The sequence below is a fragment of the Onychostoma macrolepis genome, chromosome 07 (assembly GCF_012432095.1).
Source record: "Onychostoma macrolepis isolate SWU-2019 chromosome 07, ASM1243209v1, whole genome shotgun sequence".
Lineage (NCBI taxonomy): Eukaryota > Metazoa > Chordata > Actinopteri > Cypriniformes > Cyprinidae > Onychostoma > Onychostoma macrolepis.
The window spans coordinates 256279-328367 of record NC_081161.1 but is presented as its reverse complement, the minus strand read 5'-3'; the positions used below and the strand labels follow the sequence as shown (position 1 = coordinate 328367).

At 38.7% G+C, this 72089-nt stretch overlaps 9 protein-coding genes across 9 annotated transcripts; 7 read left to right on the top strand and 2 right to left on the bottom strand.

Annotated features, from left to right (window-relative positions):
• The first annotated feature begins 6917 nt into the window (after positions 1-6917).
• LOC131543507 (histone H1-like) lies at positions 6918-7725 on the top strand. Its single transcript, XM_058780893.1, has one exon. The coding sequence runs from the start codon at positions 6930-6932 to the stop codon at positions 7560-7562; it is 633 nt and encodes a 210-aa protein (XP_058636876.1). The 5' UTR covers positions 6918-6929; the 3' UTR covers positions 7563-7725.
• An 877-nt stretch (positions 7726-8602) lies between these two features.
• LOC131543485 (histone H2A-like) lies at positions 8603-9058 on the top strand. Its single transcript, XM_058780869.1, has one exon. It carries the CDS (start codon positions 8624-8626, stop codon positions 9008-9010), a length of 387 nt encoding a protein of 128 aa, XP_058636852.1. The 5' UTR covers positions 8603-8623; the 3' UTR covers positions 9011-9058.
• A 1602-nt stretch (positions 9059-10660) lies between these two features.
• LOC131543478 (histone H3) lies at positions 10661-11140 on the top strand. Its single transcript, XM_058780861.1, has one exon. It carries the CDS (start codon positions 10686-10688, stop codon positions 11094-11096), a length of 411 nt encoding a protein of 136 aa, XP_058636844.1. The 5' UTR covers positions 10661-10685; the 3' UTR covers positions 11097-11140.
• A 3292-nt stretch (positions 11141-14432) lies between these two features.
• On the top strand, positions 14433-14810 carry LOC131543503 (histone H4). The gene has a single exon (XM_058780889.1). The coding sequence runs from the start codon at positions 14455-14457 to the stop codon at positions 14764-14766; it is 312 nt and encodes a 103-aa protein (XP_058636872.1). The 5' UTR covers positions 14433-14454; the 3' UTR covers positions 14767-14810.
• A 779-nt stretch (positions 14811-15589) lies between these two features.
• Positions 15590-16045, top strand: LOC131543496 (histone H2B 1/2-like). The gene has a single exon (XM_058780881.1). It carries the CDS (start codon positions 15623-15625, stop codon positions 15995-15997), a length of 375 nt encoding a protein of 124 aa, XP_058636864.1. The 5' UTR covers positions 15590-15622; the 3' UTR covers positions 15998-16045.
• A 25389-nt stretch (positions 16046-41434) lies between these two features.
• Positions 41435-41812, top strand: LOC131543501 (histone H4). Its single transcript, XM_058780886.1, has one exon. The coding sequence runs from the start codon at positions 41457-41459 to the stop codon at positions 41766-41768; it is 312 nt and encodes a 103-aa protein (XP_058636869.1). The 5' UTR covers positions 41435-41456; the 3' UTR covers positions 41769-41812.
• Positions 41813-42590: 778 nt separating this feature from the next.
• LOC131543492 (histone H2B 1/2-like) lies at positions 42591-43046 on the top strand. Its single transcript, XM_058780876.1, has one exon. It carries the CDS (start codon positions 42624-42626, stop codon positions 42996-42998), a length of 375 nt encoding a protein of 124 aa, XP_058636859.1. The 5' UTR covers positions 42591-42623; the 3' UTR covers positions 42999-43046.
• An 18626-nt stretch (positions 43047-61672) lies between these two features.
• LOC131543497 (histone H2B 1/2-like) lies at positions 61673-62136 on the bottom strand. Its single transcript, XM_058780882.1, has one exon. It carries the CDS (start codon positions 62093-62095, stop codon positions 61721-61723), a length of 375 nt encoding a protein of 124 aa, XP_058636865.1. The 5' UTR covers positions 62096-62136; the 3' UTR covers positions 61673-61720.
• Positions 62137-62600: 464 nt separating this feature from the next.
• LOC131543477 (histone H3) lies at positions 62601-63548 on the bottom strand. Its single transcript, XM_058780860.1, has one exon. It carries the CDS (start codon positions 63521-63523, stop codon positions 63113-63115), a length of 411 nt encoding a protein of 136 aa, XP_058636843.1. The 5' UTR covers positions 63524-63548; the 3' UTR covers positions 62601-63112.
• Between the last annotated feature and the right edge of the window lie 8541 nt (positions 63549-72089).

Genomic DNA, 72089 nt, shown 5'->3' with positions numbered 1-72089 from the left:
AACTGGGGTTACATACGTAACCTAAGACGTTTTCATCCGACCCATGAGGCAGTTGGTCCAAAATAGCTAATTTGATCCAATGTCAGTCAAATCCAATAGATGGCGTTGTAGCCTGTAGTGCGGTATATAACCCCTGATTTACACTGCATGTGTCTGTTACACTGTGTCTACACTGGACGCGACAAAACGACCGTTAAAAATAATTTGGGCTTTGTATCAGTACATCATAAATAGAACGCGACATCACTTAGTACAATGGGTTCTATTGTATTTTGTCGCTACCGCCGCATCCGGTGTGGACACGGTGTTACGGCTCCAACACGCCACGGAGCTGATCGCGGCCGCTCTAGTAAGTGCTTGTGTTTATACCAGCCTCCGGTTCAGAAGCATCCCAGATGCGACTCTCTGTGCCGATTCATTAAAGGTAGGAGCTGTATTCCCGAGCAGTATAACCTACTTATTTTTAATAAGTAAACTGTACTCAAAACTGCAAAAAAGTTAATTCAACTTCAAAATTTTAAGTGTGTTCAACATTTTGGCCATTTTAACTACCAAAAACTCAAATCAAAGTAAAACCATAGCCTCATCTTCGCATGTGCATGGCGGTAATGAGCTTTATCGCGTTCCAATATGCCTGTTAAATGAAGAAGAGTCTCTACTCAGTTTACTTTATTTGCCTATTTTAAAACATACTAGGATAAATCTCTCCAAAACAGAAAGAATCAACAGGTAGACTATCTTACCATGTCAGTTTATTTAATGTTTTACACAAATGACTGTAAAAATAACAACGGATGGTACAGATGTACATCGGTATACACAGCTGAGATGACAGCAATTCTAATGGCACTAGAGTGGGTTTATGAAGTTAGACCTGATAAAGTAATAATATGCTCTGGTTCAGTGGCAGTTCTTGGGAGTTTACAATCATTGGAAACAAATAAAACTGATACCTTAACAGAAATCATGATCAGGTTATACAGTTTACGACAGATGGGAATAATAATTTGATTTGTGTGGGCACCAGTACATATGGGAATTCAAGGTAATGAGGAAGCAGATAAAATAGCCAAAGAATCATTAAAAATGAAAGAACCAAATATAAACATCCCACTCAGTAGATCAGAAGGAAAACATTTTATTTTAGAAGCATGTAATAGGAAATGGCAGACAGTTTGGGATTCATGTCATACGGGTCGGCACTATTACAAGGTTCAAAAAACCATAAAGAAAGCAAAATAATTCACAACTTAAGTAGAAGAGAACAAGTTATGTTCACACGTTTACGAACAGGACATTCAAACCTAAATCATACTTTATGCATTATAGGGAAGCATAACACAGGATTATGTGATGTATGTTTAATAGAGGAATCTGTAGAACATGTTTTGAAGAAATGTAAGACTTATGAAAAAGAAAGGAGGATTCTTAAGGAAGTATTACAAGCAGTAGGGTGCCAGGAATTAACTTTAACAGTTTATTAAATGATGGTCCAAATTTAGGAAAACAAATAAATGCAGTCATGAGATTTATTAAGAATAGTGGGTTATATAATAGGATATGGGAGTATTTAGTTCATTCTGTTCACACTCCATCACAGTAAGTGGCGGTATGCACCTTTGAAGTTAGTTCACAACCCGCCATAAAACCAAAAGAAGAAGAAGAATTTGGAAGTTCGTGTTAACGCGAAAACCCTCCAAGTCACGCAGGAGTGGCAATACAGTATATTAAACAGAAGACTGATCGTAACACTATATACTGTGCATCTACAATCACCATTGATGGGATGGATATTTCTACTGGGGATTTTTTCCTTCTGGATTTGAAGAAGGTTTACCTCAGTTTTGTAAAATTGAGTCAATCCTCCTTGTGAATGATCATGGCCTTCCTGTGCAGGGAGCACACGTCCCATTATATTGAACATCTAAGAGCCTTTAATTTGTGTTTAGGTGATTTGTCTGTTAAAAAAATAACAGATTTAAAGGGGTCATATAATGGTACGTGCACTTTTACAAGTTGATTGTACTGAAATGTGTGTTCGCAGTGCCTGTACACAACCATCATAAAATGATAAAAATCCATCCAGTGTTTTTTTTTTAATCTCCTTATTTGTTTTACCCTGTCTCAAATCAAGCCGTTCGACCGTGTGACGTCACACGGTCGGACGCCCCCCCACGATGGTTGATTGACAGCAGTGTTTCAACACAGACCCGCCCTTGCTCGTGAGCGAGCTGTCAATCATAGTCCGCGCGTCATTGTTGATATATGCTGGAGCTGTCTATGAGCAGAATGGCGTCTAAGCGATTGTGGTGTTCTGTTCTCGGGTGCAATAATGAACACAGCAGTCATTTTGATGTTCCTAAGTCCGAACCGCTGAAGACACAGTGGCTGAGTTTTGCTTTTGAAGGGAATATTCCCCACGAGCAACGTCAATGTTTTCATGTTTGCGAATCATTTTCACCAGACTGCTTTATAAATGAAGGTCAGTATAAAGCTGGTTTTGCTAAGAAGCTGCTCCTGAAAAAGAATCGGTACCAACTATTCGTGTTCCTGCTGAACCTCCAGAAGAAGTGAGTGTAACGTTTAATTAACCTTTATATTAATCTTTATATTAATCTTTGCAAATCGTTAGCACGCTTCACGATGTATGTGGCTAATGTTTACATTCAGGGTACATGCATGTTTTCTATTCTGACGTTCTCAATATACTTAATAATCCCACGTTTATAATGAACAAAACGTTATGGTTATTGTGTTATTACAAACTGTGTACGCAGGTATTAAAGTTAACATGATAACACTACACTAAGCTTACTTTTGTAGATGGTTTATAACGGTGTCTGTTAAGTAATGTAAAAATTTAAATAAATAAAAACAGTTATAACTGCATGAAAATTAATGGTTTCCGCCCTGAGAGTTGTACCTAACACTGCATAGATAATGTTACGCATCACTGACAAGCCTACATTTACCGAATTTATTTTTCATGACCATTAGCTGTAACATCAATCTGTCAATGAACTAACGTATCAGTAAACACATAGCGTTCAGATCTCACTACTCTACCTGACAGTACACACAAAAATAGATAAAAGTGACATTACGTTAACCAACCATTCAGAAACGTCCGTTCGAGCCTTAATTGTCGAACTTCTTGGGCCGTCATCCTGTTCCGGTCCGACTCGGTTTGAATTGATACGGTTGCACAGTATCCTCAGAGACTCCGCTGCCATTCTTCAAAATATACCCTCAACTGTTGTCAAGGCAACACTCCAGGTGTGTTGTGTCAAAACGCCCCACAGAACAGAGGCGGGCGAGCAAAGCTCATTAGCATTTAAAACACACGCACTAAAGCGGTGTGCTGAAAACAGAGCTGTTTTTGAGCAGGTAAAATGAGTGTTTTCTTACAATACTAATGAGAATTTTTAATTAAAGTATATTACAAACTTTCAATTTAGACCCTAAAGAATCATATTAGCTTGTACAAAAATGGCATTATATGACCCCTTTAATTCATCTCCTGTTAAATTTGTTTTGTTCTGATATTGACTTCTTTGATTATTTCGTCAATAAGACTGTTAAGCAAAATAAAATAAAGTATGTTACATGTTTAAAATACTATGAAACAATCTTCAATCCTCCGGTACTTTCCCAGCCAACATTTCCATGTGGACCCCATGTGGGTTTTTGATGGGCTGTCACTTGAGCCCTGCATGGGCAACCCAAATGGGACCCATACAATTTTGTCCATCGACTCCACTTGGGCCCCATGTGTGTTAGTCCATAGGGCCACATGATGGGTTCATAGTGGGCTCTAAGTGGGGCCCATGTAGATTTTCATTATATGGGCCCACATGGGTCCCAAATGGGTTTTATTAATTGGGGCCAAGGTAGGCCACATACAGAACCCTTATGGGGCCCAAATGAGTGACCACACTGAACCCACAAATAGCCCATATATTGGGTTTGTGTGGGACCACAGTGGGTCAGAACTGGGCCCCATTTATATTTCTTTATTAATTCCTCCGGATAAAATTAATGTGCTAATATGCAATAAAACTCTAAATTACAATGTTTTTGAATCTAATATCAGTTGACTTTATGTGGTGCTCAACACATTTTAAATTACATGTTAACATATTTCAACTGTTAATAAAATGACTTCAACTCATTTGTTTTATTGGGTAATACAAAATAAAACAAAACCGGATAAAAACTGGATAAAAATACTTGAACAGGACAGGATGAAATGGGCTTGTGCAGACTTCTCAGCTTCATACCTAAAAAGGCAATTATTTTAAAATACTAATAAAACACTGACGAGCATTAAAAAGCATGCATAGTTATAATTAAGCCGTGCCAGTACTTCATATTTCTGCCTAAGTGACAAAACTGTCACTTAAAGGGATAGTTGTACTACTAAAGGTAATATGAGCAAGTTAAAAGTGACACTGTTCAGTTTAGAAATGTAATTATGTTCCAGAAGCTATTTTTGTTGCGAGACAGCCAACAACGCAACGCAGTTTGATTTCAAAAGAGTGTATAACCGTAAAATGTTTATCGTCAAATTAACAGTAATTTACTGGCAACAATTATCCAGTAGTTGCAGTATTTCATACCACAGTAAAATTACTGTGAAACTAAGTACAGTAGTTTTTAGTGTACTATTATTTTTTATTTTATTTTGTTATATATTCAGTAATACAAGTTATTGCTTCACACCAACAGCTTTATTCACGAGTCATCTTTTATTTTTCACAGCTGAACTTCAATAACACAGAATTACCAGCATATTAACCATATTTCATCAGTGAACATAGCCTACAAGTAAAATCACAGATAACACATTGTGCCGGTGGAAAATAAATGTGTAAATATAAAAATATAAGTTTGAAGAGTTAATGTACTTAATAAGACTATACAACAATAATCAGAGAACACATATCATCTCAAAACATTTAAAATGGTCTTCTTTATGACCTAATATCGATAGTATCGATACCAACGTTGGTATCGGTATCGGATCGATACTAGCCTGATTAGATCTATACTTTAGGTTAATTTTCTCTCCTCTACACTTAATATATTGCTTAATACATTCAACAAAGAATAGACATGTCTGTGTGTTTATGTACCGCTCTTTTCACGTCTCGTATGCAAACATTACTGTCCTCCCCTGCTTTAGTGTTTTGTTACCTGACTCAGCGGCTCCAAGCGCAAGCGGATATTATAGCTAAAGCGAGAGATCGAACGGTAGAAGTTAGCTTTTTTTCATAGACTGAATGTGCGAGACTTCCTTAGGCACGGTAGGGAAATCATGAGAAAAATATGAAAAATAACAGTGCAATAAACGGTAAAATTGTTTGTGCTATCCACCGTAAAAACCTGTTTATAATTAAGACAATTCATTAAAATAATATGGTAAGAAACACCAGTTTGCAATACCCAGAAAGCAGCAAAATTAGCTGTTTTGTACAGTTAAAAATTGCTGGAAGTGGACGAGACTGGAAGCCAGACCTATTACATTTACCGAATTTGGCCTTTTTATACAGTATTACTGTCTTCAACCATTAAGCCACGTTGTTGTTTTTCCTTTATAAAGGTTTTCTATCAGATGAAAACACTTAACATGCGCGCACTTTGCGTTCATATATAGTTTGCATCATCAGTACTGAGTTTCTTAATGCATTAGGTCACGTTAATTGTATTTTATTTTTTTCTTTATAACTCTTTTCCATGGGAGGAAAATGATTAACACGAAACTTTACACATTGCTTTCATATTCTGGGCTCCTCTGCTTGCAAACAATATCGACATAGCTTTAAGGTGAATGTAATATTTTAATCATATCAACATAAGTTATTGTTCATTTTCAAAGTGTAATTGGTCATTTAAATGCATGTTATTAAAAAGGAAAAAGTATCGGTATCGGTATCAGTATCACTTGCCCTGTATTTACTTGGTATCGGATCGATACCAACATTTGCAGTATCTCACACCCCTATAGTAGCAACCATTGTTGTTGTTGTTGTTGTTTTTTCTTCTTCAAATGAGAAGAGAGGCAAGCCAATCATCGCATGACGCAATGACTGCATAACACAAGTGCTTTTAGATTATAAGAAAAAAAAATACCCTTTGAGAAACTTATAAATTAAATAAAATTAGATTATTCATAAAGTAAATGGTACTGGATTGTTATACACAGTACATCATGATATAATCCTCCATGATATAAAAAACACACGAAATACGTAAAATTAAATACATTTATTTAATTAAGGTTAGTTTCCCATAATTGCATAAAAATAAATCAACTGCTTGCCCATATAGCCCAGATAAATCCCATGGACCCCTCATGGACATGTTGGCTGGGTTGAAATATCATTATTTGTTAAAGTTGATTGTGAGCTGCTCAGAAGCCTCCAGATGTTTGTGCTTCAAGCCGCCCAAAACAGCAGCTGTACGAAACACTACACACGCCCTTCACTGATGATCATTTCATTATATTCACTTTCAAACTGTTTCTGAAACACACAGAGGACGATTTTAATCTTTTATCGACTTTTACACTTAAACAAGGCATTAGATTTACACGCGGCTGTGTTCCGTGGCTGATGCTCGGCTTGAGTTTGGTCTGACCGGGGCAAAACAAACATCTCCTCGCCGCGTATTTTAGTCTCCACAGAAAGCCAAGAAGCTCTGCCTGGTGTTCACTGTGTTTCTGCTGCGCTAAACTATTTTAGCACTCGAGTTTAGTCCTTAAATGTAGGGGAAGAAAACACACGCGCGAGGGGCTCGCGGAGGCGCGCAGACACCGAGCGGCGGGTTGAGTCTGTAAGGTTCTCATGTGTTGTTTAAGAGCGCGGCGCCGCGCGAGCGAGACACTCATTGAAGTCAGTGTTTGAAAGCCTGTAAATCCGCTCCGAGAAATGGCAGAAACCGCTCCAGCTGCTGCCGCTCCGCCGGCCAAAGCGCCCAAGAAGGCCGCCGCCAAAGCCAAGAAAGCAGGTCCAGGCGTCGGTGAGCTGATCGTCAAAGCCGTGTCCGCGTCCAAGGAGAGGAGCGGCGTGTCCCTCGCCGCGCTGAAGAAAGCTCTCGCCGCCGGCGGCTACGACGTGGAGAAGAACAACTCCCGCGTCAAGCTCGCCATCAAGAGCCTGGTGACTAAAGGCACCCTGCTGCAGGTCAAAGGGACCGGCGCCTCCGGCTCCTTCAAGATCAGCAAGAAGCAAGCCGAGACCAAGAAGAAAGCGGCTCCTAAAGCCAAGAAGCCCGCGGCCAAGAAACCCGCTGCTGCCAAGAAGCCCAAGAGCGCAGCGGCGAAGAAGCCCGCCGCGAAGAAATCGCCCAAGAAGCCCAAGAAACCCGCCGCAGCCGCCGCTAAGAAGCCGACGAAGAGCCCCAAGAAGGCGAAGAAGCCAGCGACGCCCAAGAAAGCAGCCAAGAGCCCCAAAAAGGCCAAGACTGCCAAACCCAAGACGGCGAAGCCTAAAGCTGCTAAACCTAAAGCTGCAAAGCCTAAAGCTGCTAAACCTAAAAAAGCAGCTCCCAAGAAGAAATAAACATCTTCTGTTTTATTCCCCAAAGGCTCTTTTAAGAGCCACACACAGACTCTAAAGAAAGAGCAAAATAAAGACCTGCACTTTGGCTCTTAGTGGAAGAAACAACAAAACATTAGCTTCTCTTATCTTTATGATTCTATCTGTCTGTATTCTTATTATACAATTTAACAAGGAAAATAATAATAAAATAACACTAGCTTGCTCTATTATTACTATTATATGGTTTTCTTTATTTTTTTTTATGTAATAAAAACAAAAAAAGACCTTGCTATGTATACTAACAGACTTGTTATAACACTTGCATATTATTGCTCTTTTGTTGATTGTCTAACATGGCTACTGTACAACTATTTCTATAAACATATTATTGCATTATTGATATTTTCCTTAGACTATACATTGCTTAATAATATTGTACACGACTGTATTTATTATACTGTTCTTCGTTGTTGCTGTTCATACTGTACATATAACCCTACACAGCTCTCATATTCATATTCTGTACATACTCTGCTTAATATTGTATATAACTCCACTGTACATACTGTAAGTTTTAGTTTCACTTAATCTGCACTAATCTGTGTATAAAATACTATATTCTTGCACTTCTGGTTAGATGCTAACTGTGTTTCATTAGCTCTGTACTCGCGCTCTGCATAATGACAATAAAGTTAAATCTAATCTAATTTAGAAAAATACTTATTCGTGCTTATTTATATAAACAGCTTCAATGGATCACCGATCTAAATTGAATTAGGTTAAAAACAACATTAAGTAATGCTTTTTGCATTGATATATGTTTTTAAACTTATTCAGCACCCCATCACGATTTATTTAATATTATCTGTCGTGTGTGTTTAGTCTAAATGCAGCACACTCCGGCCGCCTGCTGTGGAGGCGTGGCTTTGGCGGTTTGTGTTGGAGGGAAGTTCAGTGATTGGTTTAAATCTTACAAAGTTCTAAACCAATGAGCGACTGGCACGCTCCTTTAAAATCAGAAGAGCGGGACTCACGGCTTCATTATTTCTGTTAATCAAACGCTGAGATTTCAGTAATCGACAATGAGCGGCAGAGGAAAAACCGGCGGCAAAGCGAGAGCGAAGGCCAAGACTCGGTCGTCCAGGGCAGGGCTGCAGTTCCCCGTCGGTCGCGTTCACAGGCTTCTCCGCAAAGGTAACTACGCAGTGCGCGTCGGTGCCGGTGCTCCCGTCTATCTGGCGGCTGTGCTCGAGTATCTCACCGCTGAGATCCTGGAGCTGGCTGGAAACGCCGCGAGGGACAACAAGAAGACCCGCATCATCCCCCGTCACCTGCAGCTGGCGGTGCGCAACGACGAGGAGCTGAACAAACTCCTGGGCGGAGTGACCATCGCTCAGGGCGGCGTGCTGCCCAACATCCAGGCCGTGCTGCTGCCCAAGAAGACCGAGAAACCCGCCAAAGCCAAGTAAACGAGTCCGGTCTCCTTCTCCAACACAAAGGCTCTTTTCAGAGCCACACACTTCATCTGACAGAGAGCGCTTTTCTTTTAGATTAGTTTACTCTTTAACAAACTTTAAAATAAAAACGAAACATCAACCGAATAATTACACTAATAATGTGGGGAGTTACACATACAATCAACAGCTGGAAATTATTTTTACACAAAACAAATTCATAAAATGTTAGTGGGAAAACTACAAGGAGTCTATTAGTATGTGTTTGTGGTGTAAAAGTTGGGTTCCGTGACATATTAGTGTTGAAGTTGACTGTTGCTGTTCAGGTAAGTTATCCTTAATGTATGCTTCTGGGGTTTGGGCTTCGATTCTCAACACAAAACACTAGACAACCAAACAACATATGTAGGCTTTTACTTGAGTTTCTGACAATGTTTTATTTAATGTCAAAAAATGATCCATTTATAAAGATCTTAAATGTTATCAATTAGTCTTTTTTAAATATTTATTAATTTAAATGAATTATGTAAAAATCATTTGAAATGAGTGAATGAAGACTTGTTTTCATCCAAAGTTTTTGACATCAAACACATAATGGCATGTAACGCATACAATATAATCTATATTAGAAGCGTAACATTAGTTCTAAAAGTCAGTTACTGGTTTTGATTGAGGCTGCCACAACATCAGTCTATACCCAGACTATACGATTCTATCCCAATGCTTTCATTATTTGATGTTTGCAATACTGTGTAGACCGTTTGTGAAGCTGTTTCAGACAAAGCTTGCGTGATGAGCTGCTCTTTCTGGATCAGAGACTGTGCCGAAGCAGGTTTATATGTTCCAATATGATTGTGATTTCAAAGGTTTAATAGACATAGCGGGTATGATCATTTAGGAATAAGATTGTGTTTGAATAGAGATTGCTATCTTTTAAAGGTTTCTCGTGCATACACATGTAGCCTGTCATATTTGTACAGACCTCAAAAGTAACCCGGGCCCAGGCTCAAAAGTGATCCATGTGCTCAGGCAAATATGTTGCTGAGAAATGTGTGTTTGGATCAGATAAAGATAAACCTTTATATATTGCACATTTTTTCACTGCTGCCTTGTGGATTAAGTTTAAAAAAGAGCCCACGTAAGCTTTGTTGCTCACAGTGACTGTGTGAGGATCCTGATGAAACACTGAGATGGAGCATCTGTTCTGTAAGACAAAAGTACAGTGCGTTCAGGCTTTCATGAGAAATGTAATGTATAAGTTTACTTGCTGGTTGGATGATTCACAGCATGTTATTATAATGTTGTCAAATCCTAGGCTTACTTTATACACTATCAGTCACCAACGAAAAAGCATTGGTATAACTGCCTTTTTTAATGTTATTGTATTGTTTGTATTTTGCTAAAGGATCTTGATTCTGGAAATAAAGTTGTATGAATGAAAGACCAAAGTAATAAACACAACAGAACAAAGCATTTTAAGCGGGAAACACGAACAGCCCGGTTTAAAACAGAAGCTGCGCAGTCATTGGCTAGCAGTCATGAGCAGACGTCACACATCAGCCAATCACAAGCCTCTGCACCTTCATGACATCATAAGCTCGTGTCCGTATGAGGGTTTAAAAGCAGACGCGGAACAGAGAGCAGTATATTCTCTACGTGCTCGGAACAGAGGAAGAGGTTAATCTTCGCGATGGCAAGAACCAAGCAGACGGCTCGTAAATCCACCGGCGGCAAAGCCCCGAGGAAGCAGCTCGCTACTAAAGCCGCCCGGAAGAGCGCCCCAGCCACCGGCGGCGTCAAGAAGCCCCACCGTTACAGGCCCGGGACCGTGGCTCTCCGAGAGATCCGCCGTTATCAGAAGTCCACCGAGCTGCTGATCCGCAAACTGCCTTTCCAGCGCTTGGTGCGAGAAATCGCGCAGGATTTCAAGACGGACCTGCGCTTCCAGAGCTCCGCCGTCATGGCCCTGCAGGAGGCCAGCGAGGCTTATTTGGTCGGTCTGTTTGAGGACACCAACCTGTGCGCCATCCACGCCAAGAGAGTCACCATCATGCCCAAAGACATCCAGCTGGCGCGCCGCATCCGCGGAGAGCGCGCTTAAACCCGCCGCTGCAGCCGCACCCCAACGGCTCTTTTAAGAGCCACCGACACCGCACTGAACGAGACCGTTTCCACTGTAATGATGACTATAACAGATAGGAAGTTCTTGCTTTTTATCAAATTGTTCTGCTTTATCAAGTTTCCCTTCACTACAAAGGATACACAAGCAAAACCAGATTTGTCAATCGCTGTTTTGCAATGACACGCAATTCTCTAAGTTACCTATATAAAAACAAATACTAATATACACGTGTATATGATACATGGAAGTGTAATTATATAAATATCACGTTAATATTATTGTGTTTTATATTTAAATTTATATATATATATATATATATATATATACAGTGAGGAAAATAAGTATTTGAACACCCTGCTATTTTGCAAGTTCTCCCACTTAGAAATCATGGAGGGGTCTGAAATTGTCATCGTAGGTGCATGTCCACTGTGAGAGACATAATCTAAAAAAACAAATCCAGAAATCACAATGTATGATTTTTTAACTATTTATTTGTATGATACAGCTGCAAATAAGTATTTGAACACCTGTCTATCAGCTAGAATTCTGGGCCCGGTTGCATGAAAGCCCTTAAGCTAAGAAATCCCTTAGTTATAAGGTTAAGGGAACCCTTAGTGAAACTTGGGTTGCAAGAAAAATCCTAAGGGTCAGCTTAAAGGAACCTTAAGGTTGTCATTAAATATTCCCCTTAATTATCTAAGTGTTCCTTTAAGCATTGCTACAAAGTCCTCAGTAACTATTTCACCTTGATAAATTTAAGGGACCAAAACAGCTCCCTTAAATCATCTTAATCTCAGTATTTTTAAGATTTTTGAGCTCAAATGTAAGACTTAAGACATTTTTAAGACCTGTACAAATAAAATATCATATAAGCATAGTAGGGCAATGACTATGGTAACATATTAAACTGCAAAAAGACTGTAAATTGCATGACTTACAGGTTTTCACAAAACAAAAAAAATGTATATAATTTAAGAAAATGGATGAGTTGTATTAATTATTATAAACTTAAACAATTATAATTAATCAATTATTAGCCTGCATTAATTAAATAACAATATAAATGTAATGTATGCCTTAACTGTTTAACTTTTTGTAATGCATTATCTTCTTGTCAATCCACCTGTTCACATTTACAACACTGCGTGTTTGCAGCATCAAAACATGGGTTAATTTTCACATTTATTAACATTTCCGTAATTTTTCAGCAGGAGGCGCTTTCACTTTAGAAACAAAGCGGTTTCCTCGGTAACAACTGTACACAAAACAGCGCAGAAACGGGCAGCGCTCGTTTATTTGTTCGTGTTTTAGTTGGTTAGGTTTGTATTTCGTTATGTTCTGTTTATTGTCAGAGATATACATATCTATACAGTTTATTGTGAGATGTAGTAACTATAGCAACCGCGGCGCCCATTGCCGTATGTTGCCAGGAACTACCGTGAAACGCTTAGAATAAACGCTTAGGTAAGTGTGACAGTTAAGATGTTTGTTGCAACGCTCTTAAAGAAATTCCTTGCCTCAGGGATTTTTTTCCCCTCAGGGATACTCCAAAGTCAAATTACTTAAGGACTTTCATGCAACCGGGCCCAGACCCTCAAAGACCTGTTAGTCTGCCTTTAAAATGTCCACCTCCACTCCATTTATTATCCTAAATTAGATGCACCTGTTTGAGGTCGTTAGCTTCATTAAGACACCTGTCCACCCCATACAATCAGTAAGAATCCAACTACTAACATGGCCAAGACCAAAGAGCTGTCCAAAGACACTAGAGACAAATTGTACACCTCCACAAGGCTGGAAAGGGCTACGGGAAATTGCCAAGCAGCTTGGTGAAAAAAGGTCCACTGTTGGAGCAATCATTAGAAAATGGAAGAAGCTAAACATGACTGTCAATCTCCCTCGGACTGGGGCTCCATGCAAGATCTCACCTCGTGGGGTCTCAATGATCCTAAGAAAGGTGAGAAATCAGCCCAGAACTACACGGGAGGAGCTGGTCAATGACCTGAAAAGAGCTGGGACCACCGTTTCCAAGGTTACTGTTGGTAATACACTAAGACGTCATGGTTTGAAATCATGCATGGCACGGAAGGTTCCCCTGCTTAAACCAGCACATGTCCAGCCCGACTTAAGTTTGCCAATGACCATTTGGATGATCCAGAGGAGTCATGGGAGAAAGTCATGTGGTCAGATGAGACCAAAATATAACTTTTTGGTCATAATTCCACTAAACGTGTTTGGAGGAAGAAGAATGATGAGTACCATCCCAAGAACACCATCCCTACTGTGAAGCATGGGGGTGGTAGCATCATGCTTTGGGGGTGTTTTTCTGCACATGGGACAGGGCGACTGCACTGTATTAAGGAGAGGATGACCGGGGCCATGTATTGCGAGATTTTGGGGAACAACCTCCTTCCCTCAGTTAGAGCATTGAAGATGGGTCGAGGCTGGGTCTTCCAACATGACAATGACCCGAAGCACACAGCCAGGATAACCAAGGAGTGGCTCTGTAAGAAGCATATCAAGGTTCTGGCGTGGCCTAGCCAGTCTCCAGACCTAAACCCAATAGAGAATCTTTGGAGGGAGCTCAAACTCTGTGTTTCTCAGCGACAGGCCAGAAACCTGACTGATCTAGAGAAGATCTGTGTGGAGGTGGGCCAAAATCCCTCCTGCAGTGTGTGCAAACCTGCTGAAAAACTACAGGAAACGTGTGACCTCTGTAATTGCAAACAAAGGCTACTGTACCAAATATTAACATTGATTTTCTCAGGTGTTCAAATATTTATTTGCAGCTGTATCATACAAATAAATAGTTAAAAAATCATACATTGTGATTTCTGGATTTTTTTTTTTTAGATTATGTCTCTCACAGTGGACATGCACCTCGATGACAATTTCAGACCCCTCCATGATTTCTAAGTGGGAGAACTTGCAAAATAGCAGGGTGTTCAAATACTTATTTTCCTCACTGTGTGTATATATATATATATATATATATATAAATTGTATTTTTTAAGCTGCGGTGACTAGCTCTCCGTTTACTTTGGTGCACATTTCCGCGGCTCTAGACGATGATGATATGAAAGTCAAAGACGTTACCAAATACATAAATGCACATATTATGCATATATGATCTCATAAATCGTCTTTGTCAAATTAACATGTTAAAATATGAGTGTCAATGTGAAACAGAAGGCAGACATGCTCGGGGGGAGGGCTGTGCACCATGTGACGCGGAGCTGGTTTCAGTTAGGTCCTTTAAGCAAATATAAAAAGCCTCACTGAAGCGTTCATCACACATTCGTTTTCGTTGTTTGATTGAACGAGAAGCATCTGAATCATGTCTGGAAGAGGCAAAGGCGGGAAAGGACTCGGGAAAGGAGGCGCTAAGCGTCACCGGAAAGTGCTGCGCGATAACATCCAGGGAATCACCAAACCCGCCATTCGTCGTCTGGCGCGCCGCGGCGGCGTCAAGCGCATCTCCGGTCTGATCTACGAGGAGACCCGCGGGGTGTTGAAGGTGTTCCTGGAGAACGTTATCCGCGACGCCGTCACCTACACCGAGCACGCCAAGAGAAAGACCGTCACCGCCATGGACGTCGTGTACGCGCTCAAACGACAGGGACGCACCTTGTACGGCTTCGGAGGATAAACGCCTTCAATCAGAACAAACCCAACGGCTCTTTTAAGAGCCACCCACACCGACACAGAAAGAGCTCATGTTGCTGGTTTATGCTGGAGATAGAAATAAAAACAATACGCAATACTAGTTTATAAATCTGTTTTAGAAAATTAAACTAATTTAATGTTGGTGTGTGTATTGTACCGCGAATATACGCGTTTTCATAACGTTGAGCCAGAATCTGATTTTTAAGTTTTTAAAAAAGCTTTTATTACTAAGTTCCTCGAATCTGAAAACACATCTGTTAATAAAGCTCTTACTCATTCTGATCCTGATGTTGGAGCTCGTATAAGTCAGGTGTTTGAGGCACACAATCAAAGCATGTCTTTGTGCGTTATACAGCGTCCTGATTCGCTTTTTTAGCTGGTTCTTTGAATTTAAGTTATTTATAAAAAAAAAAAATGAGATGGCGGTGATACTTGATACAAGTAAAATTGGCGGACAGCAGAGAAAAATAAAGTGTTTAATAATTATTGCTCTTTTCTCCAAATTATTTAAATCGGTCTATAAGGGTTTATATGATATTTGAGGCCCATTTCTTATTAAAAACAAAAAAAAAGAGCGGGAATTAAAACAAAGGAAGCTTAGTCATGGGGGCTGATGTCGCTCAAACGTAGAGCGGTGGGCGGGGCTATCATTTCTCTGCCTGTGATTGGCCCTCGTTCCGCTCGTGGTTCTTCCAGTTGTCCAATCACGGTCGAGTTTATGGGTGTGGTCTGTGGAAACACGCAATCAGAAGCCTCCACATCTCTGTGTAAATTAGCATAGGCGAGTGAATAAACGGCTCTGTGCGGCTCTTTCTAATCATTGTCTCGTCAGCAGCATCATGCCTGAACCAGCGAAGTCCGCGCCTAAGAAGGGCTCCAAGAAGGCCGTCACAAAGACCGCGGGGAAGGGAGGAAAGAAGCGCAGAAAGACCAGGAAGGAGAGCTACGCTATCTACATCTACAAGGTGATGAAGCAGGTTCATCCCGACACCGGGATCTCTTCCAAGGCGATGGGGATCATGAACTCTTTCGTCAACGACATCTTCGAGCGCATCGCCGGTGAAGCGTCTCGTCTCGCTCACTACAACAAGCGCTCCACCATCACTTCCAGAGAGATCCAGACCGCCGTGCGTCTGCTGCTGCCCGGGGAGCTGGCCAAACACGCCGTGTCTGAGGGCACCAAGGCCGTCACCAAGTACACCAGCTCCAAGTAGAGCAGCCTGAGGCTGTTAAACACCCCCAAAGGCTCTTTTAAGAGCCACCCATCTACTCCTTAAAAGAGCATTTAATTCATTTTCAAAGTCTTGAATTTATGTGAGTCTTTTGTTTTGGTTTAGTGAGGTTTCAGAATCAGTAATGGAGTTTGTGTCCTTAACAAGCTTCCACAGCACAAATTAAATGAGCAATCACTTCAAAGTTGGTAGAAAAGTTAAACTCCTTTTGCATTAAATTCGTTCTGTCCAGATGTTTATTTTACAAAAGTTAAGTTGTCAATACACATCTCATTAAAACCATCTGGCAGACATCGTTCCAATATTGAAACATCTAAAACACATTGTCCAGGCGTGGGCCGGTGTAACTCGGTCAGTGCTCTGTTTCTCAGCTCATCAATCGAACTGACCGCAGGCCGATGCTCATTTGTTTGCTCGTGGCCAGTTATTCATTTCTTAGCAACCCACAGAGAGAAGAGACTCATCTCGGCGACATATGTGGCTTTCAGGAAGATTTCACTTCAGCTAAATTAGAAAAAAATATATATTTTGTTAATTCTGAGACACTTAAAAGGTAGTAAGGCACAAATATTACATGCAAACGTTCCTGACATGTCTCTTTTTTTATTGACATATTTCAATTAAATATTTAGTTTATAGAAATGGTTTAGTGTCTTCGAAAAAATTCCGTTAGCATTTTAGCAGTTTTCAGGTAAGGTTAGGCTAAAGGCTAGGGTTAGGTTTAGATGTGTTAAGACCTACAACGTGATTTTCTGGATTTTTTTTTTCTCATTTTGTCTCTCATAGTTGAGGTATACCTATGATGAAAATTACAGGCCTCTCTCATCTTTTTAAGTGGGAGAACTTGCACAATTGGTGGCTGACTAAATACTTTTTTGCCCCACTGTATATATGTGTGTGTGTGTGTGTGTGTGTGTTATTATATTGGTATATTCTAATGAACCTGGAACTGCAAACTAAATATCGTTGATTCTGTGTCAGATTGCTTGTTTTGTTCCTAGATTCTTCAGTGCTGATGGCCTGCCGCACCTCAGCAGAGTGAACTCCTGTCAGACAACATCTCCGAGATGCCATAAACCACAGGACTAGTAAGTAAAATCTCGAACATACACAACTGTTTCATAAGTTTGGGCTGGTATATTTTTTTACATTTTTGAATGTTTTTGAAAGTCTCTTATGGCAACCACAGTTTAATGTATGAAATGAATACAATTTACTACAATTTAAAATGACTGTTTTCTATTTGAATATATTTAGAGAAATAATTTATTTCTGTGACGCAGCGCTGTATTTTCAGTATCATTACTCCAGTCTTCAGTGTCACATGATCTTCAGAAATCATTCTAATATGCTGATTTGCTGCTCAAGAAACATTTATGATTATTATCAATGTTGAAAACAGCTGAGCTGCTTTTTTTTCAGGATTCTTTGATGAATAAAGTTTTAAAACAGTACAGCGTTTATTTGAAACAAATGTTTGCTCTAACTTTTGATAATTGATGAGAAATGTTTCTTGAGCAGCAAATCAGCATATCAGTATGATTTCTGAAGATCGTGTGACACTGAAGACTGGAATAATAAAAATTAGCTTAGATCACAGAAATACATTCCATTTCACAATATATTTACATAGAAAACTGTCGTTAAATTGTAATAATATTACTTCATTTTGATCAAACAAATGCAGCTTTGTTCAGTGGAAGGGACTTCTTTCAAAGATGTATAAAAATCTTACTGACCCCAAACATTTAACGGTAGTGTAAATTACAAATATGATGTTCCACCCACTTAAATGGTACTGTGGCATGTGTAGTCCATTATAGAGAGACTATCTGATCCCCAAATAATACATTTACTAAGGGATCACATGAAACACTTCATCAATAAATAGATTTTTGAGAGCATTAGTGGCAGTGTGCCAATATTTGTTTATCGATAGGTGAAGTGTATCATGTGATTGAGCACCTGCCTAAAGTTTTTGGATGTGTGCATATTACACCTTCTTGTGATTGAATCAGATATATAGCAAAATAAGCAGAATTGGGGGCAGCAGCAGCTCTGGTTCTTGGCCTGTAGTGAGGTCACACAATTCTAATACCAAGGATTTATCAAAGTCCACCAAAGGAAGTATAACTTTTTGGTATTTTACTTTGAAATAGCCTTCCTAATAATATTTGGGGCTCGCACACACTCTTTTAGTTTAAATTAGATTAAAATGCATATTTTAGGCAAATATTCACACAACACATCTGATGTGATGAAATAAATAATATTTTGTCTGAAATAATATGAACAGCAGCTTTGCTAAACTTTCTTCTTTTGATTTCTTGTTTCTATCTCAGGACGCCCAGCCCAAGGTTACCAGAGAGTACACCAGCTCCAGACTGAATAAAACTCACTTGTGAAGACTTCAAAACACACAAGGTTTATGTATAGACTCAGTTGGATTTTCAAATCTCAATTTCTGGTTTTGTGCTCCAGGGTCACATTATATTATCATTAATGAAGTAGAATATTTGTTATTTTTCTTTTTCAATCTTTCCATTGATGTGTGGTTTGTATGGACAATGTTTGGCTGAGATGCAAATGGAATCTGAGGGTGCAAAAAAATAGAAATAATTGAGAAAATCACCTTTAAAGTTGTCCAAATGAAGTCCTTAGCAACACGTTACTAGTTTACAGCATTGATTTAACCGCGGTAATGACGGAGCGGAGAGTAGATGAAACCGCAGCAGTGACACTATTTCAACAAACTATTTCGCCGTCTAAATACTGTAAAGCGGATATAAAGCTGCTTTGACACAATTTGCATTGTTAAAAGTGCTATACAAACAATAGTGACTTGACTTGACTAGTGACTAAGTCTTTCACTTTCTTTTCTGCTACTCTGTCCACGATGGACTCATAATAAAGTAAACACTCTGGGAGATATCTATGATGATAGTAGTTTAAAATCCTTCCAAAATCTCAAAACTCAATGAAATCTGCCAGGCATCTCCTCCTTCATGTATTTGCGCATTAGATCGGCCCTGCGGGCGTACGGGGCGCCTCTCAACAAACGAATCCTTCCTTCTGAGGAATCTCCCTCTGCTTCAGTCATCTATCTCTTTCTTCTTGAGCATTCATACAAACCTTTATCTATTACAACTGTTTGGGCTAAGAATCTTAATGAGGATGTGCAAGTTTTATTTTTAAATTGTCTTCTAAAAACCCTAATCACCAAATGATTCATTGGAAATTGCTGCATAGGGTTTACGTGACTCCAATGAAAGTTCACAAGGAGTTTTAGGGACGTTTTTACATTTTTTTTGGCAGTGCCCTTCTCTCTCACCTTTTTGGACTCAGCTCTCACAGGATCTTTCATATTTGTTGGGTACTGAGATATGTTTGACTCCGAGCCATTTTTTTTATGAATGACTTTCTTGTCCGTCCAACAAAGATGTTTACTGTTAGTTGCTCTCACAGCAGCAAAATAATTATAGTCAGCCATTGGAGTCCTCCTCACACAACGGACAGACGAACCTGGACGGTGCATTTGTTGGACATTATCTCGATGGAACTCTCGTATACATGGATCTAATGTGAAAACTGTAAATTCAAGGCATTCAGCTTTCAATGTTGTCATCTATTCTAAAATCTTTGTAAAAATGATTGTATTGTTAGTTAGTTATTTATTAATCTATTAATATTAATTCATTTTTATTATTCTTATTTATTTTATTATTTAATTTAATTGTATTATTATTATTATTATTTTAAGTCTACTAGGATGGGTTCTAAATTTGTACAGCTGCTGTTTGTTTTATGCTACTGTTCCCAGAAAAAAACAACAAAAAAAAAACAACAACCGTATACTCACTTCTTCTGTAGATAAAGCTGGATCACGAATGATTCGGGCGAACATAGATGCATTTATGTAGATCGGGGATCGGTGCATTCCCTTCAAAATGAAAGTAACGTTAATCCTCTGCGTCTTCAGTGGCTCAGACGTCGGGAGTAAATGACGACTGATATATTCATTATTACAGCCAACAACTAAACACTTCAATCGCTCAATCTGAGACATCTCGTCTTCCCTGCACCGGAGTCGACACAGAGGACAGCTCTCAGCTCACTCAGGGCGGGTCTAAGGTAAGATGGCCTTGTCAATCAACTATTGAGGGAGGGGCATGTGCAGAACAACGTCATTCTGACAGGAACCTCAGAACAGCCTGATTTCAGAAAGGGGATTTAAAAATAGGGATTAAAAAAAAAATCATTATTTTTATCATTATAGGATGGATGTGTACACACACTTCCAACACACTCAATGACTTGGACCTTTTTGTAACATGCTGTTTGGGCTAGACAAATATGACCATGACACTATAACAGTAATTGACCTATCGGTAAGCCCCGCCCCTCTTAGTTACTGTTGCTCCCTCGGACAAACACACGGAGTTGCTCACTGTCCTTTAGTGACAGCTGCAGTGTGAAAACCTTGTCCCACAAAGTTGTTGCACAATTTTGGACACAGAAGGCCACCAAATGGGAATTAAATATTCCATGGAGGGATTTATAAAATATTTAAAAATAAATACGGTGGGTAACTCGAAGGAGGGTTTACAGATCACAATGCAAGCGGGAGACGTCTCATATTACGGTCGGTCAGTCATCACGATCGCGGATGACAACATGCAGAATCAACAATCCTTAAATGCTTTGATGTTTGAGGATGCATTATCTGTTGTGATTCCACTCAGACGTGTCATATCCAGTTTCCATGTTTGAATTACTGTTTCTTCAAGGACCTCTCTGCATTTCCCAAGAGTCACTAATGAAGTGAATTGTAACGGTCATATATGAGTCCACTGTTCGACTCGTCCAAAGGTCTGTTGCACAAGCAAAGTAAGGCTGGCTGGACAGTTGTGATTCAAGCACAGACCTCGTTTCATTGTACAAAGTGGGAATCTCTGTCTCAGAACAGTATTTTCTTCTTGGCATCTCATATCTTTTGTCAAGCTGTTCTACAAGGTTTCTGAAACCTGTTTTATCAACAACTGAAATGGGAATTTGGTCCATGCAAATAAACTCTGCCACGGCCCTGTTAAGTCTTTTTGCTTCTTTCATATTTTCTTGTCACCGGCAGTACCTCTGAAATAGTAGGCTGGCTTGAAGATGTTGTTTTGTTCCTTTCTGTGGGTGTCAAAAGAAGGAATAATTAAATTCACATGTAAAACATCAGCTGTCATGCATCCACATTAGCATTAATCTTGGTTATTTTTAGTGTTTGGGTTCATATTAGTTTAATGCACAATGTTAACCTGCTAAACATGTATTAGTGTATTTTTAAAGAATCATTGATTGATCTAGAAACAAATGCTATATAACAGACATGCAGCTTTATTGTAAAGTGTTATTCTAATGTGCTCATTAGTAAAGTAACAAGGGAAAGTTGAGAAAAAGCAGGCCTGCTGTGACGGTGCAAGAATGGCTCGGTTGTGGTGCTGAACGGCTTGTGGGCATTGCCTTGTGGTGCAAAGCCCTGAGTTCATCAGACTATCCGTATAATGAGGAGTAAAGACATCTTTTTTGAATCAGAAAAGTAGCTTCAATCTGTCAAAAGCTTCAAGTCCTAAACAGCAAACTGGTAATGTTTCAGTCTTTAGTACTTTAGTGTTTCTGCCTTTGATGGTGAGAGTTAATCTGCATTTACTTCCATTTTGCATATGCAGTTTGCATTTGTTGTCAGTTTCACAGGCTCTTCTCCTGGCATTTGCTTTATAAATTCAGAATGAACTGTTTCCATATAATTAAGTCACTTTGTCACTCATTTTTACCATATTCTGTGCATAAATTGTATTTTAAGCTCTGTCTCCCAGTTTCACAAGGCTAGTCCCAGACTAAAATGCATGTTTGAGATGTTTTAACTGAAAATAACTTGCTCTGACAGATTTTAATATCATTGGCATTGCTTTGTCTCAAGATGCGCACCAGTAATGTGTTTGTTTGCTTATTGCATTTTTATAAAAGCTGTGAACTATAATCCAAGATGGCGGCACGCTCAGACGCAGCGGCTTCTCCGGGTCCCAAAGACGGTGCTTTTATGTCTTTTAATGTCGTCTGTTCGTCTCCAAACAATGTCAATTTACCGCTAATTCATCGGGAGATCACTCCGGGATATATCTATGATCGCCAAAGCCTTTTGGATATCAACAACACATACAAACACAAACTCTCGCCGGCGGCTACTGAGAAGCTACGAGGCCTTTGTTTACTGCTGGAGCCGGACCTCGAGACCGCGGCCTCGCCTACTGTCGCTACCCGCACAAGGCGGCGACGCAAGCGGTGTGAGAGAGGACGGAAGCGCGGTAAGCGCGGAGGTATACGAGCCAGGCTAAGGGCTAACCCCTCAAGACCGGCTCTTCCAACACTCATGCTCTCAAACATTCGCTCTCTGGAAAACAAACTGGACTTAATTCAACTCAGTCGGTCTACACAGCATGAGGCAATGGATTGTTGTGTGCTTGTTTTCACTGAAACATGGCTAAAGGACAACATCCCGGACTCCGCCATTCAGCTGCACGGACTAAACTGCTACCGAGCGGACAGAGATTCATCACTGTCTGGTAAGACTCGCGGCGGTGGCTTGTGTGTGTATATCAACAAAGAATGGTGTAACAATGCTGGGGTAGTGACAAAACACTGCTCATCGCTGGTGGAGTTTATGTTTGTGAAGTGTCGACCGTTCTATCTGCCGCGGGAGTTCACGGCCATTGTTATTGTCGCGGTATACATCCCCCCGTGTGCAAACGCAAAGGACGCGCTTCGCGAGCTGTACAGCGCCATCAGCGAACAACAAACAAATAACCCCGACGGCTTTTTCATCATAGCCGGTGACTTCAACCACGCAAACTTAAAGACAGTTTTGCCAAAGTTCTACCAACATGTGAACTTTGCAACAAGGGGAAATAACACACTGGACTTTGTTTATACAATAGAGAAAAATGCATACAAAGCTGAACCCCGCCCCCACCTCGGGTACTCAGACCACATCTCTGTTATGCTAATCCCAGCATACAGACCACTTCTGAAACTCACCAAACCGGTTCAAAAGCTCAGGAGATAAAGCAGCCCTCAAAACAGCAAGAGCCAATCTCTCTCATGGCATCAAGAAGGCAAAACATCAGTATGCTAAAAAAATCAACAACAACTTCAGCGACAGTAAAGACACTCGGACCCTGTGGCAAGCCATTCAGACCATCACTGACTACAAGGCCCCGCCACAGGCCAGTGACGATGACACATCCCTGCCAGAGGCACTCAACCACTTCTACTCACGATTTGAGATACAGGACAACACACCTGCAAAGAAACTACCCACATCTCCAAACGACCAGGTACTCTGTCTCTCCCCAGCCGATGTAAGGAAGACCCTATCCAGGATTAACCCACGAAAGGCTTCGGGCCCTGACAACATACCTGGACGTGTACTGAGAGACTGTGCTGCATAGCTGACGAATGTCTTAACAGACATCTTCAACATCTCGCTGAGCCAGGCAGTCGTCCCCACGTGTCTCAAATCCACCTCCATAATCCCAGTACCAAAGAAGTCACATGTGTCCTGTCTGAATGACTATCGTCCCATAGCACTGACCCCAATCATGATGAAGTGCTTTGAGAGGTTAGTCATGCATCACATCAAGTCCAGTCTCTCAAGCACGCTGGACCCATTCCAGTTTGCATATCGTCCAAACCGTTCCACGGACGATGCAATATCCACCACTCTCCACCTAGCTCTTACTCACCTGGAACAGAAAGACTCCTATGTAAGAATGCTGTTCATCGACTTCAGCTCAGCATTCAATACAATAATCCCACAACAGCTCATCCACAAACTAAACCTGCTGGGCATTAACACCTCTGTAATTGGATCCTGGACTTTTTAACTGCAAGACCTCAGTCAGTCCGTATCGGCCGCAACACCTCGAGCACTACCACACTGAGCACAGGGGCCCCACAAGGCTGTGTGCTCAGCCCGCTGCTCTTCACGCTGCTGACCCACGACTGCACTGCCAAGTCCAGCTCCAACCACATCATCAAGTTTGCTGATGACACAACAGTGGTAGGTCTCATCAGCAACAACGATGAAACGCACTACAGAGAGGAAGTGGCACAGCTGGCTGAATGGTGTGGTGCTAACAACCTGTCCCTCAATGTGAGTAAGACAAAAGAGGTTGTGATGGACTTCAGGAGAAACTCTGTTGACCACCCCCCACTGACCATCGACGGCTCAACCGTGGAGAGAGTCAGCAGCACTAAATTCCTGGGGGTGCACATCACAAAGGATCTCACCTGGACCACCAACGTCACGTCACTCAACAAGAAGGGACAACAGCGCCTCTACTTTCTCCGTCGGCTGAAAAGGGCAAGTCTCCCTCCACCCATCCTCACCACCTTTTACAGGGGCACCATTGAGAGTGTGCTGACCAGCTGCATCACTGTCTGGTATGGGAACTGCAGTGCTGCTGACCGCAAGACCCTACAACGGACAGTGAACACTGCCGCAAAGATCATCGGTGCCCCTCTTCCTCCATCCTGGACATTTTCCTTGCACGATGCTCCAGCAAGGCCTCCAGCATCGTGAAGGACCCCACCCACCCTCCCACAACCTCTTCCAGCTCCTGCTATCAGGAAAAAGGTACCGGAGTATCAAAGCTCGTTCTGTCAGATTGCTCAACAGCTTCTTTCCCCAGGCTGTGAGAGCTCTTAACTCCAATCTCCTGTCCCCGCTCTGAAACCATGAACACCTCAGCCCCCAACTATAAATAACTATTGACAAATTTCTCCTAAGTGCAATTCTGGGTGTGCTACACACAGGTGAGTGGGCTATACAAACCACCTGTAGTAACGCACTCGTCCCACTATATGCACACTAGACACTTTCTATAAACACTCCCTGCAACAAAGACTCAATAAGATAATATATGTTTACTTGAATATTGCACTATAAAATAATGTTTACTGGAGCATTGCACTACTAACTCTTTTGCACTATGCGCTGCTTCCCATAAAATCTCTCTTCTGAACAATTTAATGTAAAAAATATATATTTCCTGCACAATTTCATGTACAAATATCTCTTTAGCACTATTTCATGTACAGTATTTATGTAAAGTTCTTGTACAGTCTCAGTTTGTGTATGTGTAGTCAACTAGGTATAGTAGTTATAGTATTTATAGTATATGTATAGTCAGATGGTTAAACTGTTGTATAGCCCTATTGTTTTTTTTTTTTTTTTTTCCATATTTGCATTGCTGTATGTGTATCTCATGTCTAACTAGTATGTAGCACCGTGGTCCTGCGAGACACGACATTTCGTTCCACTATATGTCCACACATGTAGCAGAATGACAATAAAGCCCAACTTGAACTTGAACTTGAACTTAAGTATCCTAATTTAAGGCCTAGTTCTGGTTTAAACTAAGCCTGTCTGTGAATCCGTGCCTATATGTTTTGAAGTCACCACCAAGTTTTTATTTATTTTTTTAATAATCACTTGTTTTACTTGAATGTAATGTTATTTTCCTCTTCAAATAGTGTGGGGGCAAAAAATAAATATATTTGCATGTAAACTGAAGGATGTTGTTTGCTTTGAGTGACTTTTTGATTCAAAACCATATTAATTGCAGTCCTGCATGTTTTCTGATTGAAAGGCGTAAAAAGCAGGATTGTAATGTTAAATAAGTGATTTAATTTAAGTTGAAGAAATGTTGATTTTATGACCATCTTGATCTACTTTTCATCATTGAAATAACATTATTTCAGGATGCAAACCTGATGAAAAATCGATGTTAAACTTCAACATTGATTCAATGATCATTTGGTTGAGGCATTAACATTGATTCAGTGTTGGTCTGCTATCTGGGGTCTCAGATGTCATAGCTGTACACAAGGTGTTTGCGTCTCAGCTCCAGGTCCAGGCTTATATGTTCATTAATGACGTCAGCAGCGACTAGTCGACTTCGACTCGACTTCCATCGCATAAAAGTCGACTTTAAAAAATCAGAAGGCGTTCAACCCCTGCTTTCAGGCAACACGTCTTCAAAGACTCAGAGCATTGTTTTTACTCTAAAGAAGATCAGTTTTAGTTGAAGGCCATTCAGTTTGAGCTTGGGAGCATATGAGTGAATTTGTGTGGGACTGATAGTTACTGTACATGTTGTTCCCAGAAAGAGTGATGCAACTGATTTGCAACTGATTTGATAAGGAAATCTACTAGTGTCTTACACACATGTCAGATTTGAATGAAATAAAATAAAATAAAACACAATAATATTGATTTTGAATCATTAGCAAATGTAAAGTAGCTTTCATATCCTACATTGCCCCAAAATTAGTATTTCTTCTGTATTCTAACATGATTTAATCAAATCTATGCAAATCAGCTCACTTGTGTGCATGAACTGATGTTGTTAAGTAACATGTAAGTAAGATCACATGACCAAATACTCACTTTTTCTTCAAGTTTCACTTTATCCTGAGCTGCTATGCAGAGGTGGACAGCAATGAAGTACATTTACTTGAGTATTGTACTTAAGTACACTTTTTGCATATCTGTACTGTACTTGAGTATTATTTTTCCTGGAAACTTGCAACTTTAACTTTCCTGTGTTACCAAGTCTTACAGTATTTCTAAGCCTGCAGTTTTCCGCCTAGCTTTGAATGAACATTTGGCAGATTTTTTTTTACGCAAATCTGGCAACCTCGGGATCTTCCCCACTAAACTAATGTAAACATCTGCGCTACTGCACAGCTAAAAGTGCTCTAAAAAGGCATGTGTTAACTCATTAAAGCCCTTTGGAAAATTAACCATGTTTTTACTATAGTAACCATTACTATGGTATTTGCAGTAAAATCACAGTATCCACGAATTTACTATTATCTCACTATATTAACCATATGCTATTTGTAGTAAAACTTCAGTAACCAGCATATATATATATATATATATATATATATATATATATATATATATATCAGTGGCGAGCGGTGACTTTTTTAACAGGGTATGCTGAGTGCTAAGATTTTCCAGATAAAAAACGCCAAATAACGTTTACACGTCGTTACGTTATGATACGTAATATTCAGAGCGTGGGGAGATGGGGGATTTCCCCGGTCTATAAGTCTCTGCATCAACTGAATGAATGTTTTTTATTTTTTTATTTTTTTTCCCCCATTTATTTTTTATTCCCAGTGAATAGGAGTTAAAAATACAGTTATGATGTTTTTGTTTTTTGTTTTTTTTTCATATGATTTCGTCGGGTTAGTTTTGCATCAAACACAATGTAATTTTCAGCAATCGAGATCAGGCAGCAACAGCGCATTTTTCCACCTGGGCGAGCGCTTCTCGGACAGCTTACCTCGTGCATGAAATCAGCCTCATAGCAGCTAAACACTGAACGCGCTACAATCCTGAGAGCCACAGCCACAGAGCCGCAGAGCGCAGGCGCCACAGCTGCGGAGAACCCGCCGGAAGCTTCCGTCACTCTCGTAGATTTACAGAAAAATGACCATTGTTTTCAAATAAATCATTTTACATACTTATTCCCAACACTTCATTAAGCTTTAAGTCACATCTCAAATGAAAAGAGATTAACTTATAATCATGTTTATATTCATTAGTCCGTGAACTCATTCTCTCAGACGGCCTGCGTATGCGGCGCATTCACAGCTTATATGGACAGAACGCCACTGATATGCTATACAGGTGCTGGTCATATAATTAGAATATCATCAAAAAGTTGATTTATTTCACTAATTCCATTCAAAAAGTGAAACTTGTATATTATATTCATTCATTACACACAGACTGATATATTTCAAATGTTTATTTCTTTTAATTTTGATGATTAGAGCTTACAGCTCATGAAAGTCAAAAATCAGTATCTCAAAATATTAGAATATTACTTAAGACCAATACAAAGAAAGGATTTTTAGAAATCTTGGCCAACTGAAAAGTATGAAAATGAAAAGTATGAGCATGTACAGTACTCAATACTTAGTTGGGGCTCCTTTTGCCTGAATTACTGCAGCAATGCGGCGTGGCATGGAGTCGATCAGTCTGTGGCACTGCTCAGGTGTTATGAGAGCCCAGGTTGCCCTGATAGTGGCCTTCAGCTCTTCTACATTGTTGGGACTGGTGTCTCTCATCTTCCTCTTGACAATACCCCATAGATTCTCTCTGGGGTTCAGGTCAGGCGAGTTTGCTGGCCAATCAAGCACAGTAACACTATGGTCATTGAACCAGCTTTTGGTACCTTTGGCAGTGTGGGCAGGTGCCAAGTCCTGCTGGAAAATGAAATCAGCATCTCCATAAAGCTTGTCAACAGAAGGAAGCATGAAGTGCTCTAAAATCTCCTGGTAGATGGCTGCGTTGACTGTGGACTTCAGAAAACACAGTGGACCAACACCAGCAGATGACATGGCAGCCCAAATCATCACTGACTGTGGAAACTTCACACTGGACTTCAAGCAACATGGATTCTGTGCCTCTCCACTCTTCCTTCAGACTCTGGGACCTTGATTTCCAAATGAAATGTAAAATTTACTTTCATCTGAAAAGAGGACTTTGGACCACTGAGCAACAGTCCAGGTCTTTTTCTCCACAGTCCAGTTAAGATGCTTCTGACGTTGTCTCTGGTTCAGAAGTGGCTTGGTAGCCCTTTTCCTGAAGACGTCTGAGCGTGGTGACTCTTGATGCACTGACTCCAGCTTCAGTTTTCTCCTTGTGAAGCTCTCCCAAGTGTTTGAATCGGCTTTGCTTGACTGTATTCTCAAGCTTGCGGTCATCCCTGTTGCTTGTGCACCTTTTCCTACCCAAATTCTTCCTTCCAGTCAACTTTGCATTTGATATGCTTTGATACAGCACTCTGTAAACAGCCACACCTTTCAGTAATGACCTTCTGTGACTTACCCTCTTTGTGGAGGGCGTCAATGTTCGTCTTCTGGATCATTGCCAAGTCAGCAGTCTTCCCCATTATTGTGGTTTCAAAGAACAAGAGATACCCAGAATTTATACTGTAGGGATGGTCATTTATTCAAACTCAAATGTAAATATTCTAATATTTTGAGATACTGATTTTTGACTTTCATGAGCTGTAAGCTCTAATCATCAAAATTAAAAGAAATAAACTTCTGCAAGGAGGAATGGCAGAGGATCCCCAAATCCAGGTGTGAAAAACTTGTTGCATCTTCCCCAAAAAGACTCATGGCTGTATTAGATCAAAAGGGTGCTTCTACTAAATACTGAGCAAAGGGTCTGAATACTTAGGACCATGTGATATTTCAGCTTTTCTTTTTTAATAAATCTGCAAAAATGTCAACAATTCTGTGTTTTTCTGTCAATATGGGGTGCTGTGTGTACATTAATGAGGGGGGAAAAATAACTTAAATGATTTTAGCAAATGGCTACAATATAACAAAGAGTAAAATATTTAAGGGGGTCTGAATACTTTCCGTACCCACTGTATATATATATATATATATATATATATATATATATATTATTGTAGGGGAATTTACAGTAAAGACCCTCGGACCAGGTGTGTTGAATGAAGACCAGAAGTCAAGAGATTCGATCAAAAATGAAGAAAATTTACTGAAGATAGTTTGCAGTTTCATCAGCAGAAGTCAGCTTCAAGACTCACAATCGAGTTCGTAGGCCGCTCTGCGTACATGTCATGGCGGCAGCTGACAGAGACAGTCTTCTAACACACAGAGAGAGAGAGCTACCAGCACACACACACACACACACACACACAAACACACACACACACACACACACACAGAGAGAGATCTACCAGCGCACACACACACACACACAGAGAAAGAGCTACCAGCACACACACACACACAGAGCACTTATCAGAACTTCAAGGCCTCCTTGCCTTTGTTACACACACACTATGAAGTCATCATCTTAGAGAGTAGAAGTACAGCATAAAGCAGGATTCTTTAATATCTCATAAGCGCACATAAGGTTATACATTTCACTCTTGCCATAACTTGATTAATAGTCAAACAAGAAATAATGTAATAATATAATTAATATCAATATGAAGGATATGGCAGATCGGCATCCACTCCTTCAAAAAAAAAAAATATATATATATATATATATATATATATATATATATTTTTTTTTTTTATTTTTTTTTTTTTTTTTTTATTATTATATTATTTTGTTTGCAAACAAATAATTAAAAAGTAGGCTAAATGAAAACTGGGAATCAATAAGAACTGAAATCAATAAGCAGAATCAGAATCGGAATGGATAAAATTCAAACAATAGCCAACACTAGCCACATGTTGTGAAGTTCACTGATTTCTGAGCATTTTATGAACACTGATCAGTTGATGGCAAAATTCAAAGAGACGGTTCTTTGGCACAACCTGCACACCCGTGGCCATACTGAGAGAATATGATCCTGTTTTCTGGAGAGACTAAAGGTTTGTTTTCTTTTCAATGTTTGCTTTGTTTGCCTAAAATGAATCATAGACTTCAATATCTCTTTGAAAAAGAACTTTGTAACTTTTAAACAAGTTTTAAAATGACTTCAGTGTAGTTGTAGGAGTGTTAAATAAAAACATTTAAAAAATAAAGATGATTTTCTTCATTCAGTTGTTCCATTTCTATAGGTTTGGTAACACAAAAGCTCTTAATTCCAAAGATAACACAAGCTAATCAGTGTATTCAGGTTTCATTAGTGGCATAAGGTATTGTAAGTATACAACAATGCGACAATAAAACAATGCATTTACTTTTTACTTTTGATAGTTAAGTACTTTTAAAAACATGTACTTCCGTACTTTTACTTAAGTAAAAATCTGTCTTAAAACTTTCACTTGTATTGGAGTAGTATTTGACCAGCGGTATCCGTACTTTCACTCAAGTAAGGAAGTTGTGTACTTTATCTTGAGCTGCTATGGCATTTGTGGTTATAGGGTGGTCATTGGATAACTCAAAATGCACACTCTGGACTGCTGGGGTTGGTATATTCTGGTCTGATGGGGTTATAGTCAGCAAAAGGGAGGATCCTTAAGGTAGAGTCAAAAAAAAGGAAAAGAAAAGATTAATTTGCAAGTCTAACAATGTGGCTTTTAAAGCATCGCACTGGCAAAAACAACACTTTTCAAGTGAATTGTTGCTGTCAGCTTCAGTATTGTTATTAATATATTTTTATATGACTTGATGTTTGTTGTTTTGTTTTTAAATTAAATATATTATTCACAATCCATCACATTTGTCCAATAAACCAAAAAAATGGAATTTATACGCATGCTTCTCACAACACTGTTAGTAGGTAAGTATAAAACTATTTTTATTTATGTTTTAAATTTAAGTTTACAAAAAATTAAACAACAGTTATTCATATTCCTTACACTGACTAGAACAAAACAATTAATTAACTTCTTTTTTAAGGGTTTGCATGTCTTCCATGGTGCTCTTCTGGTCATTATTACTTCATCGATGAGTTAAAGAACTGGACTGAGGCTCAGGATCACTGCAGGACATACTACTATGATTTAGCAACATTTGACAACGAAGAGGAACACGACCAAATCGTTCAAACTCTGGTGAGAGAAGGTCACACTGACCAAGTTTGGATAGGAATGTATGATGACCGCTACAGCTGGAGATGGTCCAATGGTGAAAAACACATGACATACACCAACTGGGCACAAAACGAACCGGACAGCTATCGATCAGAAGAGGCTTGTGCTTGTTTATCTAATACAGGATTTTGGACTGATCAGAAATGTGAACCCCCCTCTTTTGTCTTGTGCTACAATGGTAATTGAATTTGCTTTTCTCACTTCACTAATAACACCAGTCAAAAGTTTTTGAACAGTAAGATTATTATATACAGTAAGACTTATCTTATGCTCACCAAGCCTGCAGTTATTTGATCCAAAATTCAGCAAAAGCAGTAATATTGTGAACTTTTTTTTTTTTTTTTACTATTTAAAATAACCATTTCATATTTAAATACATTTAAACTGTAATTGATTTCTTTGATCAAAGCTGAATTTTCAGCATCATTACTCCGTTCTTCAGTGTCACATGATCCTTCAGAAATCATTATTATTATTGTTATTATTATAATCATCATCGCCATCATCAATATTTAAAACAGTTGAGTACTTTTTATTTTTTTTAATTTTTTTTTTTCAGGATTGTTTGATGAATAGAAAGATCCAAAGATTTCTCTGAAAACAAACAAACAAACAAACAAAATTGTAACATTATACACTATACCATTCATATGCCTGGAGTCATTTTTCAAATAAATTATAGAAATTAATAATTGTATTTTTAAGTTTTAAATTGTTCGAAAGTGATGATAAAGACATTTAAAATGTTACAAAATATTTATATTTCAGATAAATGCTGTTCTTCTGAACTTTCATCAAAGAAACCTGAAACAATTATACTCAGCTGTTTTCAACATAATAATAATAATAATAATAATAATACATGTTTATCAAGTCAGAATATTAGAATTGTTTCTGAAGGATCATGTGACTGGAGTAATGATGCTTACAATTCAGCTTTGAAATCACAGGAATAAATTACATTTTAAAATGTATTCAAATAGAAAACAATTATTTTAAATAGTAAACATATTTCCAAATGTTACTTTTTTTGCTGTATTTTTGATCATGTATATAATAACTAAATAAATAGAATATCTAAATGAACTATATGCCCACAGCCACAACCAATACAACTGTCTTAATCCGAGAGAAGAAAAGTTGGAGAGATGCTTTAAACTACTGCAGACTGTTTCACACGGATCTGGCTACAATAGAAAACCAAGCTGAGAACACGAAACTAAAGCAGCTGCTGCTCAACAGTAACGTGGAATCAGCTTTCATGGGTTTATACAGAGACAGCTGGAAGTGGTCAGATCAGAGTAGCTCTGTATTCACGGCTTGGGGGACCCAAGAACCCAATAATGGAGGGGGAGGTGAATATTGTGCGCTACTGGATTTGCTATATAATCTATGGAATGATGTATCGTGTTCAAAGAAACTCAAATTTCTCTGTGGCACTGGTAAGAAAACCTCTTTGTTTGTGTGATCCTAGACTGTTCACTGTTGCAAATGACTGATTTGATTATTTAAATCCCTGCAGCAAAGAAGATTCAAATACTGAAAATAAACATGCAGTCAACAATGAACCTTGATGTCAGTGATTTTAACAGCACCATTTTACAGCAGGTCAGAGTTAAAATTATACACATTGGGTTTGTAACAAGGGTAATCGTGTGTTATGAATGTTCTTTATCTTTCATAATACCTGATCACTGTTAAGTATTGTAAATGTCTGAATGACACATGAAAACATGTTTATGATGACTATAAGCTCAGATGGTTGATGGATTTGTTTATCTTCAGTTGCAGCAAAAGCTGAGGAAACTGGGACTGCTGAGTAACACCAAGCTGACGTGGAGGACACAACCTGATGGACAAATATTTCACACCCCGAACGAACCAAGCACAACAAATGACACGCAATGTAAAACTGTAACATGAATATTTGTCAGAAGAATAGCTCAGAATGTGCTAAAATTAACTTGGAAGACTTATCTTGTATAGCATAGTTTCTATAAATAAAGTTGTGTTCATTGAAATTGAATAGGTAATAAAGTTTAATAGGCAACAAGTAATACAGTTCTACCTGTTTAAATTAAGTTGCTTTCTACATCTAGTGCAAATATAAGACATTATTTTATAAAATATTTATATTTATAATGGTGGAGGAGAAAACCAGCATAATTTTCAAAACCTTACTGTTATTGTGTCATGAAATGTAGTTTTAAAAATATTTCAGGCGAGAATGTAGTTGTTTCAAACTCAAATCTGCAGTTTGTTTATAAAGATGGTGCTTATTTGAAAGTTTGCGTCGCTGATTTCGGAGACGTGAGCTCCAGGCGATCACCGGGCGCTCAGTGCTCATGTTTCCCACTGAGAGCAGCCTCACCTCGGCTAGAGCTTCTGACATTTGCCGCTGGCTCTGACGTCTCTGTAGTGGTTAAACATGGGATAAAAATCATTTTGAGATATCTAACACAACCTTAACTTTATATATTTCATTATTTAACTTAATTGTAATACAGTGCTGACTTTGTTGACTGAATTGTTTGCTTTTGTCTTTATTTCTCATTACATAAGTCTCTTATATGTTATACTTATACTTTTATAATGGCTGTTATTGTTCATTAAAACTGACATTTAACAAAAAAGAGTTGTGTGTTGTGTCATATTTAATTTTATTATGCTTACAGTGAAGATATTGCATAAGCCACAAATTAATATGTTCTATATTTTTAAATTGAAAACAAAAAGAGGCTTGCATTTTATGTTTTGTTTTGTTAAGTATATATATATATATACAGTAAAGAAAACAGAAAGATGTAATGTGTGTTTGCATTTGTGTGAATATCCATATGTTTAACCCTTAACTTTCACCCCTAAAAGGAGCTAATGAAAAAATATTTAACTTAAAATTCTTATTAGTAGACATCTAAATAACCTCAATATATATTTATATATATATATATATATACACACACACACACACACACAAAATAAAAATAAAAAATTAAGAAAAAAAAACGATCATACCGTTGAGCAGTTCATGGTAAACCTTGATTTAAATTCAGATAACTATTTCATGAGTAATTTGCCAATAATAAGCATGCATTTAATTTTTTAATTGGTCTTACATTTCATAACCTTCAGGGTCTACAAAGATAAAAATGAATAAATAAATGAATAAAGTATATAATATATATATAGCCATATGCTATAAGCTATATGATATGTATTTTGTCATCCAACATGCAGGATTGTTACATTCTGAGACATTTTCTTTGCACCATTTGATAAAGACTGAAAATATATGAAGAGATGATCCTATTTTAATTTTATCTCTTCAGTTTTTTTTTTCTTCCAAAATCAAAATGTTTTTTTTTTAATTTTTTTTTTTAAATACATTTTCTTTGCACAACTGTTCATGCAGAGTTTCAAGCAGTGTGTTTAATAAAATTGTTTTCAATTCACTTATATTTTGAGGCTGGTTATTTGTCACCCGTGGTATCGATTTAGTATCGATACCGAGGTATTAGATCCTAGTATCGTACTGAAATCAAAATTGTGGTACCGAGCCATCCCTATACTCAATAAATACATATTCCAAATCTGTATGAGTTTCTTTCTTCTGTTGAACATAAAATAAGATATTCTGAAGAATGTTGGTAACCAGACAGTTGACGGTAGCCATTGACTTCCATTGTATAGGGAAAAAATTCTATAGAAGTCAATGGTTTCCGTCAGCTAGACCAAAACATTCTTCTAAAGACCAACATTCTTCAACATACCATCTTTTGTTACCAGAGACAACATTAAATTACTACAATAGGCTACATCAACGGTTTCCAATTACAGTCCTCGCACCCTCCCCGCTCTGCACTTTTCATATGTATATCTTATCACGTCCGACGGTTGTTCTGTTCGACTGTAATAAGTGCCCTGCGAAGTGGACATCACCAGATATTCCGCCATGATCCCAGTTCAAAGCGTATATGTTCCATACAAAGGGCATTAAAGTGTGCGAGACGTGAATTTAAATTGTATTTAATTTACAGAGGTATATTATGTCACATTTAACACTTCTCTAGTAAGTTTCGTCTGTGTGTGAAGACGCTGCGCACAAATCCGTCGGTGAATGTTCCGAAGTGAAATAAACTTCAACGGATTTCTCCTGCTCAGGGAGTAGGGAGCAATGAACACTGTGTAGGGAGCATGTCAATCGGAACACAGTTCATGCACGTAGCTCTCTTCTAACGAGCTGGTCATCTGAACCGAGTGTGTTAACTAAGAGAGACATGCAAAATATGCAGAGCGGGGAGCGCGAGGACTGGACTTGGGAACCGCTGGGCTACATCATGTGTCATTCACAGGTGAGAAAACTTTACAGCACAGTTAGTAAAAGTACTACAATACCAGGAAGGAAGATTGGGCTGTTGATGGTTGCCTGCCATTCTTGTTCTGTCTGCACAGCATGCGTGAACGCGCCGATGACGTATCCTCTCTGAGCGTTTAGATTGGACGAACATTTCTTGGTCCTACACCTTCCACAGAATATATAAATACAGATAAATACATTTAGACCACTTAACTTAATGATTGCTATCAGGATGTGAAGAGAATTTCAACCAGAATAACAAAAATGTTTCTGAAGATAATCACCTATGGCACCTTTAAGGTGTGTCAAATGTGTACAGTAAAACAAAAGTAAAATATAAAACTGGTCACATAAAATAAAATATACATAAAAATCAAACAAGGTTTTCCCTATTTTCCCTCCCGCGAAATTCAATTAAGGTCGATGGCACGAATAAGTTTGTAGAAATATTTATTTTTTCTTTTTTTTCAGGAAGAAAAGTCAAAATTGCGATCAGCCTGCGTGCGCTGTCACACACAGTGTTCAAACACAAACATTACACTTGGTAGGGTTTGGTGGAAAAACAAAGCGAAATTGAATATATTTAATGACAATGATTACCTTGGCCGTTCGTTGGTCTGGACGGCGTGCATTCATGTGAATCGTCACAGACTCGCAGTTTACTCGGACTTGTCCAGAAAAACACATAAGTTGTAACGGAAGATGAATAGTGAAATACACGTGAAATGAAATCACTACTTCTTTTCATCTTGAAGAGGCAATCAGACAGAGAAAGTGCTCACAACACCAAGTCTCAGGCATTGTTCAAATAAGTACAAGCTAGCAAGGGAAGGAATAAATAAAGAGAAAGATAAAAAGTTTTTTTTGTTTGTTTTCTTTAAAGTTTAGGATGAAGTCAAGTAGTGTAGAAAGAGATGAGTTTTCAGCTGTTGCTTGAAGATTGCCAGGGATCCAGCGCTCCGGATCGGGTGGGAAGATCATTCCAGCAGCCAGGAGCGGTGAAGGAGAATGTTCTGGAGAGTGATTTTGAGCCTCTCTGTGATGGTACCACGAGGCGTCGCTCACGAGCAGATCTCAGACTTCTGGAGGGGATGTAGATTCTTAATAGTGAGTGCATGTAGGCGGGTGCTGAGCCTGTGGTTGTTCTATGAGCAAGCATCAGTGTCTTGAACTTGATGCGAGCTGCGACTCGTACCAAGTGCAGGGAGATAAAGAGAGGTGTAACATGGGCTCTTTTGGGTTCGTTGAAGACCAGTCGTGCCGCCGCATTCTGAATCATTTGTAGAGGTTTGACTGTGTTTGATGGAAGTCCAGCCAGAAGAGCATTGCAGTAGTCCAGCCTAGAAATGACAAGGGCCTGGACAAGAAGTTGTGCAGCATGCTCCGTCAGAAAGGGCCTGATCTTTCTGATGTTGTGTAGTGCAAACCTGCAAGATCGAGCAGTCTTTGCAATGTGGTCTTTGAAGGTCAGCTGGTCATCAAAGATTACACCAAGATTTCTGACCGAAGTTGATGGGGTAATTGTTGATGAACCTAACTGGTGATGTTCTTTCATCCAAGCCGAGATGTCCGCCAGGCAACCTGAGATCCGTGCAGCTACCGTTGGATCATCTGGTTGAAAAGAGAGATAGAGCTGTGTGTCATCAGCATAGCAGTGGTAGGAGAAGCCATGTGCCTGTATGATGGGACCCAGTGATGTAGTGTATGTGGAGAAGAGGAGGGGTCCAAACACCGATCCCTGAGGAATGAATAATAAATAAATAATTGCACTGTAAAAAGTTGACTTAACTTAAAAAAAAAAAAATAGGAAACCCGTTGCCTTAAAATGATTAAGTAAATAATAATAATAATAATAATAACAAAAAAGTTAAGTGAACTTGAAAATTCACTTAAATTATTATTTTTTAATTTTAATTTTAAGGCAACGGGTTTCCTAATTTTTTATTTTATTTTTTTAAGTTAAGTCAACTTATCACTTTTTACAGTGCAACATCGATCCAATATTATTTAGCACTGAATTTTCAACCTCAACCAAAATGATGATTCTGCTGGAATTTCAACATTGAATCAATGTCACCTGCTATCTGGGACAGCACCGCCCACACGGCTATTGCTCCTATAACAGATTTTTTATCAGTTCTTTTGTCTTCGGGTCGTTATATTTCTCAGAGATTTCTGCTCGTTCTAAATCAGATAAAGCAGCACAGTAAAGATTACATTCATATGAATGCATTAGTGAGAGCGATTGCGTGTGAATGCATTCTACCTGGCAGCGACTCTCTACTAGTAATGAAGCTGTTGGGTTTAGTAAAGAAATATATGCTTGAACTTTTCAGTTTCTAAGCTATTTTATTGAGAAATCACAGAACAGTGTTGACAGTACATTTCCGCGCCTATGTGTGTGCGTTACAGTGCAGCAGCGCATTATATTAGAACAGCGATTAACTGACCTGCACTATAAGCTGTTCAAAACCTGCATTCTCCCGTTCAGTTTCATCCAGTAATATAATCACACACGTCTTCTGGAGCGCTTTCGGAGTATGCATCTATTTGTAATTTGAACTGTTTGGAAATGGAGCGTAAATGTGGAAGTCCTTCAGAGATTTCTTATCCTGTCCTCTACAGGACCAGCGACTAGTCGACGTCCAGCTTCAAGCGTCATGGCAGAGCAGTAAAGTCGACTAGTCCATTAGCCGGTGCAACCCCTACCTGAAAGGTGTAAGTAAATATTTACAGACAAATGCTGTTTGTAACTTATCTCTCAAAATTATAGGGTTTTACTGGATAAATTATTTGTTGCAGATTTGTCAATCACTGCATTCTGCAGTAAAAAAATACTTTAAACATGTTGCTATTATAGACCATTTTGACTTCTGTATTTTCTTGTTCTTTCACTCTTTATTAAGGTAATGACTTCCATGGGGGTAACTTTTGAGTTCTGGTACAAATTATGACATACAAAAATAAATAGGCTACAGGCCCATATGGATTACTCATTAAAAGATTGCGACCTCGATTCAAACACACTCAGTCTTATTGCTATGTTGATGAGACCATGTCTATTAAACCATTAAAATCACAATCACATCGGAATATTAACCTGTTTTCGCGCAGCCGCTGATCCAGAGAGAGCAGCTCATCATAAACTTTATGTCTGAAACAGCTACAAACAGTCTACAGTAGGCTACATTTCTGTGTTGCAAACATTAAATAATAATGACAGTATTGGGATAAAAGTTTATAGTCCGGATAGAGACTCTGATGTTGCGGCAGCCGCGTTCAACATGAGAAACTGACCTTTGGATCTGATGTTACGCTTCAAATGATTGTAATGGGCGGCGCTAGGGAGGGGCTATAGGTGCTCCAGCACCCCTAAAAACACCAAAGCACCCCCATAGTTTAAGAGAGATTAAATAATACAAAAACATTTGTCTACTTACACATGCATAGCTCGTGCAATGGAATATGTGACGTGATTTGCAGTCGCACATTTTGTAATGTCACAGCATTTTATTTTAAAAAATGGATCGGTTCCTTGTGCCAGGCTAGTCCAGCCCCCGACTGTGGATTTCTCTAGTAAACTAGTCGAACGTTTATATCAAATATATTAATATAATAACCTACTAAACCATCTTTTAATAAGCATTTAGGCGTATTATAGCCTACATCCCGTGCTCAAGCGCGCGCATAAAGCTTGCTGCAAAGCACCAGCAAAAGTAGCTAATAATTATGAATGCATCGGGAAAAAGAAGACATTTTAATTATTTATTACTAAACTAGTGCTTTCTCAGTTAGTGTCGGCTGCAAACGCCGGCGCTGACTCTGCATCTCCACAGCAGGCTAATGGACGGGCACATTTTCATACAGACTACATAATTAGAGAATTATTATTTTTTTTTTTTAATTAGGCCAATACCCTCTTCTTCTAAATATCCAAAAAATTGCCCTGAAACTCTGTAAACATCTAAAAACAAGCGACCCCAACACATACCATTACAAAGCCCTGAAACACCAAGAGCTGAGCGCAAGTAAGAGTCCCCTGTGCCAGCTGCTGCTGAGACGGACTGAGATCACACACATTATAAACACAGAAAAAGACAAGTGCGTCACCCATTGGACAAACACCATTAAAAACCGTGAGTGATGTGAGACTCAGGAAAACACTGACGGTGTTCAGACTCAGACTCAGTGAACACAGTCTGGCCGTAGAGACGGGCCAGCACACACACACACACACACACACACACACACACACACACTCACACACACACACACACACACACACACACACACACACACACACACACACACACACACTCACACACAGCCCAAACACACACTCACACACACACACACACACACACACACACACACTCACACACACAGCCCAAACACACACACACACACACACACACACACACACACAGCCCAAACACACTCACACACACAGCCCAAACACACTCACACACACAGCCAAAACACACTCACACACACAGCCCTAACACACTCACACACACACACTCAGTGAACACAGTCTGGCCGTAGAGACGGGCCGGCACACACACACTCACACACACAGCCCAAACACACACACACACACACACACACACTCACACACACAGCCCAAACACACACACACACACACAGCCCAAACACACTCACACACACACACACACACACACACACACACACACACACACACACACACACACACACACACACACACACACACACACACACACACACACACACACTCACACACACACACAGCCAAACACACTCACACACACACACACACACACACACACACACACACACACACACTCACACACACACACACACACACACACACACACACAGCCCAAACACACTCACACACACACACACACACACACACACACACACACACACACACACACACACACACACAGCCCAAACACACTCACACTCACACACACACACACACACTCACACACACACACACACGCTCACACACACACACACTCACACTCATCTATATAATGTATACAATGTTCAAATTTCTAAGTTCAGTTGTTACATGATTTCTGTAGTACAATCCTTAATTTATTATTATAATTGTTTATTTATTTTACTAATATTATTTTATTAATACTATTATTTTATTTATTTTTTTGCTATATCTAGCCATGTGTTTATATAATATTGTCTTTTTTATTTTATATTATTTTATCTAGGCTTTACTAAATATTCAGATATTCTAAATCATTTTCATGCCAATAAAGCTTTCTGAATTGAGAGAGAGAGGGAGAGATATTATAAATCATCTTTGTCATGTGACACGGTGCTGGTTTCAATTAGGTCCTTTAAGCAAATATAAAAAGCCTCACTGAAGCGTTTATTACACATTCGTTTTCGTTGTTTGATTGAACAAGAAGCATCTGAATCATGTCTGGAAGAGGCAAAGGCGGGAAAGGACTCGGGAAAGGAGGCGCTAAGCGTCACCGGAAAGTGCTGCGCGATAACATCCAGGGAATCACCAAACCCGCCATTCGTCGTCTGGCGCGCCGCGGCGGCGTCAAGCGCATCTCCGGTCTGATCTACGAGGAGACCCGCGGGGTGTTGAAGGTGTTCCTGGAGAACGTTATCCGCGACGCCGTCACCTACACCGAGCACGCCAAGAGAAAGACCGTCACCGCCATGGACGTCGTGTACGCGCTCAAACGACAGGGACGCACCTTGTACGGCTTCGGAGGATAAACGCCTTCAATCAGAACAAACCCAACGGCTCTTTTAAGAGCCACCCACACCGACACAGAAAGAGCTCATGTTGCTGGTTTATGCTGGAGGTGAAAATAAAAACGATACACAATACTAGTTTATAAATCTGTTTTAGAAAGTAAAACTAGTTTAATGTTGGTGTGTGTGTTGTACCGAGAATATACGCGTTTTCATAACGTTGAGCCAGAAACTGATTTTTAAGTTTTTGAAAAAGCTTGTATTACTAAGTTCCTCGAATCTGAAAACACATCTGTTAATAAAGCTCTTACTCATTCTGATCCTGATGTTGGAGCTCGTATAAAGTCAGGTGTTTGAGGCACACAATCAAAGCATGTCTTTGTGCGTTATACAGCGTCCTGATTCGCTTTTTTAGCTGGTTCTTTGAATTTAAGTTATAAAAAAAAAAAAAAAATGAGATGGCGGTGATACTTGATACAAGTAAAATTAGCGGACAGCAGAGAAAAATAAAGTGTTTAATAATTATTGCTCTTTTCTCCAAATTATTTAAATCGGTCTATAAGGGTTTATATGATATTTGAGGCCCATTTCTTATTAAAAACAAAAAAAAAGAGCGGGAATTAAAACAAAGGAAGCTTAGTCACGTGGGCTGATGTCGCTCAAACATGGAGCGGTGGGCGGGGCTATCATTTCACCGGGTGATTGGCCCTCGTTCCGCTCGTGGTTCTTCCAGTTGTCCAATCACGGTCGAGTTTATGGGTGTGGTCTGTGGAAACACGCAATCAGAAACTTCCACATCTCTGTGTAAATTAGCATCGGTGAGTGAATAAACGGCTCTGTGCGGCTCTTTCTAATCATTGTCTCGTCAGCAGCATCATGCCTGAACCAGCGAAGTCCGCGCCTAAGAAGGGCTCCAAGAAGGCCGTCACAAAGACCGCGGGGAAGGGAGGAAAGAAGCGCAGAAAGACCAGGAAGGAGAGCTACGCTATCTACATCTACAAGGTGATGAAGCAGGTTCATCCCGACACCGGGATCTCTTCCAAGGCGATGGGGATCATGAACTCTTTCGTCAACGACATCTTCGAGCGCATCGCCGGTGAAGCGTCTCGTCTCGCTCACTACAACAAGCGCTCCACCATCACTTCCAGAGAGATCCAGACCGCCGTGCGTCTGCTGCTGCCCGGGGAGCTGGCCAAACACGCCGTGTCTGAGGGCACCAAGGCCGTCACCAAGTACACCAGCTCCAAGTAGAGCAGCCTGAGGCTGTTAAACACCCCCAAAGGCTCTTTTAAGAGCCACCCATCTACTCGCTTAAAAGAGCTTCTAATAGTTAATCAAGCTAATTGCAATGTAAAATAATAAAACTAGTGCTTGCATGCAGTATTTTGTTTAAAAGTCGGTGTTCACAATGACTGTTATCTGTTGCTCTGGTGGCGTGAAATAGCGGTTGTTTGCTCTGAAGATCAGTCGTGTTCTCTTAATAATTCTTGAGTTGTAGCTTGATTATGATCACTGTATTAGACAAGTCTACAGAAGTTTTAATTGTAAAGCGTAGTTACAATCTGTAAATAAATGGTTAATATTACTTTATCATTAATTTTTTCTTAACCTAAAGTTTAAAGTCCTTAAATCTAATATAAAAATGAAATGTCAGTACTTACAACTTTTAGTGTTGCTTGAGTTGTGTGTGATATGAGCTTTAATGTGGTGATTTTATAAAATTATAAACTACAATGTTGCGTTTAAATTGTCCAGAAACTGGTCTTATTTATGGATCTTAAATAATCAGCATATATCTCTGAATCGACCTCAAACTGTTACTCTTTTATGTCCTAAAGTGAGCTGGATGAGGAAGTCTCAACAGCATCTCATATTAATTTTCTAATGTAAGTCTATGCTAAAATATGGAAATCCTATCCATATCCATAGAGCAGAAACATCTGCCGCACTTGATTTAATGAAACCGGTTCTGGATCTCAGACCAAGACTGTATCAGCGCACATACAGTGTCTTCACTTTCATTTTCTGCTAAAGTCTTCCTCTACTGCTTTGAAATGGTTTAATTTGAAATATTGCATAATAAAAGGTTTGATCATTCATGTTTTGTTTAATAAAAAAACACTACAAATAATTTTGTTGAACTGCAAATACTTCCACAATTGGAAATATGAATCTGCAGATTAGATAAAGGGGTGAAGACTTCTGCATAATAGTTATGTATGTATAAATGTATTGATTATCAGCAATTCTGATATATTGTATTATTATTTACAAATGTCTCTGCGCTGTTGTTTAGTGTGATGAAATTATTTGAACGTTTCTTAAAATAATTTTAAAAAGTGAATTCTCATTTACTGAAGCCAGTGTTGTCTATTTTGTTAAATAATCTTATATCAGACAGGAGCACTTTGGCAAGTTATTTTGAGTGTGTTTTGGGCATTTTTCCAACAGGATTTTACATCCCAGCAACAGAATCCATCACATACCAGCAGACACCATTATAGTTTCCATTAAAACCAATACAATTCCCATTAAAACCATTACATTTTCTATTGTTTTTTTTTCAGCAGGGTTCCCATTCATGTTTATATTTTTTAGCACACCAGGGTGACTATGAGCATGAAATTGTCCAGCCATAACTTCCTCTTCCACAGGATTATAAATGCCAACTGATAAAAAATATCTAAACCGGACTGCCTAGAAATCTTATAATGGGTGGATCTTCCATCAGGACAATAATCCAAAACAAACATCAAAATCAACACAAAAATGTGTCACTCAGCAGATTTATTTTTACAGCCGCCTTTGCTTATATTTACCAAGGGTGCCAATATTATTATTAAAAAAAAAAAAAAATCTTTCTCCTTACTTATTCCTTCCCTTGCTAGCTTGTACTTATTTAAACAATGCCTGAGACTTGGTGTTACAAGCACTTCCTTTGTCGAATTGCCTCTTCAAGATGAATCGCTTCATGTGTTCCCCAAATTGTAAGTCGCTTTGGATAAAAGCGTCTGCAAAATGACTAAATGTAAATGTAAATGTTCCACCACTTTAAGACACGTGGATTTGTTGTTTGTTGTATATTCATATTCAACAGATTATAAGCTAGACGCAGCTTTTTTGGGTTCACATCAAATGTTCTTCGACTTTCATACATAATAAATTTGTTCATGAATAAAGATCGATCTGTTGAAAGCAGTTATTTTGAGTTAGATGCCAAATGTTCTCCTCCTATCCAAATTTGACATTGAAGGGGTGCATAAAACATATTCGCCCACCGGCACATTCAAATATGATTTTCAAAGGAAAAAAAAAAAAAAAACCTGGGGAAAATAAATGCAGAACTTGTTCACATAGAACACTATTAACACAACTATATGCATGAAACCATTCAGAAAAATTTGGGCACAAATTTAATAATATTATGGCATCTGTTCTGGTCGAAAGATTGGAAGATGGAGGACTGATTTTGTGGTTGCAGGATTTTTAAGTAACAGAGTATATTGTATATACGAAATATTGGTATCCCCACAAGGTTGTGTCCTCTCACCCTTACTGTTTATTATTTACACAGACAATTGTAGGAGTACTTGTCCAGCGAGATATTTAATCAAATGTGCAGATGATGCTGCATTGGTTAGTCTCCTTAAAGGGGATGAGGACAGTCATGGACCCTTTTTAAATGAATTTGTTTCTTGGCGTGATGTATCAAATGTCAAGTTAAATGATTCAAAAACTAAAGAAATGTGTATTAATTTTAGGAAAGAGTCCTCAACAAGTGTGACCAGTATTAAAGGGAGCAGAGGGTAGAAGAGTATAAATACCTTGGAGTTGTTTTAGTTCACAAATTGAGGCGGGATAAATCGACTGACGCTGTGAATAAAAAGGGGGTCCCACTTTATATTAGGTGGCCTTAACTACTGTGTACTTACATTTAATTTCTATAATTACATTTATAATTACACTGTTGACCCACCCCTTACACCTTAACCCACCCTTAAACCTACCCAAACCACCAAACCTGCCCCTAACCTCCCCGTATCCCCCTCAATAGCAGCAGAAGTGTTTTGCAATACAATATGAACACAGTAAGTACTTATTTTTGATGTAAGTACATAGTAGTTAAGGCCACCTAATATAAAGTGTGACCAAAAAGGGTCAGCAAAGACTATATTTCCTTAGGAAGATGGTGTCATTCAGCGTAAGCCCCCATTGTTAAAGGTGTTTTATAACTCGTTTATGTGTGAAAGTGTATTGACCTTTTGTATTATTTGCTGGTTGGGGAATGTTATGGTGGAACAAAAGAGCTTGTTCAGGAAAATGTTAAGTACTGCGAGTAAATGACTTGGTATCCCTGTGATGGGTTTACAAGTCAAGTCACCTTTATTTATATAGCGCTTTTACAATACAGATTGTGTCAAAGCACTTAACAGTATCAAATTGGAGGATAGAGTGTCAGTAATGTATAATAAGATTAAACACTCAATTTTCAGTTAAAGGCATTTCATTATTGAATTCAGAGATGTCATTGTCTAGCTCAGTTTAGTTTAAATAGTATCTGTGCAATCAAATCGGCGATAATCGCTAGAAATTAAGTGTCCCCAACTGAGCAAGCCAGAGGCGACAGCGGCAAGGAACCAAAACTCGCTCCGAGACAGAATGGAGAAAAAAACCTTGGAGAAACCAGGCTCAGTCGGGGTCAGTTCTCCTCTGACCAGACGAAACCCGCAGTTCAATTCCAACCGCAGCATGTCAGATTGTGTAAAGGGCTTATCTGATTCCCGTGGTCTTGTCCCGATGGAGCATTTTAATTTATAATTTAAATGTATTTGTGTTTTATTCATTATTTGAAGTTTTTCATTTATATGATTTATTCATTTGCTATAATTCTAATGTATAGTTTAATGCATTTATTGTTTCTCGGTGTATTTTTGTAATATATATATTTGTTTGTTTATTATAATTTAAATTGATGTCTCAGGGGGTCATCTGGGTGTGCTGGTCTCCGCTGACGATCAGGGCTGTAGACATCATCTCTTGGTGCTGATCCACCATCTGATCGGATACGGACTGAGAAACAGACTAGGAAAGAAACAGACAAATATTAGCGTAGATGCCATTCTTCTTATGATGTAACGAGTACATCGTGTGTTATGGGGAGTGTTCCCGGTTCCGGTTGATCTAATTAATGCAGCCTAACAATCCTTTAACGGATTTGAATAATAGAAGCGTATTAATGTGTTATGTGTAAGCCAGGCTAAAGAGATGGGTCTTTAATCTAGATTTAAACTGACAGAGTGTGTCTGCCTCCCGAACAGTGTTAGGTAGACTGTTCCAGAGTTTGGGTGCTAAATAGGAATAGGATCTGCCGCCCGCAGTCGATTTTGATATTCTAGGTATTATCAAACGGCCAGAGTTTTGAGAACGCAGCGGACGTGGAGGACTATAATGCGATAAGAGCTCGCTCAAGTACTGAGGAGCTAAACCATTCAGGGCTTTATAAGTAATTAACAAGATTTTAAAATCTATCCGATGTTTGATAGGGAGCCAGTGCAGTGTTGACAGAACCGGGCTAATATGGTCATATTTCCTGGTTCTAGTAAGGACTCTAGCTGCTGCATTTTGGACTAACTGTAGTTTGTTGATCAAGCGTGCAGAACAACCACCCAATAAAGCATTACAATAGTCTAACCTTGAGGTCATAAACGCATGTACACTCATAACTATTATTACTTTATGTTTATGTTTTTGATATGGAAAAATGCAGTTTTGCAACAAATTTATCAGACTAGATGTCTTGATAAAGCTATGAAAATTATATCTGATAATAGGCACCCACTGTGTAATGAGTTTGAGCTTTGCCTTCAGGTAGAAGATTTAGGATACCGGTGTTTTTTTGTTTTTTAATAGGGGGGAAAATATTTTATATCACAGGCAGTGACGTTTTTAAATGAAAGATAGTTTTCTTATTTTTTTTTACTAAGTGCCGTGAAATTTGTATTGTCCTACTGTGAAATTTGTGTTGTTTTGTCTTTTTTGAGAAACCACATGTGGAAACAAGTCACTGAAACACAATGTCTCCAAGGGGATGAATAAAATTACTTCTACTAAAAGAGTGCAGGGCTGTCAATCAGCTGCTGTGGGCGGGGCCTGTGCAATGTGATGTTATATTGCTCAGAGAATCAAAACGGCAGGCTTCATGACATTGACTTGGTTTAAAGGGGATTAAAAATTAAGGAGCGGGTGGATTTTTATCACTGTAGGGTGGTTGTGTTCACACACTGCCAACACACATTTATGTCCAAACACCATGTAAAAGTGGATTTTGCATATTAGGTGTCCTTTAATTTATGTTGCATGTGTGTTGAAAGTGTTACTCATGTTAGGAGAAAGATGTTAATTTCCAGAAATGAAAATAAACATGTCATTGAGTCAAAGGAACTGCAGAATTCCTCTAAACCACAATCACAGTCTTTCAGCTGCCTGAGATTCTTTGAGAGTTTGCTGCTATCGGTTCACTTTCATTATTAACTTCATAGAATCAGGGACGGTTAACTTTCATTTTGCAGGAAATAAAAGTAAACTGGTTGTTCTTTGCCTGTAGAAGGTTGAACTGAAAACAGCTGCACATGGAAATATGAATCTGCACATAAGCATCTGCACTGCATTCTTTAAATATCTATTAGCTCTGAACTCAGTTACTGAGGACACTGATGTCATTTGCAGGTGTTTGATAATGATCCACATAGGCAAGTCTTATCACAGGATAATTTGATCACAGTCACGGAGAATATACAACATAAATCCTTTCCAAAACGAATGCTCACAAGCTCATCAAGGCTTCAGCATCCAGGAAATAATCCAATGAAAAGATATCTTATTCAATAATAATACACAAGCATGAGACTTATCAATGAGTCCTTTCAGAGAGCAGAATAATGCTTCTTTGGCAATGGATCAAAGGTCCAGGATCGGTATAACGAGGATAAGACTGAGTTCCCAAGCTGACGTTTCAAGCCAGAATGGAGGAGACAGGAGCCAGTGTTATGTGTAGCTGTGTCTATAGACTTGCTATTAAGTGTTTGGTGAATGTGCAAACTTATCATGCACCTATAAATCAGAGATAAATATTAGTTTCTCTTTGTAAGTGAGCCATCTGTTTCACAATGTGCAGGCAGTACTTCAGGTGTAACACGTTTATGACACAAACGGGTGTGATATTTCACTCATTTCTGAGCATATAAAAGGTTTGTGCTGCTTATTGAAAACTGAACAAGAGCTGACTGTCAGCAGAACGGTAAGACAACCCATGCATTTCTCTGTCTCACAAAAACATATGAATTAATTTATCGTGGAGGAAAGTAAGTGCACAATGCACACTTTTCACAGACTGTGATGACATTTCCACAGTTACTAACAATATAAGTCTAACAAAATAATAATTATTTTCATTTATAACATTATATTTATTACCATGGAATAAAAAAATAAAAAAAAACACTGCTGCTTTGAGTTTTTAATACACTGGCTGAGCGAGTGTTTCTCTCTTCTGGCCCGTGTGATGATTCTTTCCATATTTTTCCTCTATTGGAAAGTCACAGAATCACTGTGCTGATTTTTTTTTATTTGTTTTATTGTTTTTCTCTCTTGGCTATTGGGGCAAATGGGAATGCAAAAATGATATTTGTTGTAGTCTTCTGTTCTCTAATGTAGCAGTTCATCCAACTAAGATGAGTTTCTCTTCTGAGAATCCTGGAGATGTCCGTAGTGTTTCAGATAATATTAAAGTCACATTTTGCCTTGCTTTCTGTTTCTCTGATTTTGATGTTTCTTTATAGAATCATTCTGACTGTAACCACCTTCAGGAAACTTATTAAACAAAAAAACACCTATGATTATATGTACACTCAAATACAGAAACAACAAAAAAGAACATGTATGATAATACATGTATGATAATACAGTTTCTGTGCATGTTCCTTTTTTCCTCACTACACAAACCTTTATCATTAATCGTTTATCATTGTTCTTTGTTTTTTATATTATTTATTATGTCTTTAGTCTGGAATAAGGACACTCCTCACACAAAGATCCATATTCTAACCAGAAAAATACCAAATAAAGCAGGACGATGATGTACCAGTTACCTTCATATAATCCCAGTCATACAATCTCAATTCCAACTACATTCAGAACGTCACTGTCACGCCTCGACATTGTGTGGTCAGATATGTTCGACTCGAAGGTAAACCCTGGCGGAGCTAAACAGCATCAGGCTGACTTTCTAAAAGGAGCTCCACTAAAGTGGCTGAACTTTCACCCAGCGAACGTATCACTGGCCGAAAGGGATGGATTTAATGATTTAATAGAGTTAATAAGAAACAGAAAACGCTGTCTCGTCACTGACGTTTCTTTACGATACCAGCCTGGCAGTGGAGGCTCGACTCTGGCCATGCAGGTGCTTTGGCGTCTCCGGAAAGATCTCAGATGTGCCAGAGTGATCGATTCAGATCTAGACACCAAAGAGCTGTCAAAACAAGTGGTGGACCTTTTCCTGCTGTCCAGTGAAGAACATGCGAAACAAAATCGAAGAACTGTGCTGCTGTTACTGGACACCAAAGAAAGGATAAATGATCAGTCGGTCTATAATATTCTCAGGGAAGACCTGATTGAAGAAATCAATAAGAGGAAGATCAGTACGAAAACACCAGCTGTGATCATTTTAAACTGCATCCCTACAGACTTTAGTCTAAAAGACACATTGATTCTTCCTCCAAAACTCTCTGAAGGGGACACAAAACAATTCAAAGAAAAGCTTCTGCAACAGATCCGAGTACAGAGAAAAGGCCAAAGGAAAGTTACGACCATAAATCTGTTCCACCAGAAAGACAGCGGCAGACCAGCACTAACTGAGGAGATACTGAGAGACTTGAGAGAAGAGTTCAGATGTGAAACCTGGACAGAACCATTCAAAACAGATATCACAGAAAATAAAGCTGAGTTTGAGAGAGAGATTGAACATCGGGCAGATAAACTGTTCAGACTATATGAAACACGTACAAGCCCTGTGCTTCTCCTGTTGGATCACACAGATGATAAGCCCCTACGCTACTTAATAAAGAATCTGCAGTCAAAGCTTCAGCGTAATCAAACCGACCATCCTGCATTCATCATTATCAATGCTGTGAGCAAGAGCGCTGTTCGAGCAAAAGACGACGTGAAGCTTAAAATGGAGCTCTTACCACAGGAGCAGGAGAGGTTTGCTCAGAAAAACCTGGAAATTAAAAAGAAATACAAGAAAATTTCAGATAAGTTTCATGCCTTTAACATAATGCAGGAAGGCTTTAAGAAAGAGGATGCGGAGAAACTGATCACAGAAGAAATTAAACATCATGTTAAAAATCACAAGGAGTCCAGAAGCACTAGACTTCTCAGTTTTTTGGCTTTGATAAACTCATATGTCCCAGGTTCACACTTGTCAAAGCGATTGTGTGAGGAATTCATCAAGCAAGACCGATGGCCTGATGAGGAAAAACCTTCACTGGAAAAGATAAATAAGCTTTTCGAGGGTCTGATAGTCATTTTCTCAGAAGGAGAACAGAAAGTCAGATGCATGCGCCTGGCACATCCAATGATTGCTGAAGCCTGTCTCAAAATGCTCAATGAGCACAAACTGACAAGATGTGATATCGCTCGCGACTTCTTGGAAAAGAAGGTTAAAGGAAAGGAGAGTAATTATGAGAAAATTTGCAAGAGCATGTTGGTCACAAGACCTAAGGGTCTGATAGAAAAAGAAAAGTTTTCCAGACTGATTCTTGACATCATAAGGGAAAGTACAACTAACAATTGCATTAGTTTATTGGAGTCAGCTTCAAATTTGTTCTCCAGAGACCCTTTTTATCCTCAAGCACTGGCACGGCTGTATTACATTGAGGTAAAAGAGGAAAACAAATATGTTATGGCAGAAAAATGGGCAAATGAGGCTATTAATAGAGACGACAACAACAATTCTCATATTAGGGACACACTGGGGCAAGTTCACAAAAACCAGCTGTCACGGATCTGGAGTCCAGAAAGGAACATGTGGAGGAAAGTGGAAAAACCATGCACAGACGTACACAAGCGTTTGGCCACTGCACGCTCTGCCATTGATGCATTTAATGATGAAGAGCAAGCGGCTAAAGATGAGCTAGCAAACCCTAACACCAAATACAATAACAGGGGCCGCTTTGGTTTTCTGCAGGTTTGCAAGGAGATTGATGATTTAAGGCCCTTAATAAACCAAGAAATTCCACTTAAACAAAAACACGATGATTTCATCAGTGGTCTCAGAGGTGGTGTTGAGGAGAAATACGATTTCTTTGAATGGTATCTGGCATTCTCCAAACCAAGCGTTAAAGAAGAGGATCCAGACTACTTTCACAGAGATGTTGAAGATTGCTATAAGCAATGTTTTACGCAGGAGACTCAGAATAAAGAAAAGACCCTGAATGAGAAAAAAAAGAAGTCTTTTGGAGGACTGCTTCATTTCCTAAAATCAGACATCAATGTGTGCAAACTAAATCTCAGTGAAATTGAAAAACCCCGGTCAGATAATGAAGACCAAATTGTTCTCTATATTCTTGCCAACATCATCTTGAGTCAGTTTGGTGAGCCGTGTAAAAAAACAGAGAAGCTTCAGGCCAGATTACGGAAACTTTGGTTCAGTAAAGAACGAGGCAGAAGCCCAGAGTTTTACCTCTTGATCTTTCTGCTCTTTTGGCTTGATGAAGCACAGCCAGCAAAGGCAAACCCTCCAGATCTAGAAAAGTGTGTCCATTATATGAGTCAGTCATACGAGAGCAAGTATGGGAAATACCTCCGCGGCCGCTTCCTGGTGCCTCTGTTCTTCTTAGGGACAGAACGAGGTTTGCAGAGACTGGTTCATGCCTTAAAACCCCATAAAAAAGGTTTGCAAAGAGTGGTTCACTCAAAACTGCATCAAGCTGATCTGGAGCTCCTCACTGAAGGAGAAGAAAGTGTAGAAGTCAAATGTCTTCAGCGCATCAGCGGGAAGGTCGAGGATCACAAAGTGTTTGCTGTTATAGAGGGGCAACAGATTCCAGTCACTCCTCACAATCGGGCGAGTGTGTACAAACAAGGCCTGGTGTCTTTCTACCTTGGCTTCAATATCAGAGGACCTGTTGCCTACAACATCAGACATGAGGAGAACTGTAAGTAAAGCAATACTTCATATTCCAGACTCATCAAACACAAATTTCATATTTGCCAAGCATTTTTCAGTGGAGAAGTTTCATTGTATTTAAAATGAAGAAAGTACATATGAAATGTTTCAGTTTTATTCTCAATGAAAGATTGAATTCCCTTTTCTCTGCAGAGTTCATGGATTATTGAAAGCAGAGTATAAAATACTATAAATGATGACAGTGGAAATACTTATCAGCGCAGCTCATACACGGACAACAGAAGGAAATAAACGTCTCTCTTTCTTCTCAGCTGAGTGTGAAAACAAGACAGTACAATATTGAGACAACCTTTAATCATGTTTATATGCTTATATTTAATGTGATTATATGTGAATTATACTATATGATTACTACATTAACTCCTCGACTGAGTGACTGTGGGACCAAATTAATCTATGAACTGAAATGTCCAGGATAAATGTACTGTAAATTCAGCTTATTTTCAACAGTTTTGACCTCCTAATATTTAGTAATTTAGTGAAAAGAAACTTTCATTTTTTAGTCTTATATACATTTGAGATGTGTTTATTAGTGTTGTTGTTGTGACAATAATATTATGAGTTTTGGGCTCTGTATGTGATGTGTTACAATATGTAATATTTAATTTTATGGTGATCAAATTTATAATCCAAATGTTGTTGTTGTTTTTTTTTGTTCTATTTAGCAATAAATGTGCTATCATCAGTGTTTTTTTGTTTTTTGTTTTAAGTTTTATTTTGAAGGAGTGGAATCCTAAATTCATATGTACTGTATATAGTTATTTGTATCGCGATTAATCCCACCCAACATTAAAGTTTTTAAATATACTTTTATATTGCAATATTTTCACATTCAATATTTAAATTAATGTACAAACAACATTTTTAATATTTGTTTAATGGCATATTTTTTATGACTGAAGGCCAGTATCACTGATACCAAGTAATACTGATTTCCCTATAAACAATTTTCTCCTAATATTTAACCACTGATTATAGACAATAAACATTACATTATTATTAAGAGCTATCCATTTTAATATTTATTAGACTTTAAAAATAACTTCTAATTTAAGTGAACTTAAAACAATCTTCACATAAAGCCATTATAATAAATGTTATATTTAGCCACCTGTGCCCATCAGCAGAAATATACAGAAATTGAATAAAGTTATCAAACACTAAATTCTAAACTAAATACAGATAAATGCTTAAAGCTGTATAAAAGTTATTGATTTCTTCATTTTATTTATTTTATTCTTGATGAACAGACATCACAGCAGCTGGTTATTAGGTTGTTTTGGCTGCTATTTCTTTAAGAGCTGTCGTTGCTGAACATGACGTGGATCTGACACACATCATATATTCTCTGAACTCTCATCACCTTTTCTGACGTGTGTGTTAGATGAGGGAGACGGTGTTAGGATGCTCCAGGACAGTTTTGAAAACCATTTCAGAGACATGTTCTTAATGTAACATATTACATACAGTTTTAAGGCAGCTTTAATCGCCTTTTTGGTAACTACATGCCTTAACTGACCACGACATTGCATGCACATAGTTTATTTTGTGCTTTGATATGAATTGATGCAGGCTACAGTGTGTGCCGGTTTCGCGCCTGCCGCTGAAGTGAAGCTGGAGCATGTGTCTGAAACGTCTCCGGATTGATGGGATCGTAATGTCGTTCTGCGACTGAATAAATGCACTTCTTGTCAAGAAAAAAAACAGACAGAAACAGCAGTTATGAGTGGGGTGGCCAACACCTAGAGTCCTAGAGTCTGGAGGAAGGGTGGAGAAGCTCATAGCCCAAGCTGCTTGAAGTCCAGTGTGAAGTTTCCACAGTCTGTGATGATTTGGGCTGCAATGTCATCTGCTGGTGTTGCTCCATTGTGTTTTTTGAAAACCAAAGTCACTGCAGCCGTTTACCAAGAACATTTTGGAGCACTTCATGCTTCCTTCTGCTGACCAGCTTTTTAAAGATGCTGATTTCATTTTCCAGCAGGATTTGGCACCTGCCCACACTGACAAAAGCACCAAAAGTTGGTTAAATGACCATGGTGTTGGTGTGCTTGACTGGCCAGCAAACTCACCAGACCTGAACCCCAGAGAGAATCTATGAGGTATTGTCAAGAGGAAAATGAGAAACAAGAGACCAAAAAATGCAGATGAGCTGAAGGCCACTGTCAAAGAAACCTGGGCTTGAGTACATATTCAGTAAATTAACATACTTTCCAGAAGGCCAACAATTCACTAAAAATGTTTTTTTTTTCATTATTATTTTTATTTTTTTTTTTTATTGGTCTTATGAAGTATTCTAATTAGTTGAGAGTGAATTGGTGGGTTTTTGTTAAATGTGAGCCAAAATCATGACAATTAAAAGAACCAAAGACTTAAACTACTTCAGTATGTGTGCACTGAATTTATTTAATACACGAGTTTCACAATTTGAATTGAATTACTGAAATAAATGACCTTTTTTTTTTTATTGAGATGCACCTGTATTAGGGATGTGCATCTCATGAGAGGTTGATTGTGTTGTGGAAACAAACACAAAGTCTTCTCAAATGTGTCAATAAAGCTCAAGAAGCAGAGTTCCAGATGCCAAAATAAGACTTTATTGAACACAGCAACAAAGCCGAGATGACAGCCGCCGCATCTCTAATCCCTGTCCGTTGGGGCATCCAGCTTATACCCACCTTTCTACCCATATTGGTAGTTCCGGTTTTTAATTGGCTATGTCTATCTGTTTTGCCACAGTTTCTTATCAGCCCACCTGGCCAATTATTTAATGGTGGAATCTGGCCAGATCAGCCACCTTTATTCCGCTGGTGAAGGTGGTCACATGGGTCATACACCAAAACTTGTTTATCTGTCATGCTTTGGAAATCCCCCAAAGTTCATAGAGTTATTTGCGTTCACTGATACAATCCAATGGAAGCCACCAGTACTGCCCAATGGATAGGCCTTCAGACTTACATTCTACATTAGGACATCCAGTATTGGAATAACTCAACATATTAATTAGTATATTGATTACTTTCATGATCATGCATCATATTTTAAGTAAGATAATACCATATTGAGTAAATGGCATAATATAAAGTAAAATAACACAATAATACGATACGCATCTCGATGCATAGCCAACAATACAATACATTAAAGATACATATGAAGCAGCTACCGATGCGATGCCTTTCTAACATTTACAGATGAAAATTATACCTGTGACGTCAGTTATGCACTGAGGAAAACACAACATCTCAAATGCATTAAACAGCACAAATATATTCGCTGTTTGTCACGGTGGATCGATCTGATCCATGATCGACATTAAGGTGCTGCTTAAGAATAAGTGTGCACAGATTAGCGAGATTGTGTGAACTTAATTTGTCGTTTATAACCGCTTTAGCCCCGACTGATTTGTTAGGTTATTTCAAGTCAGGTTTTGGACTTTAATCCCTGTTTTTTCTGATTTTTTCAAATATGTTAGAAACGATCCATCGCGATATAAATGACAACATGTAGCCGATGAACACTTTTTAAACCGATGCATCGCAACTTTTTATGCGGATGCATGAGCAAATCGGGGGAATCTTCCCATCCCTAATAATTATTAATCAGCTACTAATCAAGTTATTAATATCGAATTAAGTTATTAGTTTCTATAAAAGACACCAAAAAGGTCATTGGCCTCCCATCTACGTGACCAATTATGGCCAGAACATTTATGCTGTACAAAAATAAGTTGAATAAGTTTTGATGTTTTCTCCTTTTCCAGTCACTGATAAAGCTGAGGGCTGCGCCAGGGGACCTTGAAGCAGATAAGTGTGTTTCTGTGTATGTGTGTGTTGCATGGTATCTGTCTGTGCAGGACTCAGTCTCCAGAGAGATGTGGAGATGGCACCCAGGCAGATGGACGTCTGTTGTCTTGTCGGATAGCAGATTGCGTCAGACCTCCCAGGTGGAAAAGGTAGTATTACATGTATTAAAAATATACTTGAAATTCAAGTAGTATGTTTACAATACATTTGTATTCATAACATGCTTATTTGAAGTGCATTAAAATATATATTGAATTGCATTTGAATATATTTCTAAAAAGTATACTAGAAGTACTTTTGTATTAAATATACTGTATGCTTAGTTACACTTTTAAGCAATATACTAAACACAGGCATACTTTTAGTGATGTTTTAGTGTATTTACAGAAAACATACTTATGTTACCCTTACTTAAAGTATATTTTGTTTACTTTGTGTAAGAACATAACAAAATGATTAAACTTTTAGTTGGTTTTTAATGTGCTTTATAACCATGTGTAGGCCTACTGCAATATATATTTAAATATGTATGTATTTATAATTTTAATAATTGGATTGAAAAACATTTTTAACCCTTGTGCAGTCCTTATTTGGGAGTCACACTCATGGTATTCACGGTCAAAAGTGACCGGACACCTGAATTTTTTTTTTTTTTCTTCAGTAAAATCAATCTAATATATTTTTGTTCAATAATATTTTTTCTTTTTTCTTTTGTATTTTGAGAGAATTTTATGGTACTAGTTAATATTTATGCAATAATTATGATACATTTTTCCCATTGAAAATAGTACAAAATTTTTTTTTTCAAATTTTTTACAATTATTTTTCAATTTATGCAGTATTTCAGATGAAAATAGACACTAGGCCTTTAAATTCCAATTTTTGAATGCAGATTAGCACCTCCTGGTGTGAGCAAAGAAAGAAAAAACATGTAATTTCATGGTGTAACCACTAGTTGCCTGTATAGGACTCTATAGAGAGTCTTGTGAATTCCCTAGTTGTTTTTAGACATAATTGTTTACTTTTATTAGGTTGTGGATATAAATGTATATTTAGGCATTCTCAAAGACTACTTTTTGTCAAGGTTTATATTTTTTTGCATTATTATTATTATATAGGTTTTTGCATTATTATTACTACAGTCAACCCTGAACACAGAAAGCATTTTGTTACACAAAACATTAAAAAACTATAAAAATGTAACAAAAATGAAGAGGAATGCTTTATCAGAGCCTAATCCTTCAGGGTCTGATCTGATTTCAACCTCTTATTTCACTCAACTCATTTTGGCTATATGGTTACAGCCATACCAATTCATTTGAGTGTGTATAATTGTATATGTGTGTGTGTGTCTGTGTATGTGTGTGAGTGGATGTATCTGTTTTACACTCTTGATGTTTTAGAGTATAACCCATTCCTTGTTGTCCACTTTTTAACTGCATTGTAGCTGAATTATTGATTTTATTTTACATAGTTGCTGTGTTACGGGCACACCAGTTCATTGGGGGGTGTGTGTGTACAAGTGTGTGTGTGTGCGCGTGTGTATGAGTGGATGTGTTGATTTTGCACTCTAGATGTTTTAGAGTTTCACCCCTTCATTGCTGTGCAATGTTTTTCTGCATTGTTGGGGATTTGTAGATTGTACACACAAAAATTTTCTGTATTTTTAAATGTTTTCCCGTTTCCCATTCATTTCCTATGGTCGGTCATTTTTGACCGAAGACCATGAGTGTGACTATTTTTTTTACGACCATTTAACTTTTTCGAATCATGCCCTCAATTTTTTTGTGTGTTCACATACCAAGTGCCATAAAAGTCAACGAGTTTCGTACCATTCTGGTGAAGCTACGATTTTTAAAAATTCAAAATGTAAAATCCTCCGGTCAGAAATGACCGAAGAGCGCACAAGGGTTAATAATTAATAATTTGAAAAACATTTATAACATTTACAATGCACAAAATTTTGTCAACTATTATTAAGCATTGCAATACTTAAAATATGTTGTTTAATATGTTGTTCAGTTTTACTTATAAGGTTATGCTACTTTGATTAGGCTGTTGTGCATTACATGATACATTAATTAGCTACTACTGAAATTCCCACAAGGACTTCAACATCATATCTGAAATGCTTTAAAAACAAAAAACTTGTGTTCACTTGTGTTTAAATTCAAACAACACACTGACTAAACCTGATTGGTGCCAGAGCCTCTGATTGGATTGTATGATAATGAGCTCGCACCAGAGAGCTTCGTATACCAAATATTATGTGTGTGTAAACATCTCTTGAATGTGAATATAAGTCTAAATTTTAACAGTATTATATAGAGCAATCATGTCCCTTTAGAGCACTTGGAGGAAACCACGCAATTCATATGGCTTACTTTGGCGATGTTTTTTTTTACTTTTTGAAACATGAACATCTAGTGAATCTAGGCATAACAGAATTCATAACGGCACCCATTATAATTATAAAGTCAGAAAATTTCAAGAGAAAAAAATAGGATATTCAGTAAATGAGAATTGACAGATATTTTAAGAAATGTTTAAATAATTGTATTACTAAATACATGCACAGAGATATTTGTAATTATAGATATTTGAGATATTTGTAAATTATATATACAATATATCAGAATTGCTAAAAATGTTAAACCATTTTTTTTTACACACATAGGTCTATCTAGTTTTGCAGAGGTCTTCACCCCTTTAAATAATATGCATATTCATAATTCCATTTAATAAGAAACACTTTATTATTACAATTATTAAACAGAAAATGAATGATAAAGTGATATTTCCCAATTCAAATGAAACACACAGTATAGGAAGGACTTTAACTGAAATCTCTGAAAATGAGAGCTAAGACACCACTGTATGTTTGCTGTCTTGATCTGGGATCCAGAGCTGGGTTCATAAAAGACTCACCTGTGTGTTTCTAGCATCAGTTGTACGATCTGTCCTGGAGAACAGGGGTCCATGCTTCATACCTCGCTTAATACATCTGAGATGATCTGAAAGATTCCAGATCTTCTAATCCTGATAACTGCTCTATGGATAATTTGGTTCTTCAAATAAATTTGCGGATTTGATTAAAATATCTGGATTAAGTTGTTAAAGATTACTGCTCGTTCTCGTGTTCCTCGAAAATGGCAGATGCATCGATACTCAAAACCACGATCAGCAATGCAGTGATTGGCTGGCAGCAAGACAGCAACGTGATGACATCATATATTTAAAAAAGACACCTGAAGAAAAACTTGACACATTCTGGTCCTTTATAAGGAAACAGCCAACCGAACAAAACCACATAAATGCTATAATAGATCAATTAAATGTACATGGTTTTTATTTTATTTGTAATTTTTTTTACATGATTCCCAATTATTTGTATTCATGATTTCTAGTATTTGAACAGGCTTTACATTTTTATTTCAATGTTGTAATTAGCAATAAATTAAATTGTATCTTTGGAACAGATTTCTTATGTGACAGCAGTAATTAAAGTTTCTCAGAGATGAAGTTATCTGTGTCTCCTGCTCCATCAAGCCCCTCCCATAATATCTGTCACCACTCAAATTAATGCACGACTCAGATCAACTGTATAGCATGTGTGTAAGACTATTACAGTAATTATTTACTGAAGTAATTATTATTGAAGTAATTATTTCATCACTAATAAATATTTTGATGAGTAAAACTGGCTGTCTATATAGACTACACAATATTGTTATATTATTTTAATTATTATTATTTATTATTATTATTTTAAATTACTGTCCCTGAATCAGTAGGGTACTCTTGTAATAAAGTAGTGGTGGCTGGGACATATTTTAAGCATGCAATCTATGACAGCAACTCCGGGATGAGCTTCGAAGAACTAAATGATCCGAGATCAAGCAAAATCATCAACAATCAAATCCAGCTGACGGAGTTAGCGACGTACGAAGAACGGTCCAGGTGTAGTCAGACTTTTGTTTTCTCAGCTCTCCCACCTGCTTACTGTGTGTCGTGTCTTTATATTTATGTCATATATTTCATGAATTGTTTTTATTTTGTTTGTTGGTGGTTTAAGTTGTTTTCATCATTGAAGTAAAAGAGGTTCATTTTTAACAGTAAAATCACATTCTGAAGGTGAAGAAATTGCCTGACGTATAATTTAAATCTGGATATTTGATTTAAAAATATGTAAATAGTGAAGTTAATCCAAATAAATGTAGTGATATTCTGTACTATAATCATGTAAAAAATATATTTGGTTGAAAGTAAATTTTTAGTTTCAGTTGACTATAGAAATTTGATTTGATTTAACTTTTTTATTATTATTACTTTTTTCAGTTGAGAAAAAGTAAACTGAATACTTGTAACAAGATGAAGCAATTGTTTTACTCTGATCTAACAAAACTTTTATTTTTTTTCAGTGTATGGTTTTGGGCAGTAACTTATAAATATAATAACATTTATTGGTCTTCTTGTCCTAACCAATATCAAAATCACCAATGCTCAAGTGTCTTTTGGTGTTATGGATGTGCCCCAGAAGGTGATTTATGCTGAGGAGAAGCCAATAATTCACACTAAACACAAAATACATTCATGCCAGACAGACTCATCACGCACACATCAGCATTTATAAACAACATACAGCGTATGTTTATGCGAAGTAAACAGAATGAAACTGGACAGAATCGACTTTAGCAAAGCGGGGTGGTTACGTGAGTCCCATTCGCTAATTACTTTTAAGGGCAAACACAATGCTATTTTACACTGCTAGAACAAGAAAGCGCCATTGTGAAACAAGTATGCCATATAAGTACTAATGCTGCATCATTAGCAATTAGCTTGATTAACTATTAGAAGCTCTTTCAAGGAGTAGATGGGTGGCTCTTAAAAGAGCCTTTGGGGGTGTTTAACAGCCTCAGGCTGCTCTACTTGGAGCTGGTGTACTTGGTGACGGCCTTGGTGCCCTCAGACACGGCGTGTTTGGCCAGCTCCCCGGGCAGCAGCAGACGCACGGCGGTCTGGATCTCTCTGGAAGTGATGGTGGAGCGCTTGTTGTAGTGAGCGAGACGAGACGCTTCACCGGCGATGCGCTCGAAGATGTCGTTGACGAAAGAGTTCATGATCCCCATCGCCTTGGAAGAGATCCCGGTGTCGGGATGAACCTGCTTCATCACCTTGTAGATGTAGATAGCGTAGCTCTCCTTCCTGGTCTTTCTGCGCTTCTTTCCTCCCTTCCCCGCGGTCTTTGTGACGGCCTTCTTGGAGCCCTTCTTAGGCGCGGACTTCGCTGGTTCAGGCATGATGCTGCTGACGAGACAATGATTAGAAAGAGCCGCACAGAGCCGTTTATTCACTCGCCTATGCTAATTTACACAGAGATGTGGAGGCTTCTGATTGCGTGTTTCCACAGACCACACCCATAAACTCGACCGTGATTGGACAACTGGAAGAACCACGAGCGGAACGAGGGCCAATCACCGGCGGTGAAATGATAGCCCCGCCCATCGCTCCATGTTTGAGCGACATCAGCCCACGTGACTACGCTTAATTTGTTTTAATTCCCGCTCTTTTTGTTTGTCATATTCCATGCAAGAAACAAATATCATATATGGGCCTCAAATATCATACAGTGTAATTATAAAACCCTTATAGACCCATTGAGAGAATTTGGAGAAAAGAGAGCAGTGAGATTATTTTAAATGTTTTATCTTCTGATTGTGTTCTCTCTTTTTTTTTTTTAAATCACTAAGAAAACGCTAAAGCAGCAAATGAAAACGCCGTGTAAGATGAAAAGACATGGTTTTATTGTTCGCGTTTCTGGAGAAATAAACATTACAACCCTGCTGAAAAAACACAATAGAAAATGTAACGGTTTTAATGGAAACTATAATGGTGTCTGCTGGTATGTGATGGATTCTGTTGCTGGGATGTTAAATCATGTTGGAAAAATGCCCAAAACACTACAGAAATAAATTTTGTAATGGTTTTACTGGAAAAAGCCAATGGTTCATAATGGTATTTTAATGTAAACCACTGGAATTTCTGTGATGGTTTCTATTGTGCTTCTATTGTTTGTTTTTTAGCAGGAAAGAGCTCCAATTCTGAAAAACAGTTCTTGGGTCAAAGACATGAACACATCTGTATTCTCAGAGCAGCACACACACCAACATTAGACGAGATTTACTGTAAGAAAACAGGTTTAGTAGCAAACATTTTGTTAGTTTTCACCTCCAGCATAAACCAGCAACATGAGCTCTTTCTGTGTCGGTGTGGGTGGCTCTTAAAAGAGCCTTTGGGGTGCGGCTGCAGCGGCGGGTTTAAGCGCGCTCTCCGCGGATGCGGCGCGCCAGCTGGATGTCTTTGGGCATGATGGTGACTCTCTTGGCGTGGATGGCGCACAGGTTGGTGTCCTCAAACAGACCGACCAAATAAGCCTCGCTGGCCTCCTGCAGGGCCATGACGGCGGAGCTCTGGAAGCGCAGGTCCGTCTTGAAATCCTGCGCGATTTCTCGCACCAAGCGCTGGAAAGGCAGTTTGCGGATCAGCAGCTCGGTGGACTTCTGATAACGGCGGATCTCTCGGAGAGCCACGGTCCCGGGCCTGTAACGGTGGGGCTTCTTGACGCCGCCGGTGGCTGGGGCGCTCTTCCGGGCGGCTTTAGTAGCGAGCTGCTTCCTCGGGGCTTTGCCGCCGGTGGATTTACGAGCCGTCTGCTTGGTTCTTGCCATCGCGAAGATTAACCTCTTCCTCTGTTCCGAGCACGTAGAGAATATACCGCTCTCTGTCCCGCGCCTGCTTTTAAACCCTCATACGGACACGAGCTTATGATGTCATGAAGGTGCAGAGGCTTGTGATTGGCTGATGTGTGACGTCTGCTCATGACTGCTAGCCAATGACTGAGCAGCTTCTGTTTTCAAACCGGGCTGTTTGTGTTTCCCGCTTAAAATGCTTTGTTCCGTTTATTACTTTACAATCAAACACACACTCTACACTAACACATCATCACATAACATTATAATTTAATTTGTATAAAATCACTGCAACTGGACAAGGATAATTATCATACAAATCTAATGTTATAATGTTATATTTACTGTACTATGTACAGTATGTGTACATATACTGCATATGTGTATATATATATATATATATATATATATATATATATATATTCAACATAATTAAATGTCCACTTGGCAAGATGTCTTAAAAGGTATTTATTTTTCTAACATTTAAACTTAAGACCAGATTATTAAATTACCTTTTGACGTTATGAATACATATACATGAGACCTTAATGATTTTTTTATTTATTCTTTTTTGTGAAATTATTTAAAAACCACATGTACCATTTTTGTCACTGGTGTTACCTTCTTTGGGAATATTACAGTTTTTCTCGATTGCTTAAACAAATTTCTTGAAATTATGCCTCTTTTTCTCTCTAAACACGAATCCATAACTTCTGACTCAATTACCCAAACTTCCTATATTCAGGTCAAATTGAAACTCTTCACTCAAAACAACTCAATCTTGCTGAAAAACCAAACTTTGCTCTCAGACATGACACACACACAGTCAAACACACACACACACACACACAGAGTCTCACACACTGATGAGATCAATTCAAAACAATACTATAAAAACTGGTAATAAGTGTGGTACTCCCCAAGTGTTTTATTTCTTAATTTAATGTACTGTACAACAACAAAGCTAATTATTCTGCCCCAGCATCCAGTGTTTGGTGTGGAACAGGGCAGAGAAGCTCTTCAGCATCACAGGCTATACTGACCCTGGTCAGACAGCGTGGGGTAAAATCCTCTCGCATGTCCGATGTCCTTGTGTCATTGTTCACAAACAAGATCGGCAAAATACTTAGTCATGTCGTCAATATAACACTGCGCTCTGTTAGTATCACCTGATGTAAACTACGACAGCAGTTTGGATGACAGTTACTGTACTGAAATCCAGAAGGCTGCACTTCTTATGTGTGCTTTTCTTTTATCCTTTCAATATATGCTTTCAATTCAATTCAATTCAAGTTTATTTGTATAGCGCTTTTTACGATACAATCGTTGCAAAGCAGCTTTACAGGAAATTAAGTTTCTACTATATATATATGCATACACATACGCACACATGCACATATATATATATATATATATATAAATACATATACACATACACAGAAGAAACCCAATATATTTAAGTTATGACAGACTTAACTTGGTAATGTGTTGTCTGAGGGTTGGCATCCTCCGTGGTCCTCTGAGGTGTTGCCATCATCTCTTCTCAGGTGTTTGGTCATCTCGGATCTTTCCAACTGAAGATTCATGAGATTGATTGATTGATTGATTGATTGATTGATTGATACCTTTGAGCTATTTCAAATAACTATATAATACATCTTGAGAAACATGACAATAGCAACTGATAATGTAGGAAACCACAGACAAATGTACATAATGAGTTGCATCAATGTAGCAAAACAATCGCAACGTGTTCAAAAGAATGAGAAACTTTTTATGATGTGCACAAGTTTTAACTCCAAGTGTTTTTACTTGAGTAATTGTGTGATAATTGAGCTCAAACTGTGCAGACTTGAGTGAACAATACTGAATGCTAGTGCTTTCTAAATGACCACACGGTGTAAACACTGAGAAATGTAGGATTTGTGTAGAGTTTTGCAGGAACAGAAAGCTTGGTTATAGTGTTTTAGCAACTGAGAAAAACTGTAAAGGCTTTATGAAATATTATTTCTCTTTTATTTTTTTTTATTTTTTTCAGAACATGTAGTCAGTTACAGAAGAATTGTGAAAATGCAAGAAATAAGGAGATTATGTTGTATTTATGTACAGTTGTTCTCGATTGCTAACACACAATTCACCATTTTCTCACAACTATAAACACAATCTCAAAACTACACACCAACTTATTCAAATATTCAAACTTTCAGGTCAAAGTCAAACATTTTAGTCAAAAACATATTCTCTTTTGTCAGAATCTAATCTTTGTCCTCAGATGACACACAAAGCTGTCAAATACACAGACTATTTTCCTGACTAGAGAACACTAGTGAGATCAGTTCATAACACTGTTACTGTTTGGGAAACAGAGATATTCTGCTCGTCGATGTCTGTTACAGTCTGCAGCATAAATAGAGTGGTGCAGATACAGTAAAATTCACCAATAAACTTTAAGAAAAGTTTACTTTCATTACACTACTGTAAAGTTATCTTACAGTAGATGAAAATCACTTGAAGAGAAAAGTTCAAAGACCAAACAACTGAACATACAGTAAACACACACTGGACTATACTGTCAGTTACTGTACATACATAAATAAATAAATTCAGCATCCTCTGCCAAGCTGCATTACAGTATTGGTGATATCCTTATTTGTTATACTGTAACAGTTCCTTAGTCTTCTGAGAAAAGACTTCCTCTGCCTCTTCTCGACAGACTCTCAGTTCTGCACAAATACATGAGAGAAGTACTCGGCTACAAATAAATTCAACAGTTATGAGTTTGAGGCTGTGTGCTACAGTATTTACAGTACAAGTCCTCTCATCTGAAGTACTGTAACTGTAATGTGTGAGTAGATGATCCTGCAGGCAGCTTTCCTTATGATCAGTCCATGCACAAGAACATGCTCAACTATAGTGCTTTAAATTTCATCAGCAACACATGACCTTTGACCTCGTCCCCTTCACTTTTATTTTCTCCTCCTCTTCCTCTTTGTCTCCCGTGACCAGGATTCATTTCCCAAAACACATAATGAGCTGTGCTCTTGTTCATATCATCCTGAGATTCTGACCTGTGTGTCATTTAACAATGACAAACCTTGGTTCAGTGCAAAACTCAAACAGCTTCGCCAGGCCAAAGAGGACGCCTACAGGAGTGGGGACAAAGCCTTGTACAAACAGGCCAAATACACACTGAATAGGGAGATAAGAGTGGCAAAATTAAACTACTCTGGAAAGCTAAAAAAACATCTTTCAAGTAATGATTCTACATCAGTGTGGAAAGGCCTGAAAGCCATCACTGCACAGCAAAAATATGTTGGGAGATTTGTCACCATGGGTGTTAAAATTATGACTTTCTGGGTGAACATACAGGTCCATCTTTGCTAGTGTTAAAACAACACTGACGAAAGTGTTTATTATACGAACACTGTGTTAGTGTTTCATTTTAATCACTCAGGGTGGTAAGAAATTATTACTCGCAAGTATACACATTTAACACTTTATGGTGATTAATCCTACACACCCAGTGTATTTATTTAATGTTGATTTAATGTAAATATTGTAAATACTTATTTTAAAATGGTCATGCAGATTAAAACATATATCTACACTGCAAATTTTAAAGAGTGAATTTAACTCCCTCAACTGGTGAACACTGCACCAATGTTCAGGTAAAATTAAACCCACAAAACAATACACTTTTAAAATTATTAATTTTTAATTGAAACATTGTAAATCTTTTTCCCTGAGAAAAATGTTTTCACATTCAATGTTTTCAATGCATGTAATGTTCATGTTCTTACAACAATTAAAACATCATAATGTCAAAGCAAATCAGTGCAAAGGCACAAAATACATATTCTTATTTGGTCCATATGTACACTTAATGTCATGAGGTTTACAATGCTTACATTTATCAGCTTAAACAACAGCATCCCATTCATTAGCATCCAGGCAGAATGCATGTTAATGCTCACTGAACAAAGTCTCTGCTAATGGTGTTTGGACCTCCTTGTAAAGAGTAGTTTTCAGCAAGACGAGATGTGTTTCTCTGCAGTTTTCAGCCAAGCAAGATACCCAACTCCCACTTGCAGCATCACAAAAGTGCTCCTGTAAAATAGGAGAAAAAAACAAAAAACACAACAAAAAAAAGGATTATTTCACATCCATTTATCAGGTGAAATGTCAGGGACAAGTATCACTTACAATATAAGAATAGTTAACCCAAAACTGAAAATTCTGTCATCATTAATTTATACTCATGTGGTTCCACACCTGTAGGACCTTCTGTCTTCAGAGGAACACAAAAATAGATATTTTGAATAGTCAACAGAAGAAACTGTCATACATGGCCATCTGTGGAAAGGCATGAGTATAAGTAAACATCTACTGTTCACTTATGGTTGGACTCCTCCCATCAAAATGATTGCACATAAATGGGACAGCACATAAATAAATGACAATTTAGATTAGATTAGATTCAACTTTATTGTCATTACACAAGTACAGGTACAGGGCAACGGAATGCAGTTTAGGTCTAACCAGAAGTGCAATAGCAGCAAGTGCAGGATATACAATGGTTGAAGAAGTGCAGGACAAGGATATGTACTGAATATATGTATAAATATATATAGAAAGATGGTTATTACTATAAACAGAATTTACAGGTGAATATGTATAGTGAATAAATATACAGATGGCTATTACTATAAACAGAATTTACAGGTGAATACGTACTATCAATATAATATATATACAGATGACTATTACTATAAACAAGTGTAAAAGTGCAGTGGAAGTGATTGCATATTACAATTAGACATACGGTGCAAAATGATAATGTAAACATTTGATAATGTAAACAACAGTCGGCAGTGCAAATGAGCATAATCCAATTTAGGTATGGTAGTGCAAGATACAAAAGTAAACAGTTGTTACTGTGATAAAAATTTACATTCAGTAGTGCAAATAAGGCAGATGTGAGGTAGGAGAGAAGAGTTAACAATATATGAGGAAGTGGATCAACGGGGGTTAGAGTTCAGTAAAGAGACAGCTCTGGGGAAGAAACTGTTCTTTAATCTGCTGGTCCTGGTCCGGAGGCACCTGAAACGCCTGCCGGAGGGCAGGAGAGAAAACAGTCTGTGGGCTGGGTGAGAGGAGTCCTTAAGGATGCTGCGAGCTTGATGCAGACAGCGTTTCCTCTGGATGTGTTCGATGGCAGGTAGTGGAGTCCCTGTGATGCGCTGGGCAGTTTTCACCACCCGCTGCAGTGCCTTGCGCTCCGCAACAGAGCAGCTCCCATACCATACTGTGACACAGTTGGTCAGGATGCTTTCTATTGCGCAGCGATAGAAGTTCACCGGTATAGCAGAGGAGAGCTGATTCTTCCTCAGTGTCCTCAGAAAGAAGAGGCGCTGGTGAGCCTTCTTGACCAGGCTGGAGGTGTTGGTTTTCCACAACATGTCCGCCGAGATGTGGATCCCCAGGAACTTGAAACTGAAATTCCATTGATGTGGATGGTGTCGTGTGTGCCTCTTGACTCCTTCCTGAAGTCCACGATGAGCTCCTTCGTTTTGGTGGTGTTGAGGAGCAGGTTATTTTCAGTGCACCATGTGGCCAGGTGCTGGATCTCCTCCCTATAGGCAGTCTCATCGTTGTTACTGATGAGGCCAATCACCATAGTGTCGTCTGAAAACTTGACGATGGAATTAGATCCATACACAGGCTTGCAGTCGGAGGTGAAGAGGGAGTAGAGAAACGGGCTTAGCACACAGTCCTGTGGTACACCAGTGTTAAGTGTGATGGATGTGGAGCAGGTGAATCCTGATCGAACATTCTGGGGTCTGTTGGTCAGGAAGTCCAAAATCCAGTTACACATTGAGGTATTGATGCCCAGGTCTCCAAGTTTGGCTATTAACTTGGTTGGGATGACAGTGTTGAATGCTGAGCTGAAGTCAACAAACAGCATACGTGCATAAGTGTTCTTATTGTCCAGGTGAGTGAGCACAGAGTGCAGTGCCATGGAAACTGCATCCTCTGTGCTCCTATTGCTACGGTAGGCAAACTGGTGTGAGTCCAATGTGGATGGTAGAGAGTCTTTTAGGTGTTCCAGGACCAGCCGCTCAAAGCACTTCATAACAATGGGTGTGAGTGCTACAGGGCGATAGTCATTAGGGCATCTCGGGCTAGAGTGTTTTGGCACTGGCACAATGGAAGTGCATTTAAAGCATGTTGGTACGGCTGCTTGGGCAAGAGACAGATTGAAAATGTCTGTAAAAACCCCAGCGAGCTGCCCTGAGAACACGACCAGGGATGTTGTCTGGTCCAGCAGCCTTGTGCGCGCTGATCCGGCTCAGTGCCTTGCAGACATCTGTGGAGGAGAGTATGATTGGTGGGTGGTCAGCTGAGGATTGAGCTTGGTGGCAGTTTCTCTGTTGTCTCTTTCAAAGCAAGCATAAAAGTAATTTAGCTCGTTCAGGAAGTTGACATCAGTGGCTGCGGGGGTGGAGTGGGTGGGTTTGTAGTCACTGATGGCCTGAATGCCCTGCCACATGCGTCGAGGGTCAGAGTTGGAAAAGTGTCCCTCTATCTTTAGCTTGTAGCAGTGCTTGGCCTTTTTGATGCCCCTCTTCAGGTTTGCTCTGGATGTGCTGTAGGCTTGTGCATCTCCTGATCTGAAGGCAGTGTTGCGTGACTTCAACAGGAGTCGCACTTCCTTGTTCATCCAAGGCTTCTGATTTGGATATGTGGTGATCTGTTTCTGGGTTATAACACTGTCAATGGTGATATTGATATGATCCAATACAGAGGAGGTGTAAGAGTCAATGTCTGTGAGAGCGCCACTGGTGGCTTGAGAAGCAAACATACTCCAGTCTGTGTGTAGAAACCTTTCCTGGAGTGTGGAATCTGCCCCCGCAGGCCACACCTTGATGGTCTTCACTGATGGCTTCACACGGTTGATGAGGGGTGCATATTTGGGGTGAGGAACAAAGAAAGGTGATCTGACTGTCCCAGGTGGGGAGGGGTGTCGCAACGTAAGCTCCAGCCATGTTTGTGTAAACATGGTCTAAGGTTTTGTTTCCTCTGGTGTGACAGGAAACATGCTGGTGAAACTTGGGTAGCACTGACTTTAAGTTTGAGTGATTAAAGTCACCTGCAACAATAAAAGCCGCTTCCGGGTGATCAGTCTGTTGTTTACTGATGGCTGAGTGAAGTTCTTTCATAGCAAGCTTGTCATCAGCATCCCGGGGAATATAGGCTGCAGTTATAATGGTGGAAGTGAACTCCTTGGTAGATAAACGGTCTACATTTAACCATGAGAAACTCAAGGTTAGCTGAACAATGACTCCCAACAATAGCAGAGTTTGTGCACCAAGCTTCGTTAATGTAAATGCACAATCCACCACCTCTGGTCTTACCGGAGCCATCTAATGTTCTATCCGCCCGGAGTGTGTGGCGTCCCGCTAGCTCAATAGCGGTGTCCGGTATTCCGCTGTTTAACCAGGTTTCCGTGAAGATTAGGACGTTACAGTTCAAAAGTTTCTTGCTGTGTGTGATGCTGAGTCGAATCTCCTCCATTTTGTTCACTAGCGACCGTACATTGGCAAGGAAAATGCTGGGTAAAGAGAGCCGGTGTGGTGTTAGCCTTAGCTTAGCTCTTAGTCCTCCGCGCTTCCCCCGCCTTTGTTTACGATCTCGACGCCCGGCCGGGTAGAGTGCATAGCCTCGGGTGTCCTAGCGATCTCAGGAAGGAGTCGAAGATTGTCCATAAAAATGTCGGAAATTCGCAAACCAATATCCAAAAGCTCACAACGGGTGTACGATGTAAAGGCACAACTGTTCTGTACGAACAGGCCCGAGATGAGTAAGAAAAATACCGCAAATTTGCAAAATCTGGAGAGACCCAGAGCCTTGCAATGTACTCGCGCCGCCATCTTGGATATATGGATATATACCAAAAAGCATACCAAAAGCATACCAAAACTTACATTTGATGCATCTTTTATGAAACATTTTTAGAAGGAGATCAGACTCTTTATTATTATTGTTTAATAATCAAAAAAATTAAGCATGACAATCAATAATCTTAAAATATGCAATTGTGGCTTTACCCATGTCTCTGGTATGTGTCCTAACAAAGCTCTTCTCATCCCACTTAATGTACTGGTGGCTTCATACTCTTCAAGCACATCCTCTCCTTCCGATTCTTCTGTTAAGCCAGCATGAACCATCTGTAACAACATTAAAGGAACAGTTAACTTAAAATTGTAATTCCAAACCTATATGATTCACATTTGCTGAACACAAAACATGTTCATGCTTTAAAAAAAAAAATAATAAAGTGTCTAAAGTGGTTTATGCGACTCGTGCCATATTCCAAGACTTGTGAGGGCACAAAATCACTTTGAATGACGAACAATTTAACTCACTCAGTGTTTTCCTTGAGAAGACCAACTCCCCGTCTGCTCCGCATCTCCAGTGAAAGAACATGTCTCTCTGAGAAAGGTTTAGAGCGCACAACACACAAATGTCGCTATTAATCAATATG

Bases quoted from the DNA above. Each gene is read 5' to 3' on its own strand.
- LOC131543507 (XM_058780893.1), top strand. From the start codon at position 6,930: ATGGCAGAAACCGCTCCAGCTGCTGCCGCTCCGCCGGCCAAAGCGCCC.
- LOC131543485 (XM_058780869.1), top strand. From the start codon at position 8,624: ATGAGCGGCAGAGGAAAAACCGGCGGCAAAGCGAGAGCGAAGGCCAAG.
- LOC131543478 (XM_058780861.1), top strand. From the start codon at position 10,686: ATGGCAAGAACCAAGCAGACGGCTCGTAAATCCACCGGCGGCAAAGCC.
- LOC131543503 (XM_058780889.1), top strand. From the start codon at position 14,455: ATGTCTGGAAGAGGCAAAGGCGGGAAAGGACTCGGGAAAGGAGGCGCT.
- LOC131543496 (XM_058780881.1), top strand. From the start codon at position 15,623: ATGCCTGAACCAGCGAAGTCCGCGCCTAAGAAGGGCTCCAAGAAGGCC.
- LOC131543501 (XM_058780886.1), top strand. From the start codon at position 41,457: ATGTCTGGAAGAGGCAAAGGCGGGAAAGGACTCGGGAAAGGAGGCGCT.
- LOC131543492 (XM_058780876.1), top strand. From the start codon at position 42,624: ATGCCTGAACCAGCGAAGTCCGCGCCTAAGAAGGGCTCCAAGAAGGCC.
- LOC131543497 (XM_058780882.1), bottom strand. From the start codon at position 62,095: ATGCCTGAACCAGCGAAGTCCGCGCCTAAGAAGGGCTCCAAGAAGGCC.
- LOC131543477 (XM_058780860.1), bottom strand. From the start codon at position 63,523: ATGGCAAGAACCAAGCAGACGGCTCGTAAATCCACCGGCGGCAAAGCC.